At 32.0% G+C, this 64,871-nt stretch overlaps 9 protein-coding genes and 1 long non-coding RNA gene across 14 annotated transcripts; 5 read left to right on the forward strand and 5 right to left on the reverse strand.

Annotated features, from left to right (window-relative positions):
• Positions 1-890: 890 nt before the first annotated feature.
• On the reverse strand, positions 891-4,026 carry LOC137810703 (peter Pan-like protein). Its single transcript, XM_068612111.1, has 7 exons — positions 3,913-4,026; positions 3,611-3,814; positions 2,997-3,227; positions 2,436-2,528; positions 2,163-2,350; positions 1,795-1,988; positions 891-1,222 (listed from the first exon to the last, which is right to left on the reverse strand). Exons 1-7 carry the CDS (start codon positions 3,913-3,915, stop codon positions 1,104-1,106), a joined length of 1,032 nt encoding a protein of 343 aa, XP_068468212.1. The 5' UTR covers positions 3,916-4,026; the 3' UTR covers positions 891-1,103.
• Positions 4,027-5,947: 1,921 nt separating this feature from the next.
• LOC137810712 (photosystem II stability/assembly factor HCF136, chloroplastic) lies at positions 5,948-10,506 on the reverse strand. 3 transcript variants are annotated; one of them, XR_011080954.1, is made up of 9 exons: positions 10,061-10,478; positions 9,730-9,965; positions 9,493-9,623; positions 9,075-9,207; positions 8,346-8,468; positions 7,696-7,770; positions 7,318-7,484; positions 6,666-6,835; positions 5,948-6,233 (listed from the first exon to the last, which is right to left on the reverse strand). XR_011080954.1 is itself a non-coding variant. In XM_068612122.1 (9 exons), the coding sequence occupies exons 1-8, from the start codon at positions 10,365-10,367 to the stop codon at positions 6,683-6,685; spliced, it is 1,188 nt and encodes a 395-aa protein (XP_068468223.1). In that variant the 5' UTR covers positions 10,368-10,506; the 3' UTR covers positions 5,948-6,233; positions 6,666-6,682. The 3 variants fall into 3 exon arrangements, 1 of the variants encoding a protein (XP_068468223.1); XM_068612122.1 differs by having other exon boundaries at positions 6,666-6,749; positions 7,369-7,484; positions 10,061-10,506; XR_011080956.1 differs by lacking the exon at positions 7,696-7,770 and having other exon boundaries at positions 6,666-6,749; positions 7,369-7,535; positions 8,322-8,468; positions 10,061-10,480.
• Positions 10,507-12,147: 1,641 nt separating this feature from the next.
• On the forward strand, positions 12,148-15,353 carry LOC137823304 (uncharacterized). Its single transcript, XM_068628390.1, has 6 exons — positions 12,148-12,786; positions 12,933-13,085; positions 13,232-13,351; positions 13,684-13,728; positions 13,831-14,414; positions 14,543-15,353. The coding sequence occupies exons 1-6, from the start codon at positions 12,237-12,239 to the stop codon at positions 15,215-15,217; spliced, it is 2,127 nt and encodes a 708-aa protein (XP_068484491.1). The 5' UTR covers positions 12,148-12,236; the 3' UTR covers positions 15,218-15,353.
• Positions 15,354-17,460: 2,107 nt separating this feature from the next.
• On the reverse strand, positions 17,461-20,544 carry LOC137831236 (uncharacterized). 2 transcript variants are annotated; one of them, XM_068638832.1, is made up of 9 exons: positions 20,302-20,544; positions 20,067-20,199; positions 18,799-19,575; positions 18,484-18,720; positions 18,240-18,407; positions 18,058-18,162; positions 17,911-17,986; positions 17,746-17,841; positions 17,461-17,656 (listed from the first exon to the last, which is right to left on the reverse strand). In XM_068638832.1, the coding sequence occupies exons 4-9, from the start codon at positions 18,600-18,602 to the stop codon at positions 17,549-17,551; spliced, it is 672 nt and encodes a 223-aa protein (XP_068494933.1). In that variant the 5' UTR covers positions 18,603-18,720; positions 18,799-19,575; positions 20,067-20,199; positions 20,302-20,544; the 3' UTR covers positions 17,461-17,548. The 2 variants fall into 2 exon arrangements, 1 of the variants encoding a protein (XP_068494933.1); XR_011084373.1 differs by lacking the exons at positions 20,067-20,199; positions 20,302-20,544 and having other exon boundaries at positions 18,799-19,942.
• Positions 20,543-25,320, forward strand: LOC137831218 (disease resistance protein Roq1-like). Its single transcript, XM_068638813.1, has 5 exons — positions 20,543-21,188; positions 21,669-22,773; positions 22,875-23,150; positions 23,497-24,291; positions 24,490-25,320. The coding sequence occupies exons 1-5, from the start codon at positions 20,698-20,700 to the stop codon at positions 25,222-25,224; spliced, it is 3,402 nt and encodes a 1,133-aa protein (XP_068494914.1). The 5' UTR covers positions 20,543-20,697; the 3' UTR covers positions 25,225-25,320.
• A 78-nt stretch (positions 25,321-25,398) lies between these two features.
• Positions 25,399-27,000, reverse strand: LOC137831228 (lignin-forming anionic peroxidase-like). The gene is made up of 4 exons (XM_068638823.1): positions 26,665-27,000; positions 26,364-26,555; positions 26,077-26,242; positions 25,399-25,939 (listed from the first exon to the last, which is right to left on the reverse strand). Exons 1-4 carry the CDS (start codon positions 26,878-26,880, stop codon positions 25,542-25,544), a joined length of 972 nt encoding a protein of 323 aa, XP_068494924.1. The 5' UTR covers positions 26,881-27,000; the 3' UTR covers positions 25,399-25,541.
• Positions 27,001-30,464: 3,464 nt separating this feature from the next.
• Positions 30,465-32,366, forward strand: LOC137821257 (lignin-forming anionic peroxidase-like). Its single transcript, XM_068625768.1, has 4 exons — positions 30,465-30,798; positions 30,909-31,100; positions 31,538-31,703; positions 31,813-32,366. The coding sequence occupies exons 1-4, from the start codon at positions 30,580-30,582 to the stop codon at positions 32,208-32,210; spliced, it is 975 nt and encodes a 324-aa protein (XP_068481869.1). The 5' UTR covers positions 30,465-30,579; the 3' UTR covers positions 32,211-32,366.
• Positions 32,367-35,133: 2,767 nt separating this feature from the next.
• On the forward strand, positions 35,134-40,280 carry LOC137818183 (endoglucanase 5). Its single transcript, XM_068621453.1, has 13 exons — positions 35,134-35,578; positions 35,832-36,044; positions 36,551-36,751; positions 36,996-37,082; positions 37,168-37,332; positions 37,597-37,720; positions 37,839-38,002; positions 38,123-38,462; positions 38,548-38,592; positions 39,181-39,234; positions 39,363-39,407; positions 39,661-39,702; positions 39,777-40,280. Exons 1-13 carry the CDS (start codon positions 35,372-35,374, stop codon positions 40,064-40,066), a joined length of 1,977 nt encoding a protein of 658 aa, XP_068477554.1. The 5' UTR covers positions 35,134-35,371; the 3' UTR covers positions 40,067-40,280.
• On the reverse strand, positions 40,257-45,354 carry LOC137818190 (enoyl-[acyl-carrier-protein] reductase [NADH], chloroplastic-like). The gene is made up of 13 exons (XM_068621466.1): positions 45,163-45,354; positions 43,869-44,185; positions 43,305-43,414; positions 43,080-43,135; positions 42,914-42,998; positions 42,767-42,814; positions 42,153-42,227; positions 41,962-42,073; positions 41,822-41,873; positions 41,684-41,735; positions 41,522-41,579; positions 40,784-40,882; positions 40,257-40,688 (listed from the first exon to the last, which is right to left on the reverse strand). Exons 2-13 carry the CDS (start codon positions 44,146-44,148, stop codon positions 40,534-40,536), a joined length of 1,182 nt encoding a protein of 393 aa, XP_068477567.1. The 5' UTR covers positions 44,149-44,185; positions 45,163-45,354; the 3' UTR covers positions 40,257-40,533.
• Positions 45,355-48,277: 2,923 nt separating this feature from the next.
• Positions 48,278-49,818, forward strand: LOC137829453 (uncharacterized). 2 transcript variants are annotated; one of them, XR_011084015.1, is made up of 4 exons: positions 48,278-48,462; positions 48,864-49,059; positions 49,145-49,280; positions 49,507-49,818. It is a non-coding gene; the product is annotated as an uncharacterized lncRNA (long non-coding RNA). The 2 variants fall into 2 exon arrangements; XR_011084016.1 differs by having other exon boundaries at positions 48,303-48,462; positions 48,864-49,063.
• The last annotated feature ends 15,053 nt before the right edge of the window (positions 49,819-64,871 follow it).

Raw genomic sequence — 64,871 nt, forward strand, 5'->3', positions numbered from 1 at the left:
AAATCCTTCTTCAGTAACCCTCTTAAAATGATCAACACCAAAATGAACTATTACTCTCAAACAACAATTTCCATTATTTGAAAATCCATGTTTCAGTGCAAGATATATGTGGGAGTATCCTTGATTTATTAGATATTTATTTTGGGAGTGGTCATTTTTTCTGTTAAGAATTACACTTTTCTTTTATGGTTAAACATTAATACAAGTTTTAGCTTTTTTGCCTCAGTTATACTGGGCTTAAAGTACATAGATTTTTATTTTTTCCGAATCAAATTAAACTAAATAATCTTATGTTTGAGAGTAGTTTCTGTCAAAAAGTGAATGTTTAAAAGAGGTACAAGTTTTACCTTAACAGTATTCTTAAAGACTAATGCAATTATTTTGTGTTTTTATACATGACTAATGTGTTTTTAGAGTTATTTAATTTTTGTTCTGAAAAGTAAATAATCAGTGATACATGTGATTCGTCACTAATATTAGTATACTTTTGGAATCTATATTAGTATACCTTCATAAACTAATAAAATGACCTCTTATATACATACATATTATTGATTTATAGAAACTCTTACATAGTTTCTTCAGAAAATGAACTTTTATTTTTAAATTGTGCATTAGTTACGTTACTAATTTTATGTTATTTCTTTCAATTAAAAGTGCTTCCAAAATAAAACATAAGAGAATAATCATACGTAGGTGTGTTTGGATCTGCTTCGTGTTTCCGTGTGATTTAACTTCCGAATATGTAAAAATTGCAGAAGCAAAAGAATCTGTTTTTAAGCGTTATCTAAGGGCTTTACACCCACATATTTTCGTCCAAAATATCTTAAAATTGGAATGAGCAATATAAACACATTTTAAAAGCAAAAAATCAAAATCAAAGGAAGCGGTGGTGAAAGTATAGTTATAAATACATTTGATAGTAAAAAAGAACATTGTTTGATCACTCAAAATTTATGGATTTTGCCAGAAACATATGAATTGTATGCCACAACCACCAGAATACTTGATATGAAAAATTTCCGGTGGAACTATCAGTTTTGAAATGTTAAAAATCTACTACACAAATTAATATTACACGATCATGGAAAACTACTACGAGACTAATCAAGTTCTTCATCTTCGTCTTCATCTTCATCTTCACTTTCCTCTTCTTTGTCGCCTTCTGCATCTTCTTCACCCTGCATCTCATCATCACCTTCTTCTTTGCCTCCAGTTTTTCCTAATAGGGAAGTGTAAGAACAGTAGTTAGTACAGACCGAAAAGGGTTATGTGGGAAGCATGTGCAAAAAACAAGTTCGTTGACAATAGATGAAGGCAATTGAAGACTTTTAAATTAGAAGAAAAATGACTAAGGGGTAAGCAATGATCAAGGTAGAAGAGGAAAAGAAAAAATTAGAAGAAAAATGAACAAGGGGTAAGAAATGATCAAGGTAGAAGAGGAAAAGAAAAAATTAGAAGAAAAATGAACAAGGGGTAAGCAATGATCAAGGTAGAAGAGGAAAAGCAAAAAAAATTAAATTATGAGTTGCTCAGGAAGCAAAGACTTCTCTACAGCATATATGCAATTGATTTCAGAAGGATCTCCATTTCACTATACCGGAAAGCTAACAAGAATGACAATGTCATCTATCAGCATCAAGAGAATATGTCAAATAAAAAAGTACTTCTGAATTTGGTACTTTCAATTCAAGATATGAACTAGCTCAAATGAACTGCTATTCACATCCACGCTTTTTGTGAATATTAGACAGCTAATATAATTGATTGAGGTTGGAGTGTAGGATGAGTTACCATATTCACTGAAGAGAACTTCACCCGAACACAGTCCCTTCTCAATTTTAACTAGTTGAAGAGTCATCCTGGGTCCAACCTCTTGCAATTTGACAGCACTTTTTGTAGAAGCGCGATTAACTCTACCAATATCACTAGACAAAGTAACTGTTGCTGCTTCTTCATCAGCTTCACTTTCTGATCCATAACCAGCCCTTACAAATCACAAGTTAAACAATAAGAAGAGGAAACATCATGGTTAATTATTTTGTATAGATAACAGAATGCAAAGGCAAAAGGATCACTTAAGCTTTCTTCCAGATCATCATTAAAAATAAAAATAAAAAAAGTAAAAAATGAAAACTTGATTAATTAAGCAAGCATCTTACTTTGTGACAAAATCACTAACATCTTGAAGATTCCTTAGATCAGGAACCTGATGGCTCTGTACAAGTTTTCTTAATCTGCGGGAAACACCTATAGGTTGTAATCTTATGGAATAATGCCGAAAATCAATGAGCTTAGTGTCTTTGTTATAATTAAGCAACACGATTCTTTGGCATGTGGAGAGCTTAATCTGAAATAACAAACAGTGGTATTAAGAGATGAAGGACTTGGGTGTCAAGTAAGTCAGGGATGTGTATATGTGCCTATAAACTCACTGTTTTGACATCAATTGTTGGAAAAATATTTTGAAACATGTTAGTTGTAAGCCGTAGAGGTAACTCTCCACTCACAAATCCAGAAAGCACAATCTGGCAAGAAAACGCAGAGACATAAATGTTAAACAAACAACGAAGGTATACAACTTAAACTATTACATATTTTAAATCAAAGTTTCAACCCTTCCCTCCTCAAATACTACTAGTCTACCATTAGTAGCTAAGCCGCACATGAAACTGATAAGAACATGCGAACGAACATAAATAAGACATTAAACAAGTTAATGTCCAGTGCAAGAACTATTATCATCAACGCACATACAAACTAAGAGGTCTTTTGTTGACAGGGTTTAGGGTTTAGGAATAGTACTTCATAAGGATTAAAATTAAAACATAATAAATCATCTCTTCATATCACATTCACTTGCATACACTAATCTGGTGATAATAACAGGGTGAATGGCTTGAAGAACAAATAATATCACAAAAAGTCATCATTTATGCCTAACTTTTAAGATTCTGTAACACTTCAGTTGCAAGTGAGTACAAAGAATACTTTACCAAAGCAGAATTTTTGAAAAGATCCTTAGGGCATCTAGGATGCAATTGAGATCGAGCAATGTCAGCAGCCAACGAGTAATCATGTATCTTAAACGTAAGAGTAGGCCCTTGAGGGGTTGTTGCAACCCTCAAGTAAGGAGAAGTTGCAGTTTTTGACAATATGAAGAAATGTGTGACACCCAAGGGTCCAGCAACATTCAGAAAGTCTCTCAAATTATTCCGTTTCTTCTCCTGCAAAATAGAAGACATAAAAATATATAATCAACATTAAGACACACAATGATACATACTTCACACAAAACAATTTCGTTCAAACCGTGTAAGACCACTATGAAAGACGAGATTATCCTTTCAAATATTTAAATTGACTCCAACACAACACTACTTCTTATGTGGAATTAACCCTATGCAAGATAATCCCCATGTATGGGGATTTAATCACAGGAAAACTTGTTTTTCTCATTCACAAATTATAAATTTTACTATATATTTTCAGGAACACAGATTAAGAAGCAATTTTGAATTCAGCCCAAAAAGGATCACAGCAATCTCTACAAAGTTAATCCAAAGATGAACATCGAAAGTAAAGAAGAAGAAGGGGATATTAAATTAACCCTAAGGCTGAGAGCAGTATATGGGAGCATCAACTTTCTGAGGTCCATCTGAAGCTGTTTGAGGTTGGCCGGTATCTTCCCTCGTGAAAAGACGAAACTTTTAGGGATTTTCTTTCCCGTAACAGGATCCACGGTGGGTTGCTCTTGCGGTTGCTTCAGCTTTTTCATCACAAAGGGTTTTCTGAACCCAGGTTTGTTCTTCCTCTGTTTCATTCAAGAAGAAGATACGGCGAGTTACAAAAACGGAAACGATATTCAAAATGAGAAAAAAGAACGCAGAAAAAGAGAGACAGAGACATTACCATTGTTTAAGGTTTCCGCCGCCGAAAGGGTTTAGGCCTGAAGGAGAAGCACTGCACAAAGGTTTTAGAGTATAACTAAATGGCGGAACAGTGACAGAGGGTGAAATTTATCCTAAAAAAAATTGATAAAAAAAATTGTTTGTAGAAGTTTTAGGTTCTTAATTTAAATTTTATTTTTTTAGTATTTAATAAATTATTTTTCAAATTATGTGTTTAACAAATTAAAAACATTAAATTTAAATTTCAAAAAAAATATTTATATTGTATTTGTTACTTTCTTCTTAATTTATCTCTAAAATACTTCCATCCTATCAACTGAAGTATTCTTTTGTCATTTGATATGCTATATATTTTCATTGTAAAATCACGTGTATTATTAAAACAGTTAACAAATAAATAATTTATTATATATGATTTTTTAATATTCTAGATTGTATTACCCTTTTTAACTTCAGTAATATACAAATAACATAATTGACTTAAAAAATTAGTCTAAAGAAATGATTAGACAATAAAAAAAATCATATATTAAAGACTGAAACTAAAATTATTTCTTAAATAAAAAATTTATCTATTTAAAAAATTGAGGACCATTTATGTTTTGTGAGATTTAAGACTACTATCAACCATATTTTTTAATTTATATTTTTTTACTTTTCATGTTAGGTTAAATGAATCTATTTCTGTTCCAATTTTGATCATTTTTCAACATCTTTTGTTGCTTTTCTAATTGAATTTATATTTTTTTAACTGGCTTTTGTATCTCATTTCTGTCTAGAAAAACTAGTTACAAACATCCAATTAAATTCACAATTGTCACTAAATCTAAGTATTATATTGAATATTCTTATATTTTTTGAAGTTAACATTCTCACATTTAATCTGAAGATTTCTCACAATATCCTCCAGACTTCACTCTACACTATCCTTATAGTAAACTTACACAATTAACCTACCCAAATAATTTTCATGACAACAATAAGATGAAAAAATCCAATTAAAAAAATATAAATTCAAATACACAATTGAAAAGAATAATTCATATTTCTAGAATATTTTAGGGACACAAATTAATTTAACCCTTTTAAAGATGACTAATAGATTAGTGAGAATTTTTAATATAAAATAAATTAAAATGAAAACCAATATATGAGATATTGATGACGATAAATAAGGTAGACTTTATAAGAGGTGGGTCTATTTTATTGTATATAATTATGTTTTGAATGTCTTAATTAACAATTATTTTAAATTTGTTATTTCATAATAAGATTTTGATATTTAAATTAAAATTATAGTTTTAGTGAAATATAAAAAACAATTTCATCATTTTATTATACGTGAGGATTGACGAAAATATTAGTTATATTTAACATATAATTTTTTAAGTTTTATACTTTATCTTTGCATTTTTTTAAAAATTTTAGAAAAAAAATATTTTTTTCAAACTAATAATAAAAGTAAACATGTGTTTTAAATATTTTTTTTTATTTGATTTAGTCTTTTCATTATTAGAAGAGAAATAATTTAATTAATATTAATTAATATTTTTATGACATTGCTCAAATAATTTAGTACTGTTTTTAATTTTTTCTTAACATTTAAAAATAAATCATATTAAATAAGTTTTTTAAAATAAAAAATCAATTTAAATATAACGATTTTATTAACTTTATTTTTTATAAGAAATTTTATTTAGAACATATTAAGATTTTATTTTTATTAAAAAGAAGTTAACGAAGATTACACATTTTGTTAATTTTAGTTTGTGTTTTAAATTGTTAAAATTAAATAAAGAACATGGATGTGAAGAAGGTATGAAAGTGGATGGAGAATTATTTTTTTTTAATGTAAAGTCGTGTTTCCTAAACAAACTTGGAGCTTCTTAAAAGACAAGGGCGAACTAAGGAAGGATAATTTTTTAAAAAACTACCAATTTCAAAAGAATTTAATCCTGTTTGATAAATTTGTCGGTTATCAGAGTATGGATCTGAATGCAAATATGCTTATTGAAATAACAGCTAATGATATAATCTATCGTGTGATAAACTCTTATATAGAAGAAGTGCTTATGCAATACTTTAGTTTTGCAGTACAGCATATGCATTACAAAATTGAATTTTAATAATAACGTGGCAATTACAATTTTACATTGACATAATATAGCTCTCTTTACAGTAGTAAAGTTTGTTCCTATACTTCCTCACAATTTTTTACCACAACAGCAAGGAGTTGGTTTGATCTCATAGCTTTCTCCACAGTAACGAATGTTAAGCATGGATATGTAATCTGCTACCAAAATTGCAATCGAGGCAACAAACCTACAAAATTACTTATTTCAATCATGAAGTCAAACCATTCAGACCAACATTAAAATGAATGTTCTGAATTATAAAAGAGGAATCATGATCCTATGCTTGAGGTCCTGGTAGCCTAGCATGCGTTTGTTAACCACAAAATTAATGTAGCCAAGGAGGATCAAATGAAAATCATATAACTAGCATTTAGATAATAAGTTCCTGATTGTTGAAGGTAGTTTCAGATTTACTTCATAAATTGTCTTGTCTAGTTAATAGTCATTATTTTTCTCCCCACAATTTTTTTCTTTTCTTCTACAACTTCTGTCTTATTGTAAAGCAGAAAGACAGGAAGGAGTTCTTTCTGCTGACATTTTCTGCTTCTAAAAACTACAAGTGATATTCAAAGATATGATGCTAATGTCCATCCAGAATCAGGAGTAAAAGACTACTTACCATGTTGAATTATAACTCTATCCAAGGTAGCGAAGCAAGACTCCATCATTCCCCAATACAAATCCCTTCTTGTCGTCAATAAACCTGCAGCAAGTAGACCATATACAAGAACATTTTACTTACAGAAGTTTTATAACCTTCAAAATAGCATAAACCAATTTTCAAAACTCCTGTATACTCTTTCCTGGAAAATTTGTCATCCCGTTCTTTTTAAAACATAAAAGATAATAGTGTACTTCCACTCAACTGTATCCATCATAAAATTGAGAAGTATCATAAAGACAAAAAAAAAATACAAAGAGTAAATTATATTAGGATCCCCTAATATTTTTTCAGATTGCACATAATATATTTGTTTTCTTTAGGTTTACAACAACCACCTTTATAAGGGTTACACATAGCATTTTTCAAACAATTAGGAGAAATTAGTGTCATGTCATTTATAAGGGGTGTTAGTGTAATGTTCTTAAAACGATTAAGGAGTTTTCTACAAGTCTCCAAACAATGAAGGGTGTGGGGCAAGATCTGAAAAAAGATAGGGGAAATGAGTGTAATTTACTCAAATATAAATATTAAAAAAAGCAACATGTGGAGCCTGATGTGGTTGGGCAGGGAACTTGTCCAAGTAAATTTTAGTTTTTCAAGGGTAGACAGATAAATAGCTATAATTATAAAAGCGAGGCTTAGTAGTAGTCAGACTGACTTGACTGAGTATAAATTTGCAGCAATGTTGTCAGCAGCTTTGTCGCGGATCCATGACTTGCCACCATTAGTAGTTCTCAAAAGAATACCACTTCCCCCTGCTGCCCAAGCCTCCTCCTGTATAAATATTTAGCAAATTATATATACAAAAGAATGGCTTCCGCATTGCTGTCTGGTTTAAAAATTAAAAAAAAAAATATTGCAAGAACTGTAGAGGCAATAGTCATATTTCAAATGTTTCATTTTTCTTTTGGAACTGTGGCTAGACTTTTACACGCAAGAATTGCTTACTTAATAAAGCAATTCTTTGAATGAAGGAATACTTTACCGTTGAACGATATCCAACATCAAGAATGCCAAAACCCCTGCTTTGAACAGGAACCTCCTCAAATTCTTCAGTTAACTGCAACAATAATATACATCTGTTCATATTTGAAAAGAAATGAAGCAGACCTACAGCAAGCAAAATGTGCGACAGAGCCAAATATCTTTTATCAACAGATTTTAATCCACCACTTTAGATATCTATCCTGTTAGTACAATAACAACAGAAACAAAAAAGCTTCAAGCACTTGAGCGCTTTCTTAGAAAGGGCTTTCATTCTTATAACCCTCTTCAACTTCTCCCTAGTTTAACAAGATGCGACTCAAACATTTTGGGCTAGTTGAATTGGGAACACAGATAAATATGATAAATTTATTACGTGCCTGTCAATAATTATTTTCTAAAATCAATCCATTTCCAAACATGCACTTAGTGTTATGCGACAACAACACAAGGAAAGTGAATGCAAGAAAGATGTTTGATAAAAGACAGAAGTGTCCTTGTTAACAAATGAAAGAGAGAGTAAAGCCTATGAATGTATAACATATAGATGGAAATGTCCCAATGAGGAAGGGTATCAAAATTCAAAACTAATTTAAGACTTGCGAAAATATTTAAAAGATTATTCACAATGACATTCTCAGAATTACTTACCCCTGTGCCCTTGCTGAGATAAAGACCACCTCCACGAACAAGAAGCCACAGACCACCGTCAGCTCTCCATCCCATGTTCTGTATTCTTCTGGCAACTGCTCTATTATGTGGCTGCCAGTATGGCTGAAAATAAAATAAAATAAAACAGTTATTACCAAACACTATGCAGAAGACAAATGACCAGTCAATGTGATATCTCATGGTTAAATATAAGCCACTATCCGAGATGTATATCCTAAGGAAGGTCTAATGGATCACCATAGACTTTAGAATCATTAAGCATTCAGAAAGGAAGAAATTTTTTTACAGTAAAAAAGCTGGTGAAAAAGAAAAAGAAAATCCTCTGATTTTGTCTGTTGTTAAATAATTTTTTTTCCTCGGAAGTATATTCTATACAGGGAATCAACTGGATGAAAACAAATAAAGAATACATAAAACAAGAAATTCTAGGACAAATCCAATAGGAAAGTTTTGTACATCACTTTTAGCTTACTTTTTGGGCCTTACACAAAAGAAGACCCAGCATCACAGAAAATATTTTCATTACTTCAGCAACTGTATGTAATCTATTCAACCTGACTAGCTTATGGCTGCTGCTTTAGAATTTCCATATTGATAATTTCATTTCAGGCGAACATTTTCTCATAATTGAAATTCTAGGAAAGGGAAAGCACAAGTACCAGGCACAACAGAGGCAAAAAAAATGTCATCCTGAAGTAAAATCCTAACCTGACCAGGCTCCCAGGTTAAGTAGAAGTTGCCGCGACTTGAGACTGCAACATACTTTCCCTCTGGAGAGCGATTGACAGTGTTGAAAGTCCCGGTGTAATAGCTTGCACCACTAATACCACTAGAAACTGTTCTGAAGAAGCAACACAGATAGATAAATGCCTTGACGTATGAAACTGAAAATGTTCAACACATAATACAAAAGATAACCCAATGAATGAGTTTTTGAAGCACATAGCTAAAGAAGTCAAACTTCAACAAATAACCCCATCAACACTCATCCTATAGCAAACCTCGAACATTTCAATTTTATTAACACTTCAATCATACTAATTTGAAAGAATAGCATTACTACACCACACCATATCCATGACAGTTCCATGCATACATAGACACTTCTGCATTATTGGAAACTCACCTGTTAAGAGTAGCTGACACGGTTTCCTGAACAGCAGCTCTCCAGTTGTAACCCCTGTTAGCAGTAACATATATAGCACCTTCGTCAGTCACCATCTCTGCACTCTTCTCACCAGTCGCCTTTATGTACACCTGAAATACATCACATCACATCACATTTCAGTACAAATTTCACAATATAGAAATAAACACAAACATCATTAACGGAATGAATAGCAAAGCATAACCATTAACCAACCATATCCCCTGGAAGTTCAGCACTGAGAGGTATCCTCTCCCAGCTATCTCCAGCATCAGCAGTGTACAACAGAATCGCAGGCTTTCCAACTATCCACCCTTCCCTCCCCTTGAAACTGATGGAATTAAAGCGATAGTTGAAATCTTCGTCCTCGGCAGAGGGAATCGAACGTGGAGCCCAAGTGTTTCCTCCGTCCTTCGTCTCCAGAATTGTTTGCCTCGTCCCGAGAAGAAATCCTACAATGAGAACACCGTTCATTCATTTAACTCCAATTCAAACCAAAACAACAGCATCCAAGGCGAAACGAGAGCATATTACGAATTTACGATACCGTGGTTGGGGTCGTCGGGGACAAAAGAGATGTCGAGAAGCACGACGCCGGGGTCGATAGGGAGGTACACTCTCTCCCACTCTGAAAGCGTGTCTTCGGCCCTGGCCGCCAAGTGAGGAAGCGAAACCGAGATTGCGGTGGTCTCGGCGAGGAAGCGTCTCCTGCTCCGGGAAATGTCGTCGGAAGAAGAGGAAGAAGAAGAGGCTTTGACAACGAGGCTTCGATTCCGAGGGAAGGTTCTGGAAGAAGGTAGAGAAGGCCTGAACAAGGAGGTTGAATCGGTGAAGGTGAATTGCAGAGTGGCCATTGTTCTGTTTTCTGTGTGTTTCTCTCTCTGCCTTATCCTAACGGCTCATTTCAGCTACTTCACCTTCATTCAGTGGATCATATCCCTCCAACTTCCATTCCAAACCTTCTTTTTCTTTTCTTTTTCTTTTTTTATATTTACTCCAGCCACCACTTCCACAACACAAACGTGGTTGAGTCCCTATCGTAATAAATCCAAAAATCACTTGTGTTGTTTTTAATGTAATCAAATTTTTACTGTACGATTTATATATATGTAAATTTAATTTTAATTAATAACAAAAATAAACACAAATACGAACTATCTTGACAAAATGATGAAACTTTGACTCTGATGCAGATAAACTTTGACAAAATGAATTAGATTAAATAAATGAGTTTATGGTAAACAAAAATGGACACTGAGAAAAAAAAAATGGTTGAACTTTTGTTGTTGAAAGGTTTTTTTGGGTTATGGTGGTGATGCATAATGGGTTGATGATGTACAATGGGTTGAGTTAATTTTTTTTTTCTCTCTTTAAATAAGTTGCAAAAAATTTATTAAGCTTTCTTTCTTAAAAAGAAAAAAATTTGTGAATATTTTTCAAAAATTGTGTTAAATCTCTTAAAATGAACTGAATGAATGAAACTTGAGATATACTAATCAATAATAAGATATCACTTTTCGAACGATAAAAAATTTAAAGAGTCCATCTCCTCAAAATCAATGATTAGAAATCACTCTTCAATTGAAATAAGACTTTAGGAATTAATTTCCTAAAACGGATAACTAAAAAGTGATCTTCTCTAAATTAATGACTATAAATCATCTTAAAAGATTTTGAATATTAATTTCTCCCAAACTGATTATTAAATATCACTCTTTGAACATACTCTTCATCTTCAACTAGTTATATCTTATATATTTGAACTTAATTTTTAAACTTATCTCAACTAAGATTTGTTGAAATCAGTTCATTTGAAATTCAAAACATATATTAAATATTTTATTTTTATTTTTTATTAAAAATTAGTAATAAACTACATAAAATTATACTCCATTATTAAAATACCATACGACTTTTTCTACTAAAGATCTAATATATTTATTTCTTTTATTTAAAACTAAATTATTATTTTTTTTCAAACAAAAAAAAAGTTTGAGATTCAATATATATATTTCAAATTCAAATAACTCATCCACATTAACTCGTAATTAATAATTTATATTTGACTAACAGAATGAGTCAAAGAGTACATTTTAAGATATTGAGTTTAACCTAACGAAGGCACAATATTTCCCCTAATTTTAAAACACAGCAGGGATTATTTAAAGCAGAAAGACATTGATTCTCAATCACAAACATGCACTCCTTAGAGGGCTTCTGCAAAAGAAAAAAAATAGATTCCAGACATTCGGAAAGTTTAATACTGTCATAATGTCTTCATAATTCCTGATACATGAAGACATCAAAGTAATATAAAAGTATAATGAAGGATTAATTATTATCATAATGTTTCAATCAAACAAGCATCTTTTCATATCTGAAACAAATTTAATCTCTTTCTTCAACTTTCTGCATTCATGTATAAGAGAAGATGAAAAAGTGAAACTGATATAAACAGAATAAACTTTTTTACTGATTATATATATCTTTTGTTCATGTAAGCAAAGAATGGTGACAGCACTTTAGAATAATATGTATACAAAAGAGAGAAAGAGTGCAGGAAACTTTCCTTGTGGAACTAATCAAGAATCAGAGCATATACAAATAATGATAAACCCTTTAGTCACTCACACCAATGCAAAACTAAATCAAAATGCACACACATTCAACAATCTAGCTAGAGTGTGCATGAGCAGTGCTGCAATAATCAGAAAGAGAAAGAAATGGTAGAGGGAGAAGTGTCAATGTTTGATGAGACAACGGTAAGAGCTCAAAGAGCTGCAAGGGGTGGAAACTGGAGAATGTTCAAGAAAATTTTGGAGGGAGACAAGAAGAGTTTGGTGGGGGCTTTTGACTTGTTTGGGAACACTGCCATTCACATTGCAACACGTTCCAACAATCCAGGGCTTCTTCGTGAGTTGTTGGAAATGCTGAGTGAGGAAGAGAGGTGGCATGCATTGAGGAAGGGGAATTGTGTGAATAACACCCTTCTGCATGAGATCGTGTTCTGTACTAGGGTGGAGATGGCTGGTGTTGTGTTGGAGTTTGAGAATGAAGCAGCACCAGAAGAAGTAGCAGAAGAAAAGAAAAGGGTTCCTTTGGTGGAGATCGTGAATGACTCAGGTGAAACCCCTCTCTTTAGGGCTGCCAAGCTTGGCAGGCTTAAGATGCTCAAGTATATGGCCAAACATGCTCATGGTGACATCAGAAGGCTTTTTGTTAGATATGACAAACATTCCATTCTTCATGCAAGCATTCTTGGACAGTTTTTTGGTACGTGCTTCCCTCACTTTGTACTCTATACATCCTTTTAATATGTAAAGGGAAGTGTAGAATTCAGAAAAGCTAAGGAATATTTTTTTCAAGAATGTATATATGAAGACAGTGACTAGGGTGTTGTTTCTTGTCTCTTTCTATAGATGTGAGTATTTGGTTGTTGAATATGGATGAGAAGCTAGCTCAACACAAGGATATGAATGGAATGACATGTCTTCAACTTCTATCCAATATGCCACTTGTATTTCGGAGTCAAACACCTTCCATGGGAACATTGAAGACTCTTATATATTACTGTACATCTCTCTGTCTCAGTATTCCATTTTCCCAAATCCCCATTTTTTCAATCATTTTTTTCAAAAAGTCACACTTCCCCTTTGAACATAATTGGTATATATACACAACATCAACTGGTGCTCATCGATTGAAATTTGGCTGACAGTGCTTCCTGAGGAAGGATATGGAAGCCATGATGATGGTGAAAATGCCAGTGCTGACTTCAGACATCAGAGGAGCGATATAGAAAGTGGCCAACAAGATAAGGCCAAGTTTCCTAGTTCAGGTACTCCTAGTTATGAATATACTTTGTTGTTAATGAGGGTTGATATGTTCACAATATGTGAAAATGGTTTGTTAATAAATACTGATATATTAACAATTCTGGATCAGATTACACCCAACATTTTATTGAAATGGATAGTTTTGAAATTGTATTAGCCAAATTATAGTTTATAAACGGGTAACTTTTCAACCTAGTAACATTTTCCTTTGTTAATGTGTAGGCATAATCACCTCATTACACACACAAGAATTAAGAAAAATGAAATTCCTAATGGAAAATACAAATCACAAGTGTAAGTCACTGCTCAAGTAACAAAATTCACAAATTTGCAGTTCTTTCAAGGATCAACCATGCTATTTGGAGAACTCTGGCAAAAGGTTACAAGTTACAGCTAGCTTTAATTACTAACAGATGTTATGTTTGTGTCTTATAGTTGGTTTGTGTTTGATCAGTTTTATGCAATGATGATGAATGTGCAGAGTTCGATGGGATTGGACGTATATGGAAACTAAAGAAGCAGCATAAGCTAGCAGAGCATCTGTCTGAGATGTTAGTGCAGAGAGACTTTTCATGGCAGAATTCGTTTCACGAAAACTTTCAACCCTTGATTGTACTGCCAGTTCTTTCCTCCAAATCAGACAGGATCAAACACATTCACCACATGAAGGAGATGCACAAGACCAATAGTGAAATGTCGCGTTCTAGAAGTTACAGAGCCATAACCACCTCAACAAGCATTCCCCATTCCAAGAACTACACGCCACTTCTCATGGCAGCTGGGTCAGGAATCGTGGAAATCGTTGGGAAAATCATTGACAAGTTTCCCGAGGCCATTTGTCACGTTAGCCAGGATGAACACAACGTTCTGCACATGGCCGTGAAGCACCGGCAGCTCAAGATCTTTAACTTGTTAAAGAAACATTCAGCATTCAAATCATTGACATTCCGGATTACTGCAGAAGGTCGTACTCTCTTGCACCAAATTTCGAGAATGGAGTTTTACGTAGAACAGCACCTACCTGGTGTTGCGTTCCAACTCCAAGACGAGTTGCGCTGGTACGAAGTAAGCTCCATATAATAACATATCAATCACTTTGCTGTTCATAACTTTTCCCTTGATCCTTTAATGCATGCAATGAAATTCTCAATTAATTACTAGTTCAATTTGTTGTGTATATGATGAGCATGCAGCGAGTGAAGGAGATTGTTCCAGCATACTACCTGATGCACTGTGACAAAGACGGGCTAACAGCTGAAGATGTTTTGGAAATGGAGCACCGGGAGATGCACAAAGAAGCAAAAGGGTGGATTAAGGAAACGGCGCAGTCATGCTCAACCGTGTCTGTCCTTGTTGCCACGGTGGTCTTTGCGGCGGCCTACACCATCCCGGGCGGCACAAATCAGAACAACGGCACGCCTGTGTTTCTCGGTTCTCGCGTGTTTCTCTTCTTCACTGTGACGGATGTTGTCGCACTGGTGAGCTCGCTGGCATCGGTGGTGATGTTTCTCTCAATCCTAACATCCCCTTTTGAGCTGTGGGATTTCCGAAGGTCTCTGCCGCAAAAACTGAGCTTAGGGTTTGCTTCTCTCTTCTTCTCGCTGGTGTGCACCATGCTGACGTTCAGTGCAACCGTTTTGCTCACCATTCAGTTGGAGAACCACCAGAAATGGGCTTCCGTTTTGTTTTGCTGCGGCGTGTTCTTTCCTGTGGCCATTTTTTGGCGAATGCAATTTCCGCTTTACAAGATGCTTCAGCGTCTCGCTAAGCGCCTGTTGAAGACGCTTAGAGAAGCAGTGCCAACTACGTTTGTCAAATATTCCAGGAAAAGGGCTCGGACAAGAAACTATAACATCATCACTGAGTAGTTCATGTCACTATCTTAAACTTTGAAAATGATATAAAAATAAGGTAATAATACATGTATAACCTATGAGGCTAACACTTCTAATGGGTATGTATTGCAATGTTTAATTTAAAAAATATTGGTTAGATTTTTAAAAATTTCTGATTATAAAAGTAAAGAACAAATTCTTTTTAACTAGTCTATACTGAAACATATTTTTGCACATAAATATTTATTTTTAATTTATATAATTTAAAATTATATAATATATAGATTCGTGTCTCTGTGTCCTACATTTTAAAAATGATACGTATTTTCGTGTTCATATCCGTGTTATCATTATGTTACATATTATATAACCCAAAATTTTAATACAATATTATTATTTTAATATTTTTTTCATATCATTACATCATTACACTCTTCCTCTTGTATCATCCATGCATCTGGGTAAGCTTATACTTTTTTTTTCAATATTTTCTATTTTATTTTCACAATTTCAAAACTTTTTATTAATTTATTTCTAAAATTCTATATATTTTATCTTTAATTATATGTGACATCAACCTTTCATGTCAACTGTGTAATTTTATTCTCAGCATTGCTATAATATCGAACGTCACAATACAAAAGAAAAAAAAAATCTCATCTTAAATTATCTTTAAATAACATAAAATAAAGTTGACCAAAATTCTCCTAACCAATTAATATCATAATATATATATATATAAATTTAACTTAAATTCCACTTTACAAACCAATTTTATCAATTTGAGTGAAACATAAATCTATTTACTAATATTTATTGGAATTTTTTTTTTAAGTTGTGTTTATTAGTTGTGCAAATTAAGTCTGACTTTGAAAACCAAATGGTACATCGTGCATACCACGCTTCATTATTTACAAAGTCATACATAAAAAAATATTTTCTACAGTGTTCGTGGTATTAATTATTTTGTATGTTAACCAATTTATTATAAAAAATTATGGAGAAATTATATTAATTATTAGCAGAGTTCTTTTTTTTATATATAATAGGGAAATTTAAGATGTAAACTATCCAAATTTCTATTAAAGGAATCTCAATGGATTAGGAGAAATTCTTATTAAAATACCTAATAGCATTTAAGAAATTAATATTTCACGTATTAGGTATAATAACTAAAGAAATATAATTGCATGATGACATTTTTAATTTTTTGCTTAGTTTAGGGAGAAAAAATAAACTAGAAAGTAAGATGATTTTTAAGTTGTAAAAGGGGAAGAAAGTATGGACGGCAAAGTGGGCTAATTTGACCTTCTTTTGGCTGGCACCAAGATTATATGTGAAAGGGTGGGTTGGTGGGGTGACTCACTACTTCTAAAAAAAATTTGTTCTATTTATATGAACTGTAGTCATTTATATCATTTTTGCACAATAAAAATGCAATGAAGAACATTAAAATTGAATTAAATTTAATATTCTGATTAAAGAAGGTTTAATATCTAACAAAATAAATATCAACAGTACTTCAATGAATCAAATTATGTATAGCCAGGTTAACAGATTAGGGGGATCGGGCTAATACAATGACGATGGACTGGTAGACGAACACCACTTTGTCATACTTAGAAAGAACTAAAATATATCTGGATACAAATATCTCATATAAAAAGAGGAGATATGTTTATCCACTCTTTCCGGATCTTATATCGTTTAAGAGTCAAATTTAAATATACATCTCTTCCATTAATTCTTTAAGGTGTTTTTCAAAGATAAAACCATAATAGAACTCCAAACTTCAGAACGAACAATAATTCAAATGTAGTGATTAGTCCAAATGATATTATTTCAATGCATTTGATGTCGAAAAAGTCACTACCTCACATAATATAGTTTATCATAATAACATTATTTCAAGTAACTTGACTTTAGAACAAGTGATGGGAAGGTGAAAAACGGTGGTTATTTTAGCATTAAAATGGCAACTCTTAGACCATTGTGTTTCAACATGCAGTCTATTATCTTCAAGCATAGACGACAGCCATTTGACCATCGTGTTAATGACACATATAAACGGCGATTATTACCATAATTGTCATTTTACACATTTTCATCACTTGCGAATGCAATACATGCATGAGGAATAAAACAATAGTTAGGGTAATAGCCACCATTTTATGCCATCCATGGCGATTAATACCATAATCGTCGTTTTAGTTCATTATGTTTAATGTTATTTTTCATCTAAATTGACATGTTCAATTAAAATCCAACCAGCCAAGTACATAAATTCAGATAATCAAATTATATATATTTATAAAAATGCATTACAAACACTAATAACTTATTCCTATCTATCTAATTCTTACCCTATTGATTAGCTATCCTAGAGTTATAGAAATTAAGAAAATATGTGGCCCAAACATGTCTCACACATTCTATGGCAGGCAAAGGCACTGGGCTCTCATCCATAAAAAACTGCATTACAAAATAAGGTTCACATCATTAATTAGTGTTAAAATACATATATGTTAAAGAATTATAAAGAATAATTTAAATATTATTACCTTCTCCCAATTTGTTTTGATGCCTGTTCTTACAATAGTAATCATCCATTGCATAACGTAATAGCCACACTCGTAGCCTTTTGATTGTCTATTACACTATAATTCAATAGAAATTAAAAGTTAATATTGTTAAACAATGAAAAGAGAAAGACAAAAATTACAAACCTTTAGGTTCAACCATGTCAGCTTTTGATAATTTGAACTTGATCGACCTTTGAGTATGTTATATCCAAGCCATGAACTGATTAATACAAAAAATCGCGTTAGTAGACGTTTAAGTAACACACGCAGTTAAGTTTATAGTGTAATTACACATCAATTATATTCTTCAGATGTGTGGATGGCTTCTTGTGCAGGGAACAAAACCACACAGCAGTCTTATAAACCGGGGATAAGACAAGTAACTGCCAATGACCCCTATATCATCATAAAAAAAGTTAGTAAATACTTAAAACATGAAATAGTAATAATTGACGACTTATAATTGAACTTACTCATTAATATAAGGACAAAGATAAATTTGTTTTCCCTCTGTACTCATAGTGTAAGTGATATATGACTTGGTTTTAGATTTCTTTGCTTCAATTGGATTAATATAATAGGGATCTAAGAATCCATACACATCTTGATTCCCGTCATTAATAGAAACTCTAGACAAATACCTACAAGTTATTAGTTAAAGCATAATCAATAATAATTTAACATAAAGTAAATTGAAATATAGGTAAAGATACTTACATCATAAAAAATTGAATTATATTTATACTGAGCTTCTGATCTCCAACTACAAATTCTAACAAATCTGTCATGTATATGTATAGTGGCATGTCAGTGTCTCTTTCAAAAAAAAGTATCATCCCACGGAATCTCCACAGGGTCTTGACCAATCTCACTAGCAGCTGTTGTTAAGGAAACTATAGGATCGTCAATGGGAACCTTATGCTTCTTTTTCGGACTTGGTTTTCGACGAGGTTTCTACAAAATAAAGAACATTTATATTAAATTAGATGTAATATATAAATATAAATAAATATAATGAAATGAAATTATTACCGGGGGTTCTGGTATAATTCGAACGAGGTGTCTAGGCCAACCTATGAATGTCTGAAATGCATCAGCCACAGTGGTTACCTCATTTGTAGGTAGTGGAACACGAGCATCAAGTACTCGTACTTTTTCCACCGTTACCTTCACCACATCAGGCGAGAGAGGAATGTTATGTAAGGTGGTGGCCTCTTGATAGAATTTTCCAATGGCTGCCACCCGAGGAACCATGCCGCCCACTAACAGTAACTCACATTGGCTTATATGGCCAACGACATCCCCCCGTGACGTTGTAGGAATTGCACAACTCCCCTTTGTGCTCTTAGAAACAGGATGCAACTCTAGCCGCACGCGTTTAGTCTCCTTTCTAATCTCCTCCATTAATTCTTGACGTGTGTTACTCGTTTGTTCTGCAAAAGACTCAACTCCTACATCACAAATCATGTCATTCAATCGATCATCACGTACTTCACCATGTACTACATCATCCATAGTAGGCCCCACATATTCTTTTGATGCAGAAACACTTTGTAAATTTAATAATTCACCATGCCATGTCCATGTTGTATAAGATCGTAGAAACCCATCACATAGAAGGTGCTCCCTGATTTTGTTAACATCCAATCTCCTTCCGTTCAAACAATTAACGCACGGACACCTAAACTTTACTCCATCAAGACCATTATTATTGGCGTTACGTTGCGCAAATTGTATAAATTCTTCTACTCCTCTTTCGTACTCATCACTTATGCGGACGGAGTTAATCCAATCTCGATCCATTATGTTCTGTAATGGTCATTCAGGTGTTCACTAATGAGTGTGAAATCTCATATTTGTCGAGAGTCAAACATCCTCGGAATCAATACGAACTCGTATCAATTGTCGAGGGTCAAACACCCATGAACTCAATACCAACATATATCAAAAAATTATAAATATACATGCAACATAAAAGTAACAAATTTAATTACAATTATAAATAATAAAAATATCAATTAAAAATTAATAAATTATTTAAAATCAAATTACCAAATCTAATTAAAAATCACTAAATTAATTATAAATACTAACAATATTAATTTTATTCTAACCTAACAACTAAAATAATATAAACATAAATTAATAATAAATACACATTATATAAATACTAAATATACAAATTAAAAATTATTAAATTAATTATAAATATTACATAATTTAAATATAAGTTAATAATAAATATATAAATTAATAATATTAAAAAAAATATTAAAGAAGAACTTAAAAACATCACCAACCTCGCGTGAAGCAAAACGTGGTGAAAGCAAAGGCGGCAGCGGCGACGGCTAGCGGTGGTGACAGCGACGACGTAACGGCGGCAAAGAAAGCAGTGATGGTACCCAATGAAACAGGGATGGTAGTCAAGAAAACCTTTATCAGGAAAGAAACCAATAAGAAAAACATATACGAGAAACAAAAAAATAATAAGCAATGGAAAATGCAATGAGTGAATGTGATGGAAAAGAAACTTACAAGAACGGAGATGAAGAAGAAGAAACAGATCGTACAAGAGCAAGCAAGCGAAAAGACAAATGCAAAACAGCGTAAATAACGCGTTTTGAATTAGGGTTTTAAAACGAGTACTAAAGCTATTGATATAAGACGGCGGTTACTCCCACAACCGCCGTTATACACTCTTTTAATTTTAAAAATGATACCCCATTTTAACGGACAGTGTTTGGCAAGTAAAAACGTGTGTATTTGGTGTGGTAAATGGGTTTTTTTACTAGTGAACCTTAAACATTAATATGAAGTTAATTATTGTTTTTGTAGTCGGTTTTCTTATATAAGTTGTAGCGTATACAGTGTTTCATTCAAAGCTGATATAGTTCCAACACAATCTTCTGTGTTCAGTCCAGTGCTTCTACAATGATGACAAATGATGGTGCAGTGTGTGAAACTAAGTCTAGGTACGAAGTTTTCCTTAGCTTTAGGGGTGAAGATACCCGTTACACATTCACTTGTCATCTCTATCATGCTTTGTGCCGGAGGGGAATTATCACCTTCATGGATGATGCGGAACTCAAGCTTGGAGATCAAATTCGCCCTGTACTTCATAGAGCCATTGAAGAATCAAATATCTCCATTGTTGTTTTATCAGAAAACTATGCAGATTCTTCTTGGTGTCTTGATGAACTTGTGAAGATCATCGAATGCAAGGAGTCCAAAAACCAGCTCGTTTGGCCAATCTTCTACAAAGTGGATCCGTCAGATGTGAGACATCAGAATGGAAGTTATGGTGAGGCCATGATTAAGCATGAAAAAAGGTTTGGAAAAGACTCAGAGAAGGTGCTCAAATGGAGGTCAACCTTGAACGCCATAGCTGATATGACAGGAGAACATCTGAAATCTGAACAAGGGTAGGTAATTATGGACAACTCATTTTTTATACAACATCATTTTAATACTTTTTTATATCATTTAATTATAAATTTACTCTTTATTATATATATTTATTCATAAACCTATCACATAGGATTGTATACAACTCCAGTAATCAATTCACTACTTTACCTTTTTTTGTGTTATGTATTTGTTTATTTTATTCTAAAGTTTTACTCTCTGTATTAAATCATCAATCTCTAATGTTAATTTGTTTCAGTGCTTTGTTATTTCATTTGTATAGTTTGTGTTCTTAATTCATATCAATCAAAATAATTAGCTCTGCTTTTATTAATGTTGACAACCTTCCACCAAATTATAATTGTATAGAAAAATATTTTTTTCCTGAGATGTGAATCTCATGTGAAGAAATAGAACAATTTTCACAGTTGTAAAATTGTGGTTTTTTCTAAATCATTTAACTTGTGAATGTATGTGGATGATTGTTCATATCTTAGGAGAGATGAATCCAAGTTTATTGATGATCTTGTTAGCAAGATTTTCCTGAAAGTGTCTCCTAAAGAATTGTCAAGTGATGAGAATATAGTAGGACGAGAGTATCGAGTCGAAGAACTGAAATCACTTCTGCATCTTAAGTCTGGTAATGTCACTTTCTTGGGGATTCATGGAACAGGTGGAATTGGCAAAACCACACTTGTCAAAGCTTTGTATGACTCCATTTACAAGGAGTTTGAGGGTTCATGTTTTCTTTCCAACGTTAGAGAAACTTCAAATCAAATTAAGGGTATAGAATTTCTGCAACAAAGGCTTCTATCAGAGATTCTTGAGGACAGAAAAATTCAGTTGGGAAGTAAAGAAGAAGGAACCAACACAATAAGACGTAGTCTAGCTTCAAAAAGAGTTCTTATAGTTCTGGACGATGTTGACAACATTGAACAGTTGGAAAACTTGGCAGGGAGAAGATTTTGGTTTGGGGATGGGAGCAGAATCATTGTAACAACGAGAGATCAACATTTGCTTGAGGTTGGTCAGATCAACAACAGATATGAAGTGGAAGTGCTAAACAACCAAGAATCTCTGGAACTCTTCTGTCAAAGTGCATTTAGAAAGAGTTGTCCTGAAACAAACTATGAAGATCTGTCAAATCGTGCAATAAGCTGCTGCAAAGGCCTTCCACTGGCCTTAAAACTTGTAGGCTCTCATATGATTGGAAAAGATTTGGGTGGATGGAAAGATGCATTGAAAAGATATGAAAAGAGTCCACATCCAGATGTTCAAAAAATTCTTAGAATAAGCTATGATAGCTTGCCCTTCAATGAAAAAAATATTTTTCTTGACATTGCATGCTTCTTCAAAGGGCAAAGATCAGAATATGTAGAAAGAGTATTGGATGCGTGTGATTTCAACTCAGGAGATGGCATTCGTACATTAGTTAATAAATCTCTATTAACTGTTCACAGCCAAAACAAATGTTTGGAGATGCATGACCTGATACAAGACATGGGTAAAGAGATTGTCAAGGAGGAAGCGTGGAATGAAATTGGTGAACGCAGCAGATTATGGTTTCATGAAGATGTTCTTCAAGTACTTGCTGATAATATGGTAAGCGAGTTGCCAACTTTGTTGCTTGGTTTTTACCATCTTTAAACATTTTAGCTTGTGTTAAAACAACATAATTAATGTCTCTTGGAATTGTTTTAAAGGGAAGTAGGAAGATTCAAGGACTAATGCTTGACCCCCCTCAAAGAGAAGAAATTAATTGTACTGAGACTGTGTTTGAGAATATGAAGAATCTCAGAATTCTCATTGTTCGTAATACCAGCTTTTCACGTGAGCCTAGTTGTCTCCCAAATAACTTAAGGCTACTTGATTGGAAGGATTACCCTTCACAGTCCTTCCCATCAGGATTTTATCCCAGGAAAATTGGGGCATTCAATTTAAGTAGAAGTCCTTTACTCGTACTGGAAGAGCCATTTAAGGTACAATTGCTTGATCTTATAATGTAACTCATCATAATTTTTTTTACCTCAATTTGCATATCTGTGTTACATTTACCTGTCTCATTCTTTTTACCAGCATTAATTATCGAAAATGATATCTTCACAACCAGCATCAGTATCAGTATACAACCTGTGATTTGATAAGGGTTGATAATATAATGGAAGGGTGTTTTTGCAAAAAATGAAATTTTGGGTAGAGAAATGCGGTGCATGTTCTATGCAGTTATCAATATATCATTTCTTATTAATTATTTATCATTTGGTCAACTGTATATAACATAATGCGGATGAATTGTTAGTTAAGTTATTTACTTACTTTTTGCAGAGATTTCAGCATCTGACTTATATGAATATCTCTTACTGTGATACGGTTACTGAATTTCCTGATGTGTCTGGGGCCAAGAATTTGAGAGAATTGAGACTTGATGGATGCAAGAAACTCGTTACCATTCATGAATCAGTTGGACTTCTAACTAACCTTGTTTTCCTAAGTGCTTCAGAATGTACACTACTCAGAAGTTTTGTGCCAACAATCTATTTGCCTTCTCTTAAATACCTTTCCTTAAACCTCTGCACAAAACTAGCATTCTTTCCAGAAATTAGTGGAACGATGAACAACAAATTACAGATTAACATGGTGGACACAGCCATTAACATGCTTCCAGAATCCATCGAGAAACTTACTGGGCTTAACTTTCTTGAGATGACAGATTGCAAGGAACTTCAACATTTACCAAGTAGCTTATTTATGTTGCCAAATTTTGTCACATTAAAAGTTGGAGGATGTCGTCGACTTCGAGAGTCATTTATAAGGTTCGAAGGAAGCCATTCAGTTTGCCCAAAACTGGAGACATTACATTTCGACAATGCTTATCTATCAGACAAAGATGTTCGTATGATTATTTACCATTTTCCTAACCTGAAAGACTTAAACATATCGTGCAACCCCTTTATGTTTCTCCCAGCATGCATTAAACTATCTACTAAGTTGACAAGTCTTCACTTGAGGTATTGTCTTATGCTTCAAGAAATTCCAGCACTGCCGTCAAGTGTTCAGAAAGTAGATGCAAAATACTGCTATTCCTTAACTTCGGAGTCATCAAACATCTTATGGTCTCAGGTTAAGTATAGCACTACTTTTTACTGATATATATTTACATAGCCAACAACTTGGATCTTGGTCTTTAAGAGATCTTTTTGACAATTTCATTTTCATATTATTTCATTCTTCACAAAAGAATGGAAAACATAAACCTGTGTAGTTTACAATGGAGTTTACATAAGTTTTTTTTCTGGTGTGTGGGATTATGTTTCACAGGTCCGTAGAGAGATGAAAAGATTAGAAGTGGTGATGCCGAAAAGGGTGATTCCAGAATGGTTTGATTATGTTAGTGAAGGAGGGTTTCCAGTTTTCAGAGCGCGTATAAAGTTCCCAGCTGTTGCTCTAGCTTTAGTGTTCAGTGAAGTGGATGCCAAAGCCAAGAGAGAAACAATGCCAGGTCGCTGGAAAACTGTTGGAATGCACTTATTCATTAAAGGTAAACGCAGACGGTACCATAATTTCGTTGCTTCCGAGAATCATGTGTTGTTGTGTGACCTGCGAGTTTTGTTCGGTTTTGAGGAGGGGGAGGATGCAGGTTTCGGAGTTGGTAAGGTTTGGAAGACCATACAAGTTTTCTGTGAAACAAACTTGAGTCTATGTTCATGGGGAGTTTATGTGTACAAAAGTGAGACTAACATGAAGGATATCAAGTTCATGAGTCAAGATCCCAGTTCCTCTTTGGTGTGGAGTCGTCACAAGATGATCAGTGATAAGGATAAAATATTAAGCAAGAGAACAAGTTTGAATTTACCAGCAATGCATAGGGAGTTTCACATGTGGAATAATTTTAAAGGAGAAAGTAGCCGAGTGTTGGAGAAAGCATGGAGGGCCATGGCCTTAACAGAGGGGGAAGGTAGATCAGGAATGAACATTGAGGATGAGAAGGATGAGGAGGTGGATTCACTGTTGGATACATTGGCAATGGAAGAACTTGATAAACATTTTAATTAACTTTATTAACACTCACACTGCTGAACCCTCTACTTTGCAATATTGCTGTCAACTTCAGAGAAACTTCTCTGCTTCTATACAATACAATTCAAACTATATTGGGGTCTTATTTTAGATAATTTTGTTGAACTCGTGTAAAACTTTGCTAGAATTTCAGTCTCATTAAGCTAGCTATAGTTCAAAAGAATACATATACATTTAGAATTACATACAAAGCAAAAGTTACAGTTGATGAATGAAACAGAAACAATAAACAATTGAATGAATCAATACTGATAAAACACCTTAAAAATCAGTGGGAAAGGCAATAATTTGACTTAGTTCACAGAGCTGCAAATCTTTCTGATAATTCCAGCTGATCCGGTTAATGGCTGAATATCTCCCATTTTTATCATAGCAGCTGCAAAGTCAGACTTAAAGGTTGTAGGATTATTGCTGTATTCTGACACAATAGAATCTGTAGACCCTCCACTGAATAGAACTTGATCTGAGTGAAGAAGACCCTTCTTCTGAATCAAATTCTTGAAGTAGTTGTTGTCAAATGAATTAGGTGTCACCAAGTCTAATGCTGCCAATTTCTTATCATTTTCATCACTATTAAGGGAAGGACAACCACGTTGACGAGTGCTTGCAAATCCAGCATCAATGTCGCTTGCATTGTTGTAAATCCTTCCACGGAATGTGGAACATTGAGCTTGTCCAATTGTGTGGGCACCTGCATGCATTAACAACATACACAATATTGCTTTAATTATATAATTCTCTCACCCATAACTCTACAAATATAAATTAGTAAAAGTTTTCAAAAAACTAGTGAATCTTGAACATATATATGATAAATTAATCAATTACCAGATAGAGTAACCATGTCTCTGGCAGTGAGTCCCTTCTTATCGAATCTAGAAATAAGAATGTCAACATCATCTGTAAAACGTGGAAGGTCACTAGTAGCTTCACTTTTGCTTGCTGTGGTGGAATCTCTTCTTCCAACCTTCACAGTCCATGATGGACCACCCACCTGAGATCAAGAATTAAAAAAATGAATGACTAAGCCATTGATTGCTACATATGTTTCTGCATGTTATCAAGTTAAAATCATCAAACTTTTTAGGTATATGTCAAGCTAGTTTGTTACTTACAGCAAATGATGCATCACGAGCAGCTACTGCTACAATGTCTGCACATGATACAACTCCGGGGCACACTTTCTCCACCTCAGTTTTTGCTTGATCGATGACATCATATCCTCTTACTGAGTTAAAATTCTGGGGTGCAGTCTTTTCGCTCTCGATGGAGGAGCTATCATCAAGCAAAATCGATGCATCACAACCCTGCAAAGCATATGAAAAGATTCCCAGTTAATGATTTATGGTCCAAAATGAAGCTTAAAGTTAATGCATGGTATTGATGAGTGCATAGAAAATGAAGAGAAGTAGGTACCTGAACAAAACAATCATGAAAATGGAGGCGAATGAGAGATGCAGCCATGCGGCGTTCCTTAGAAACTGCACTACGAGTGACAGTTCTGATGGTGGTGAGTGCATTGGGATATGTACTGTCATAAAACTTAGAAGATAATTGTGCATCACATATTGTGGCTAACAACACCAACGTAGTCACAACAAAACCTGCTACACTTGAAGTTCTTCGTGCCATGTATGATGAATATTAATTACAATGAATTGAATCTGTTGTTTAACTTAGCACTGAAGAGAAGAAAAGAAGTAAATGGTATGAAGAATAAAGAAAGAGATGAATGAATGAATGAAGATGATGGAAAAAGAGGGTGGAATGGTGGTGAATTTATAGGAGGTTTTGGTTGTGTTATAGAATGATTCGTAGTCATTAAAATCTGCTACAACGCGGTGTGTGCTATTTGACATTGTGATTTGTGACCAATTCATTATCCTTTGATGTTTTGTCGCCAATGCCAGCTCGCAGCATGTTAATTATTTTGTCCTTTTTCCGTTTTGAAAATATCTTAGTATAAGGAAAAGCTTTTGCATGAAAATAAGTATTCTTATATATGACAACTTCTTCTTCCTCGTATGGCTAGTTTCCAAGAAAATGCGTTGTGCCATAATCACTACACGTGGGGTAAATATTAATCGAATTATCATCTTAATACTACTTTTCATAAATGATAGAATAATAGCTTTACAATTCTTATAAAGTTGTATACGAATCTTCTTGATGGTTTATAAATAAATATATATAATAAAAGATAAATTTGTAATATGAAAAATATTAAAATAATAATATTGCTAGTTGTAATAATGTGATTATATAAATAAAATAAACTTGTAAATGTATGATCATCAATTCATTAGACTTAATTGCTATTGGAAACCTTTAAAATAATGGACCAAATATTGTATAATGTGTTTTTAAATTAATAAGGAAAGGATAAGGGGGAAAAGTGTGTGGAATAAAATAGATGGACGATAATTAAGAGAGATAAAAAGAAAATAAATAAATAAATATTTTATTTGACGAGGTTTCTCTAATGAAATTCTTATTTGCCTTAGGCATCTTATCAAAATAAAAATAAAAATATTATAAAAATTAATTTTAGAAAAAAATAATTAGTTATAATTAAATTAGATATTATTTTATAAATTCAAAAAATTATTAATATTTAAAATAATTTTTATTATTAAAAAATAGTTTTTAAATTTATATCCAATTAAATAATAACCAACTTTATAATATAAAATAATTGATGACTAAAACCTAATTAAATATCAATTTAAAAACTAATTTATAAATTTTGTTAATAAATAAAAACTATTTTAGATATGTACTGGCACGACCGGACGACTCAATGAGTCAGTCAGAATCTCGAACCATCTGATCACTCGACCACGATAAAAGGTCACGCGACAACACGTGACCGACCGACTCATGACGACAAGACATGGGTTGACCAAGTTAGCAAGGTTAATTCATAATTAAGAGTTGTTTAGCGAAAATCCTAAACATGAATCAACTTCCTAATCCGGCCCACCAACTAAGGTCCATTAAGATAATATAAATATCGTAAATCTCAAGAACCAAGTATGTATTATCTACAATACTCTGACAACCGAGTGTCGACATCCTGATTGACTTGATCGTCGTAATTCCTTCTGCATGTACCATTCTAGGCTGTGCTACCAGACGACCGAGAGGAGGAAGAAGAAGCAGGAAACTAAGAGACGAGTGAAGGAGCAAAACAATCGTTCTCTAGACTCCAACACCTGTTCTTGAACAAGATATAATACTTTTTTTTAATTTTTAATAATATTTAATTTAATTAATATAATATTTAATATTTTTATTTTACTAATTTTTCTGTAGTTTAACATTTATTATTATGTACTTAGTTATTTTGTCACTCTAATGATTAATTTATTTATTTATTGTGATTAGGGTTTCTCCAATGATTAATCGGGTTGACTTTTTCACATGTACTTTTGCTAACGGTAATTGTATGATTAGTCAGTTTTGACTTTTTATATATAATTGGTAACAGTGATTGTAAAGTTGACTTTGTGATAATAACTAATCTTTTCAGAATTTGATTCTTAATATGGTTGCCATTCTTGATGTTGATTGTTTGTCAACCTTCAAAAAGGAGAAAGTTCCCATCCACAACTTCAAAAAGCTTTTCTTTTTTCCTTAATTTGACTTTAATGCTTATAAATATACATTTATTAATTAGAGTGACTAACTCTTATAAAAAAACCCACTTTTTCTTAATATATATTATTGTCGAAATATATACAAATGTAATTATTTATTTGTTATCGTATTGATATTTTTTATATAAAATTTGGCATCAAGATAGTTAATTAATTTGTATTATATATATAAAGTTACTGAACACGTAATGATATTTAGTTAATTTTAAATGTGTTTTCATTTATCTATTATTCTGTTTCTGAGAAATGGACTAAGCAAAATCATTATGTGGGAGACTGTTTCAATCACAAAATCAAAATACTTTGCAAATTTGTTTTGGTCAAACTAATTAATCTGCATGTGAAAATCATAAAGACAAGGACAAGCCAACAAGGTCTCTTTCAAGGAAGCTTTCTAATGATAAGATTAATGGATAAATGCAAAAATGCATGCAAATTCGAAACACGTGAATTTGAGAAATCAACTCCCTTCCTAAATAAAAAAATTATTAAATAACAATCAAATTTAAATATAAAAAATAATTAATTACTAAACTAAATTATTTATTTTAAAGAACTAAATTATATATTATTTTAAAAATTAAAAAATTATTGGTATTTAAAATTATTTATATTATAATAAAAATTTATAAAATACTTTTAAATTGATATATGAATGAATTACTAAGATTTTAACTATTGATATTTTATATTTTAAATTAATTTTTAAAACACTAATAAAGAGACTAATTAAAATATAAGATAATATTAAATAGCTAAAACTTAATAGTTAAATACTAATTTATAAACTATTTTATAATTTTTTGTTAATAATAAAAACTATTTTAAATATCAATAATTTTTTAAATTATAAAATAATCTTTACTTTAATCAAATAATAATTAATTATTTTATTTCTTAAAATGAATTTTTATTTAATAATTTTTTGGTTTCTCTTCAACATTACAAAATAAAGTAGAGTAATGATACATAGACAACCCATCTTTTTTATATTTATATCGAGAATCTCTGGATCTACGCTTATTTTCAACTCCCCGAAGCATTTCGTTGCTTACTACGTTCTTCATCGTCTTTGGATGCCTAGGTATCCATCATTAGTCTTTCTTCATTTCAATCTCGTCCTTCACTTTATGTCATCCTAAAGTGTTGTTAGATGAAAGGATCTTATCAACCTAATTATATCTTCTAATACTATTATTTTAATATTTTTTCATTTCTTTAAATTACAAATTTATTTTTTATTATATATATTTATATATAAACCCATAACATAAAGTTTTATCAAAGCTTCATCCAATAAAGTAATGGATAAAACATGACAAAGCAAGATTGAAGTAATATAAACCATTGTGGCTTATAATATAACTTCATGCATGCTAGCTAGCCATAGTTGTACCTGGTCAACTCCGACCGCGCCATCAACTCACCACAAAAACACGCTGCAGCAGATAATAGAGACCTTCACACCTTTTGCCCATTCATTTGACTATCATAAATCTCACACAACCAAACCAAATGAATCTCCTATAAATTCACCACCATTCCACCCTCTTTTTCCATCATCTTCATTCATTCTCTTTCTTGCTAACTATCCATCAACTATCCTTTCTTCTTTTTGAGTGTTGAGTTATACATATTCAATATTCAACCTTCCAAAAAACCAGACAAATTCATGGCACACAGAACTCACAGTATCACAGCAGGTTTTGTTGTGACTACGTTGGTGTTGTTAGCCGCAATATGTGATGCACAATTGTCTTCTACGTTTTATGACAGCACATGTCCCAATGCACTCACCACCATCAGAACTGTCATTCGTAGTGCAGTTTCCAAGGAACGCCGCATGGCTGCATCTCTCATTCGCCTTCATTTTCACGATTGTTTTGTTCAGGTACCTACTTCTCTTCATTTTCTATTCACTCATCAATACCATGCATCAACTTTAAGCTTCATTTTGGACCGTAAAATCATTAACTGAGAATCTTTTCATATGCTTTGCAGGGTTGTGATGCATCGATTTTGCTTGATGATAGCTCCTCCATCGAGAGCGAAAAGACTGCACTTCAGAATATTAACTCAGTAAGAGGATATGACGTCATCGATCAAGCAAAAACTGAGGTGGAGAAAGTGTGCCCCGGAGTTGTATCATGTGCAGACATTGTAGCAGTAGCTTCTCGTGATGCCTCATTTGCTGTATGTAACAAACAACCTTGCTATATATATATAAATATATATTAAGAAGTAAACTTTAATTCTAACTCAACAGATAAGACCGAAGTATGTGGTGAGGTTTGCACCTACTCAGTCTAATCTCTAGTCAATGTAGGATATCCAACACACTCTCTCATGCCGAAATTGACACTTCGTGTCTGGAACAATATAATATAGGTATCCAATAGCGGTGGTCTAATAAAACTAACAAAGAATCGTTAGAATAACCTTGAAAATGACTTTGATACTCATATTAAGAATGATACTTTAAACCTAATTCGAAATCATAATTATGGAATAAGATTTTTACTCACATATGTTATGAATGCTTCCAACAATATATATATTTATATATGTGTTTTGAAGGGTTTTTAAATAACATGCAAATTAACAGCATGCATGTTCTTATTCTTGATCAGGTGGGTGGTCCATCATGGACAGTGAAGCTTGGACGAAGAGATTCCACCACAGCAAGCAAGAGTGAAGCTACCAGTGACCTACCACTTTTCATAGACGATCTTGAAACTCTTATTTCTAGATTCAGTAAGAAAGGGCTCACTGCTAGAGACATGGTTACTCTATCTGGTAATTGACTAATCATGTTGCTTATAAATTTTTTCACTGGTTTCAATGTATAGTTTTTTACTGTGAGAAAATTATTAAAGCAAATACATGTATGTTGTAATGCATGCAGGTGCTCACACAATTGGACAAGCTCAATGCTTCACATTCCGTGGAAGAATATACAACAATGCAAGCGACATTGATGCTGGATTTGCAAGCACTCGTCAACGTGGTTGTCCTTCCCTTAACAGTGATGATAATGATAAGAAATTGGCAGCACTAGACTTGGTGACACCTAATTCATTTGACAACAACTACTTCAAGAATTTGATTCAGAAGAAGGGTCTTCTTCACTCAGATCAGGTTCTATTCAGTGGAGGTTCTGCAGACTCTATTGTCTCTGAATACAGCAAAAATCCTACAACCTTCAAGTCTGACTTTGCAGCTGCTATGATAAAAATGGGAGATATTCAGCCATTAACAGGATCTGCTGGAATCATCAGAAAGATTTGCAGTTCTATCAACTAAGTTCGTGGACATATAATTCCCATTGTGTTTAAACATTTCATGAATTATTTCATTTCTACCTAAACAAGTGTTAAATATTTATTCTTGTCATTCATTTTACTGTTCGTAATCCTTTGATTCCATGATCAATAAAGTAAAAGTTTCATTGCTTCTCTTTATTTATTTGTTTTTGTCACAAGAAGTTTCGATTACAGTTTGGTTTGTAAAATTTCAACTTAAGTTTAATGACTAATGAGTGACAGGAAAATTCATCTTACATCTTACACAACTACATAAAAATAATCATCAAATAAAAACCAATTTTAATAATAAAAAATAATTAGTTTTTATATTAATTAAATTAAAAATAATTTTAGAGATTAAAAAAATTATTAAATTTTAAATTAACTTTTATTATTGATAAATAGTTTCTAAATTAGTATCTAATTAGTTATCAATGTTTTAACAATTAATTATTTAGAATTTAAATTTTATAGAAAAAAACTTGTTAACTAATTAGATACTAATTTAGAAATTATTTATCAACAATATAAACTAATTTAAAAATCAATAATTTTTTTAGTTTCTAAAATGATCTCTAATTTAATCACTATAACAACTAATTATTTTTATTTTTTGTCTCTAAGATTAATTTTTATTTCATTATTTTCTTGTAGTGTTGTATAATCTTTCAGAATAATTACTAAAATGGTAAATTGGAGAATAATTAATTGTAACATTTTCTTATGGAAGAAGTCATTTTTCACAATCATGATTTCAATTTCTTCTTTTTTTACTTCACGTTATATTTTTCATACATAATTTTTCGTTTTATAATTTTTTTTATTATTTTATTAAAATCATGCTTAGTAAATATGATTTTTTTATTGAAAGTCATGTTTAGTAAGTATGACTTTTATTTTATTTTTATCGTTTTTTATTAAAATTGTATTTAATAACCACTTATGGGTTTTTTTTTCTGTATTAAAGCCATACTTTAAAAAAAATGAGACAGAATGGTGTATGTCAAATGTGACTTTAATAAAATGAGAAATAGAAGATAAGATTATATTTATGGAACACGAGTTCTTTAATATGAATATGAAGTATACTTATGACTTATCTAATTTTATAATTATTTTTAAATATTATTCATTCTGATCATTTCTTCTTAGAAAAAATATATGAGAATAGTAAATATTTCGGCCACTGAATTCAAAAGGCCAAAATTGAATCAGTCATATTATACGAGTTGACCAAGTTTCACACCATTCAAATGTCAAATTTCATTTATATTTGTTTTGGTTTAAAATAAATTTATTTTTTCATTACACTAAAATGCATAATACATTTCTATAAAGAAATGTTTTTTCATTATACTAAAATACGTTACATGCTGTTTTTTTTTTTCTCAAAGATCAATTTACGTGTGTATATCAGCATTTATGAAATGTTGCGTTAGCGCAAGTAAAGAAAACTAATGTGATTTTATTTACTACAAGGCCCTATTTAACGTTAGTCCAAAATCGTATTAAAAGGATCTAATATATACGCGTAAAAGAACAAAACTAATATATACTAAAGAATCATATGTAGTCTATTATGTGATAAGTATTAATAATACAATTTATTATCTGATAGAAAAATTAAAAATATTTCACAGATTAATTAAAAGAGAGAATTTAATATTAAAAATAAATATATAGTCCTAATTAGGCTTTGCAAAATTGTCAAAATTAGCAATTTGTAAAACGGTTAATTATACCCAATATGTATTTTAAAATCCCAAACTACCTTTCTCACCTTTATTTTTTTTTAAAAAACTGTAGAGAAGCTCTTCTACCATAGTGGAGATTAGAGTGGAGGTGATGGTGGTGTAGTGATTTACTATGGTGGTGGTGGAGGCTAAGGCATTATTGTTAGGTGTGGTGGAGTGGTCTTTTCAGGTAAATATGTCAGGTGTGGTGACTGTAACAACAAATGGTTAGAAACTATCGGATATCGAGATCTGGAGAGTGACCTACGGATGCAGATATCCAAAAGTATGTAGTGTACAATCCGAATTTCAGCATTCAGAATGAGAGAAAAGGCTTCTGAATCTTAACGTTTGAAAGACATTCTTGAGTATCCAAATAAGACTGAGATGGTCGTATCAGTTTAGAATTTAAGGTTTAGAGTTTATGCACATATCAGGTTCAAACTTACATATCTATAACTGTCTTATTTGTGTTACAAACATGAATATCCAAAAGGTTAAGAGCAAAATAGACATTTTATGTTCATTGGGTGCAGATCACAGTTGATCTCATGTAAGAAGAATTAGCCTTGTAAAACTTGATAGAAGAAGGACCACCATTCACAACTGTGGCCATAAAAACTTTAAAAGCAGGCCCGGCTCAGGCCCAGGCCTGCCAGCAACTATCCATATATTCATTATGACAGTACACTATATTTAATGTGTGTAGGTAAAAATACGATAAAAAAAAAAACAAAAGAGGAGTTAATTCTCATCAAAAATACTTTTCTGACAAATTAATAAGCTACATATACCCCACCCACGTGTCTATGAATACAGTCACAAGATTTCTCATTTTAAAATTAGTAAACATAATTTAAAAATTAAAATTTTAAATTTATTTATTTACATCAAATTTTGTGAATCCAAAATTGTATTAGTTTTATATAAATATATGTATATAACGATTTTATTTTTACTAAAAGATTCTCATTTACATATTTTTGGAAAATGAAAAAGATTCGAGAAAGGTCTCCAATGAGACAAAAAACATTCAGCACGATCCACGGCTCAGATTGGTGCGGCATATTTTCAACCTCATAGAGGTGCAGAGCAGGGTATGACCACCCCTTAAGAATGAATGAATATAGTTTACATAGTGGCACGTCGAAACGTGAGAACCTCTTCGTACTTACGAATGTTTCATTTGTACAATGTCAACCCCAACGTGATGGCTACCACCTATTCACCAAACCATTTCTTTCTTCTTTCTTCTTTCTTCTTTCTTCTTCTTCTTTCTTCTTCTTCTTCTTTTTCTTATATATACAAAGAATTTGGAATGCAATGCAATGCATGCATAAGGAAAGAAACCTTAGTTTATAATTTTATACTATATGGTCACATTTTCTGATTTCCCTGAGCCTGCAAATTAACCATCATCATCAACATGAAGAACCTGAACATCTCTTTGTGCGTGCTTCTCATGGCTCTTGTGCGATTAGGGGGGAGTGCACCCTCAAGCTTCAACTATGGTGATGCCCTTGACAAGAGTTTGTTGTTCTTTGAAGCACAGAGATCTGGTAAGCTACCACTGCAGCAGCAGCGAGTCAAATGGCGTGGTGATTCTGGCCTTAAAGATGGTTTTCAGCAAGGAGTGAGTCATCATCATCATAACTCAATGACTTGTAAATTGTAACATAGTCTTGTTTTTGCATAATTTAAGTGTTATTCAATCTCATAAAACCGTGAGATGAAGTCTAAAGTCTCCATTCACTTTACTTATATACTATGAAATATTTTTATTTCTAAAGTTTTGGAGATGTTATTTGAAAAAAATATATAAAGTTAAGTGCATATGTGATTTTTTGTGTGTGTGTTTTCATTTTTGTTGTTGCGTGATGATGCAGGTAGACCTGGTTGGAGGGTACTATGATGCTGGAGACCATGTGAAGTTTGGGCTGCCAATGGCCTACAGTGTCACAATGCTTGCATGGGGAGCCATTGAGTTCAACAAGGAAATTACGAACTTGAACCAAATGGGACATGCTTTATGGGCCATTAAATGGGGAACTGATTACTTTGTCAAAGCACACACACAACCCAATGTTCTTTGGGGACAGGTAAGCAAATGCAACAGACAAGGACTGTGTTCTTTTGTTCGTTCACCAAATTTCATCTGCTTCAGTTAATGATTATACACACAAGTTTCCTAATGAAGACCACATTAAGTTTTTCATTATGATTTCACATCATTGCCATTATTTACCATTATATCACTCTACTTCAAATCTATATATATCATTTAGTTTAACAAGCTACTTTCTTGAGAGAAAGTCAATGGAGTTCTTAACAAGTATATGTAAAATGAGAAAATAACAATGTGAAATGAATTATTTTTTTCTCGAAGTTAAAACTAATGCATACATTTTAACTTCTGCATAGGTTGTTTCATGTGACTTCTTCAAAAATTGAAGTGTATTAGTTGATTTTAACTAGTAGGAAAATTTTGATTTCTTGAAAAGTTTACACAAATAAAACCAGACTTGATCATGATGGAATTTCTTAGGGGCTATGTTATGCATGTTTATGGTAATGTAAGAAATTTCTTTGCTGTGACAAATTTCAGGTGGGAGATGGAGTTTCTGATCATTACTGCTGGGAGCGTGCTGAAGACATGACTACATCAAGAGGTGCCTATAAAATTGATGAACAACACCCTGGCTCTGATCTGGCAGGTGAAACTGCAGCTGCGTTGGCTGCTTCAGCTATGGCTTTCAGGCCCTACAACTCTTCTTACTCTGATCTCCTCCTAGTTCATGCAAAACAGGTGAGCAGCATTTAAACTGACTGAGTAAAAATCACTGATTGCACTTAAAAGCAACACATGACATTGAAAGGGAAAAGAGTTTAGGTGAAATATTTAAAAATGAGGACTACAAATCTCATAACACATGGTGTTCCATTCTCTGATTGATTAAGGCTAAGTAACCGCATATTTACTGAAAACCTTCTAATAGTTTACAGTGAAAGGAGTTGTTAACTTGCTATTGATAATATTCTATCTTTTGCAGCTCTTCACATTCGCAGATAGGTTCAGAGGTCTCTATGATGACTCCATTTCAAGTGCTCAGCAATTCTATACTTCTTCCGGTTACTCAGTGAGTTAACATTGCTACATTCTGATTTTACTTTCATTAGTATCATCCATTATCAAATAAAAAACCTGACTCCTCTGGTGTGTAGGATGAATTGTTATGGGCTGCCACTTGGCTACACCTTGCAACTGGAGATGAATACTACCTAAAGTATGTAGTGGACAATGGCGTGTATATGGGTGGAACTGGCTGGGCAATGAAAGAGTTCTCTTGGGACAACAAATATGCTGGTGTTCAGATCCTCCTAACAAAGGTAACTTTTTGTAACCAAAAAAATCCCTTCTTCCAGACCACTCAATTTAAAGCAATTTCATGTTCTGAAAGTATAATGGCTATATTTGAAGTTAATTTATTGCAATATGATCTTTACAGAAAACTAAATAGTATCATTTCATCAACTTACCATTCCCCAAATGGGAAAGCACTATTGCTGTTGTTGTGAGTCCATGATTTTGTCAGTGTGCAAATCAATTATGGTTCAATCAATCGTGCAATAATGGTCATGCCTAATTTGCAGATATTACTAGAAGGGAAGGCTGGTTCTTATGCTGATACACTAAAGCAATACCAGGCCAAGGCAGATTATTTTTCATGTGCCTGCTTGCAAAAGAACGATGGTTACAATGTTCAGAAAACACCAGGTTAGATGCTAATGTAGAGAATTGATTTAACAGACTCTTAAACTCCTTCTCAAATGGATTTAAAGGAACATTCATGGAAAACTAAACTGCAATCATTTCATTTTTTTCTGCTTATCAGGTGGCTTACTATACGTGCGTGAATGGAACAACATGCAGTATGTTTCTTCTGCTACATTCCTTTTAGCTGTTTACTCTAATTACCTCTCAGCAACAAAAGTAAATCTCAACTGTCCAGATGGACAAACTCAGCCTCAGGAGCTCCTCAACTTTGTGAAGTCTCAGGTATATTTTGGAGTAGCACCGAAGACACCTAAGAATATGCATCTAATATAAGTTTTTCCCATCATGATTTAATGTGTGGTTTAATTAGTAAACTGAAACTGTGAATTTTGATTGTCACAGGCTGATTATATCCTTGGTAATAACCCAGCGGGTATGAGCTACTTGGTTGGATATGGAGCAAAATATCCTCTTCATGTTCACCACAGAGGCGCTTCTGTTGCTTCAATCTTTACTCTTCACAGTGAGGTTGGCTGCGCTCAAGGATTTGAGCTGTGGTATAACCGTGCTGAGCCAAATCCTAATGTCATCGATGGTGCCCTCGTGGGTGGTCCCGATAAAAATGATGGCTTCTCTGATGACAGATCCAACTATGAACAAACTGAGCCTACACTTTCAGGTTCTGCTCCTCTTGTGGGCATCTTTGCTAAACTGCAGAGTTTGTGTGGTAATGCAGGTGCAGGTGAGGAGTAATCTCCATCCCTCATAAACTAATCTGCTCTTTTCTCTTTCAGTATGAATCCTCAATCACTTTTCTCTTGTCACAGGTTACAACCATGATGAATCACCAAAGCCCCAGCAAAAAACACCAAGTGAGTATTATAGAACTTGTTTTGTTCCACGTACAGATGTGAGAGATAATCTCCATTCTACACTAACCTACTAATCTGATTGTTGCCTTCCTCTTACTATGAGGCTTGTACACTTCTCCTAAATGGTGTGTCCGTGTCGAACACACGCGACAATCATAGAACATGTATTAGTAAAGTGTCCAATTCAAAAAATATTTGTTGAATTTCTGACAATTCTAGCACAGGTTTAGCACGATTTTAAAAAGAAAAAATACATCCATTTTTTAAAAATTCAAACTTATTGTATTAATTTTTATTATGATTATAAAAATAAGAAAGAAATCCTTTTGAACCAGCCATGAAAAATATATTTCTTCTTCAACAAAAACTGAAACATACTTATACACATTAATCTTTGTTATCAATTTATATAATTCATAATTATATAATATATAAATTCGTATTTCCATGTCCTACATTTTACATATTATATATCTTTATGTCCATATACGAATCGTATCAGTGTATAATCGTATCAGTGTATATATTACATAATTATGAATATATTACATAACTATGAAGCCTCATCACTTTTCTCATATTTGTCAGGTTACAACAACCATTATGAATCACCAGTACCAGTGACCCAAGAAAAAACACAAAGTGAGTATCATAGAACTTGTTTAGTTCCACGTTCGGATGTGAGGGATAATCGCTATTGTAGACTACTATGATCTGTTGTCTTCCTCATACACTTTGAAGCCTCATCACTTTTCTCTTATATGTCACAGGTTACGACCAAAATGAATCACCAGTGCCCCAACAAAAAACACCGAGTGAGTACTCTACTCTGCAGAATTTGTTTGGTTCCACATCCATGTGTCATTTTTCATGCTTACTCAGAAGCTAATAGTTATAGCTTTTACATAATGTAAACATAATTGACATTATTTCTGACTTTGGTTTCCGAACATGCATGCATTAAACTAAAGCAACAAAGTTGAAAATGAGTTTAAACCTTGTTTTAATTTAGAAAAGTTCTACTCTGGCTGTCTTTGCACCGCTAACTAACATGTATTGGCTTGATAGGTACATACACAGTAAAAGAAACGGCATCTAAAACATCAGAAGGTATCTAAATCTAATGATCGTTGCTTTCCAAATTTTATTTTTGCTATCACTGGCTAAAGAATGTTGTGTTGCAGGTGCCCCATTGCAATTTCTTCACTCAATAAGTAGCTCATGGACTGTTGGAGGTGCAACCTACTACCGCCACAGGGTCATAATCAAGAATACTTCTTCGAAGCCAATCTCAGATCTTAAGTTGGTGGTTAAGGACCTCTCAGGCTCTTTATGGGGTCTCTCTCCAACAGAGGAAAAGGACACCTATGAACTTCCCCAATGGCAGAAGGTCTTGAATCCTGGCTCCGAGTGCATATTTGTATATGTTCAAGGCGGACCCCAGGCTGAAGTCTCCATCAAAAGCTTCCAATGATAATTTTTTGAGGCCACATTAGCAAAGTGAACACTTTTTCCACAAATTTAATTTGACAGTTAAACTTCTGTCACTCCTGATTGTAATTTTGTATTATCAATTTATCAACCCAGTTCATACCTCACCGTCCACACTTAATTGTAATATCAGTTTCTGAAACTTCCCAATTTGATCCTACAAACAATCAATATATGAAAATACATTTTTATTGCAAGTTTATATTTCAATTCTCATGAACATAGTTACATAGATCATATAAAGGTTCTTACATTCATAATCATGACCTGCATTTTTTAGCACATTGCAAAAAGAAATGTTTAAAAGCCGTAAGGGTAAAACTCCTAAAATAAGCCCACAAAACGCAAAGCAAATGCTCAAAACTGAATGCTACTGTCTGATTGCAAAACAAATATCGCCAATGCCTATGCTAATTCCGGTGACACAAGCTTTTGTGGGGTAGCTGCCACTTAATGCTGGTCTGTGGGAATGTCAAGATCTTTAAATATTGGACTGTCAACTCCAACACCCATAGCATTCAGACCATTGTCAACATATAGAACAGTACCGGTGATAGCAGATGCCAAAGGTGATGCTAAGAAGGCAGCTGCGTTGCCCACCTCCCCTGTAAGAACACAAATTTCAATTTAGTTGTGCAAATGATCACAGATTGAAACTGAAGTTGTACATTACAAGGAATAATTCTGATGAAAGTGTTACCTGCCGATAGTTCTTTCTGTAGTGGTGCATTGGCTGATGAATAATCAATCATCATATCAATGAATCCAATAGCCTTTGCAGCCCGACTTCTCAGTGGACCTGGGGACAAAAATACATTGTGTCAACATGTTAATCACAGAACTAAATTAAATAAACATGAAAACAAACACTGAAGGAAATTTGTTAACTTCAACATAGATGGAATTATAAGCAGTGCGTGAGAGAACCAGGAAATAGCACAAAAACGTGTAATTTAAATGGAACCACAAGGTGTCACTTTATTCTATTGTGGGGAAGACTTAATTCGTGTTAATTATACAGAAAGTATTGACATCATAGAATAAAATACCACCCAACTATTTAGTATCCTTTTGGTTGCAGTCAAGGGCACAGTTGACTAGAGCCAGCATTAAATACAACAGACTGTAAAATCATGGTGTGAAAATTCAAACCAAGTCCAAGCAAAGGTGCCCAAATGAACAGCTCATTTTTAATTACCAATATATAACTAAACAGATGGTCTGGCCTTTGTTTAACAAATTTAAGATCCCAACCAAAGTAACTGGTAGATTCTTGCACCTCCATGGCATAAAAGACAAAACTTTTAGAACTAAGCCCACTTGTGCAAAATGTCACAGACCAAGCAAGACACACATTGGTCCCCACCACCATTTTTCCGTTATGAAATCTTAGCAAGACAGAATAAACGTTCCCGAAATTGGAAAAGAGAGAGGTTACCAGCAGATATAGTATTGACTCTAATTTTGCGCTTTCTTCCTGCTTCAAAAGCTAGAACCTGAAAAGGTATGAAATATGATGTGAATAGAGAGAGAAGAAGAAGCAACGAAGCACATCTGAGTCAGTCCATGAAATGGAGAATTTTGGGGGGAGGAAGCTTACTCGGGTATCACTCTCCAGGGCAGCTTTTGCAGAACTCATACCACCACCATATCTGTCAGTATTTAGATCATGAATATTGTCAGTCTAAAACTATGAATAAGAGAATGGTAAGGACTTTCTATGGCATAATCAACATACCCAGGAATGATCCTTTCAGAAGCAATGTATGTCAGAGAGATTGAAGAGCCACCTAAAATCAAATCATAAAAGTAAAATATAAAATGATAGGCGAAAGTAGGAAGTAATACAATGCAAGCCTTGTAAGATAAGAGACATGCCTGGGTTCAGAATTGGAAGAAAATGCTTGAGTAAAGAGACATAGGAGTAACTGGATGCAGATATTGCAGCAAGATATCCATTCCGAGATGTCTCCAACAGTGGTTTCGTCACCTATATCAAAGTTAACTTATTAAAGCCAGATGCCAGATGCATAAAGGAAATTCAATGCTTATTAATGTATCTATTGTACCTCTGGTCCATTGGCAAGTGAGTGCACAAGGATATCTATGCTGCCAAAGTCTTCCTTAACAGATTCAGCAACTTCCTGAAAAGTATAGCAATGAACAAATATATCAAAGCTCACAAATTCTGTCAAGCAGGAGTCAGGACAGCTTGAGGCACAGTGCATAATATTATCCAAAAACACCACTAGGCTTAAATACTTCATTGAATGCCAGAGTTCTAGTTTTGAAATACCATTTAAGATGTATAAGAAAATCATTTGTTCATATTTACAAGAGAGGAAAGAAGAAAAACAACCAAAATGTGTAAGGATAAATTAAAATGCATTCTTAATTCAGCATTTTGTCGTAGAAATGAAAACAAAGAAAAATGCTTCTAAGTTTCAATTTGGTAAGGACGAGGAAGGGTGGACTTCTTGACTAAAGATATCATACACGCTACAGCATGTGATACCAGATTAGTTCATTGGTCCTACTAAAGTAAAGGCTACAAAAGTCTACTGAAATCATTCTTAAGCATAAAAAATCATAATTTTCAGGCTTAAATTCCAGTTTATCTTTCAAAAACATTATCCAAGATGGCAACCATAAGACCATTAACCATGTAAAATTTTGTGTATACCTGAACAGTCCATTTAGTGGATCCTGCATACCGCTTGTTTGTTTTTATCTATACAAATTTCCGGAAAAAAAAAAACAAAGAATCAGCATGGGGATATAAATTCTGACGTGAAAAACAAGAAAAAAAAACTAGGCATTTCTTTTTTACATCTTCTGGCACTTCATCGAGATTGTCAAAAACTGCATCCAATGGATAAACTTTAGTAATATCCATCAATGATCCATCTGGTAATCTGGAAAATGTAGTTTTGTATTAGCAGAGCATCGCATAGTCTAACAGACAAGATCAGTAACAGTAGTATTGAAAGTCATACATGCGTGACCCGTCAAACTTTCCACGCCGTAGGCTGGACTCAAAAATATTCAGAGCCTATAGAAATGGTTCACAGTTAGTAAATGTATCAACATAATTGGACTGGTGGAAAACATATGCACTAGAGGGGGGGAGGTGTTGTTCCGAAAGTCAGAAGACAGAATCTAGTGAATTTGTATAACAACTAATAAGCAACCACTTTTTATCCAAAAAACAAATAACTTACAGGAACCCATGTGCCGACAAGAATTTCAGCTCCTGCTGCAGCAAGAGATTTTGCAATTGCCCATCCGTATCCATTGTCATCGGCAACACCAGCAATAAAAGCCCTTTTACCTGTACATATATTGCTATTTTCAGTAAAGCTATAATTGCTTTCATACGCTATGACAGCAAAATCCGTATATATATAAAGATAATCACTCAAATTGCAAAATTCGATAAGAAATCTCACTTTAGCTGAAACTATCAACAAAAAACAGATAGATCAGAATATTAGATGCTATTCATTAACGAACTATTACATAATTGGCCTCAGTTGAGAAGGCCAACTTTCAATAGCTTTTTACAACCAAGTAAGCACCATCTCTTGAGTGGCTGCAACGAAACAGGTTATGTTGAATTGTACATTTATCTGGGGCTCAGTATACCTTGAAATAATTGTAGTAAATATGGAATGAGTGGGTTAAATTGTCAGAAATTTAACATGTCTAAACTCTAGTTAAACATCGTCAGGACATGTAAATAAATAGTAATATTAACAAAGAGCGTCAGAGAAACTGAACAATACCTTTCAGATTAATTTGCAATCCTGAGGCAGCACTTTCTGCACTAGACTCGGATGTAGCCTTTGTGACACTTTTGACAGATTTTATGGACGATGAAGTGAAGCCCCGCCGCTGGAAAGGTTGCACTGATGCAACATTACATGCACTTGCAAGTTTATTCCATGATCCAATCATGGACTTGCCACCAAGAACCGCAGCACTTGCATCTGCAATCTTTTGTGATGAAGGAACGCATGACCTTGACACAGCAAATTGCAAACCAGAGAAGGATGTTGTTGCCATCTTTAATGTGTGTAGTATGGCAGAAGGGGCCCTAAATCTACACAAGAAAACAAGCATCAATATCTTAAAAATCACTATAGATTAGACTTAACTGATTTCTTATTCTTCATATCCAATACTTAATCGTTACAAGTGGAATAGAGAAACAGAACGTTCCAATTATCAACAGCTTCATCACAGAATAAAGTTTAGACAATAGAGAATGTCCACATGATTATTATTGAGTTTAGGGTTTAGGGTTTAGACTTGTCAAAAAATTCAAAATTTTCACCAAACAGTTTGAACTGAATTTATCATAGAAAGAGTAGGTATCACTTAAGAAGATTAAATTAATCTCAAAGTATGGAAATAGTCAAGAATAAATATACAAATAAATATTCAACAGTCCTCCACAACTTCTCTGAATTTTTCATAACTAAAAAATTCCCTTCATATATTTTAACAAACACAAATCCAACAAATCAACGTCATCTGCAACAAGAGAACAAAACATTCTAAATCACATGAAACCAGCGGCTTCAAAAGGGACGTAGACATTAAAAGACTTAGCCAGTACTCAGGAGTCCAACAAGAGTAAAATAATAGCAAATCATTTCAACCAACTTATTCAAATTATTTTCAAAACCTGACTTAAGACTGCTAAAACCCTTTACAGGGACACTCCCAGAAAACCAGCAATCTGACATTCTCGAACAATTATGCAATTTAAAAAGGAGAACCACAGAGGAAATACAAAAAACTCTGAAGTGTTGAGCTATCTATTAGTCATTTAAACCACATCTAAAATCTCCAGTTTTCACAAAAGGGCTAGGCCCAGCACCCAATGCACCTAGAATCCGTAAAAAGAACAAAACTTTAGCTCATATTCTGCCGATCAGGAAAAACCCAGAAACAGTTTTAAGCGCAGTGACTAAATCTACACTTCTCACAAAACCCCACAAACATTTTAACACAAAAGTCGATTGATTTAACAAAAAGATGACATAAACACGTGAAGGGGAAGGTGGGGGTTACCTGATGTGTGATAAAAGAGCCAATGTGAGAAATGGAGAATAGCAGAGAGGCTTAGATGACAAAGAAGAATGCTTAGTAGTTGTGTCTAGCGGCTGCAGGCCAGTGAGAGTTAAATTTGAGACTTTGAAGTTGTCGAAAAGTGTGGCGAGACTCTCTCTCACACCCACTCTGATAGTTACTTTTTCTTTGCTGTAACTTTTTTGGGTAAAAATATTCTTACTGGTAATGTAATGAGTTTAGGAATCAAAGATACATTATAAATTTTTATTTTATATTTTCTTAACTATTTTAGAACTAAAATAATTGTTTGTCCTATGTTGATGTCATGTATTGTTTAAAAAATAAATAGCTTTATATCTATAAATGTTCAATATTATTTTTCATTTTTATCAACATTCCTTTATTTTTACATTTGTGTGTAAACTTTATTAGATCATGTCTGTTATATACTGATGGTAAAAATAGTTTAGATTTTAATTTGTAATTAATTTTATAAGTGTTTTATCATGAAGAAAGTAAGGGAATAATATGCATTGAAGTATACATATTTGTTTTTGTGATTTAATTTGTAGATCAAACTACAACAAATAATGGCTAAATTAAAATATTTGTACAATAATTTCATTGGTTTAGTTTGGTTTGATTAATAACAATTAAGATAACTGTGATTTTTTTAGTTAAATATATCAAGTATTAAATAAATATAAATCGTTGGCTTGTTTGAGAATCGTTTCTATTTTTATTTTTATTTTTTTGTTAATGCAAAAAAATGAATGCATTGTACCCTAATGTTATAATACATTATTAATGATGGCTTCTTTTGTTAGGTACGTTGTGGCAAGATACATTGGAAATAGAGATATCCATGATAAAAAGCTAAAGAAAATTTTATGTACAGACTTGTATTTTCTTAATACCTTGTTTATAATGATGTAATAATAAGTTAAATATAGTCATTTTTTTAAGTAAATAAGAAGGTTCTTTCACAAAATTAAAATATAGTGTAATATTGTTATAAGATGTTTCAATAACTATAAAATTAATAAAATAATAATATAACAAAAAAAGTAAGTCTTAAGTCCAAAAAACATCGGTGATAACAAAGTGAGATGAGTTTCTATGTCTATATTTATCCAAAGTTGTTACAAATAATAATAAGATTTTTAATAATTTTTAAAGGATGTTTGTTCTAAGGGAAGCACGGTTTATGTATATGAATGTGGAGTGATTTTTTCTTTTGATCTAGGAACAGCGTCAACAGTATTTTTTAACTCTCTTCATATTAACTATTACATGAATTTAATTAACACAAATACTTAATAATATTATTAATAAAATAAAATAATAATAATAATATAAATTGTTAATATAGCAAAACATATATAGTATTTATAATAAACAAATTATATAATTATTATTATAAATATAAATATTATAATATTATTTATATTTAATACAGAATTATTTTCTAATTATATTTTTTAAATTTATGAATAATTAAATTATTTATTTCTATATAACAGTCTACTATTTTTTACATATATTGATAATTTTACCTTTAATTTTTTTTTAAAGTAACTCATATTTTATTTGAAAATAATTATTTAATGATATTGGAAATAATTTTTAAAATTTTAATTAATTAAAATTAACATAAAAATACATCATATTTTATTATTATTTTTAAAAATAATAATAAATTTGTAATCTTACTTTTAACATTTTAAAAAAAATTCAAAATTTCATTACAATCAACACATCATTCACGAACTTTAATAATTTTTTCTCCTAAATCCATTATAACATATACATATAAATCCAACTGAAAATGAAAAATGTAACACCATCTAAACTAAACTAAACTAGTTGTTGGGATAAAAGTACATACACTAAAACTCACAAAACTCAATAATTTTACACACTTTTATATTTAGTGAATTGTTAGTAGTACACTACACAATCATGTTGTAAAGATTGACTCTCACAAACACATGACAGCATCATAATTTTTTTTTAAAAGTTGTCAAAATGATTACGTGAAACAAGTATTACAACTCAGGATCATATTTTGTCATAAAGTTTAACTTCTATATTTTAACATATACAACGTAAATTAACTTAATCAAACTGCACTTTAGGCCTTAGTGAAAGTAAATTATTTGCATACATTTCTATAGGCCAGGATTTTGAAAAAAATTACAATAGTTTAGGTGAGTGAAAATGGCTAACTAAAGATTAATTAGAGTGAGGTGTAAATGATTTAAGTGGTATAGGTTCAGAATAAATAGAATTTAGGTTTCCAATTTAAATTAGGTAGTGTAACTTTTATACTTTGTAATTATAACTCAACAAATGTAATATAGTAACTAATACATATAGAATAATTAATTACCACGACATAACAATTGTTTAGATTATTATTTTTTTGAAAATCATTATAAATTATTCATTTATAAACGCGAGATTTTAAACAACCATACCTAATTACTACAATTTTCATTAGAAAATATATTTTATATTTAGAAACTATATATGTATATTTAGAGAGAATTTTGAAGATGTTACAATATTATATGTAATTAAGTTATTAATAAAACAATATTGATTGACATAATTAAAATAAATAAAAGTATTTTAAATTAAAATAAAGAAATTTAGGTATATTGAGTGATGTGTTTCTTATTTATTAGATATAATAATTATATAAAAAATTACCTTTGCAAACATGAAAAATAAGATATGTTTCCATTTTCTATAATTTTTTATGAATATGTATAGTTTATTTATATATCGTTTTTTTAATATATAAATTTTTATCTAGTTCTCTGTAATTTTGTATTTTTGTATTTTTTTTAATAATATATTTTTATGTAATAAGAAATGATTATTGTTAGTTATAATTGTGGTGATATGTAATTAATTATTAAAATTTAAAATATAAATTGTTTAAATTACAAAATTGGTAGCTAAAATTTTAATAATTTATTAAATATTAATATTTTTTAATTTTTAAAATAATATTTAATTAATTAATTTTTATTTTTAAAAATAATTTATATTTAATAATTATAGGATGAATCATAATATAAATTATTATGTTGAGAAAATATAGGCCGAAAACCCTAATCCCTGACAAGAGCGAGGTGCCATTAAGTTTATAATCATAACAGCCGCAGCAATGCCTTTTCTCCCAATACCCTAACCTTGCAAGCCTCTTCCGCCTATCCTAGTTTCTTCCTCTTCCGTTCCGGCCAAGTCTAACAAGAAATCTGCTGTCAAGGTTACTGTTTCGTTCTTTTTGTAAGTTAATTTTTCTCTGTAATTTTACAGACAAAAAATCTCCTACGTTTTTTTCTCTATCTGTAACTTACTTCTTTGTAATACAAATCTGTGTTCTGTTTTTTCTTTATTTGTAACTTACACTTTTTTCTTCATTAATGGTTTCTTAAATGTGTATGAGAGTTTATGATTTTATATATAGTAATTTTTTTATTATCTATAATGATTGAGAACATTATTTGTGATGATCTAGAACACATGAGTTTGCAGGAGAGAACTTCCATTGAACAAATGAGATATATATATATATATATATATTTTGTTTTTATTATTTCTTGATGATTAGATCTTTATAAAAAATATTACTATAATGATTTAGTAATATTTTTAAAAATTGTAGAATTTGAATTTGAATTTTGTAGGGATTAAGAAGCATAAAATGCCGAAATGTAGTTTTGGGATTGAGGGAACTATGCATGAAGAGGTGCTCACCTTCATGGAAAAAACAAGACAGTGTGTTGATGCTCCAATCGGACAGATGAACTTCTACAGTAATGTATTCACATTGGTTCTCAGTATCGTGGGGCTGGTGGTATTAATTCCTCCAATCCGTTACATGTATGTATGTATGAGTTCTGTGATTGACTTGTTCTCTGTTTTGCCTTATCTTGAGATTTTTATAATACATTAATTCTTAATGTAGGACTGGGAAAACAAGTATCGATGTAGTACTTGATGGCTGTTTTCTTAACGAGAATGGATATCAACACCTGAATAATATTAATATTGTATTTTCCAATCATGATGCTTTCACTACTTGGCTCGAACTCCTTCTTGAGGTGGGTAGTAGTTATCATCTCAAACACAAGTATTAATGTGTTTTCAACGTTATCTTGGTGTGTATGCTTCCTGCACATGGACTTTATTCTCTGTTTATCCTCTGTTTCCTGAATTTCTAAACTGTTCTATCCACACTCTCTGTTTCCTGAATTTGAACACTACTCTATCCATTTTTTTGTCTCATCCATTTGTACAGATTCTATTAACTCTTGTATTCGCTTACAGGTATGTAGGAGCTACTGGAATTACTTATCCTGGGTTTTGCCTTATCTTCGCGATTTTCTAATGCTTCCAATTACAAGGGCTTGTATCAGTGTGTTTACGAGAGGTTCTTTTAATAATGGGAATGAATCTCACCAGGTGAATAATGTTAATTTTATATTTTACAATAACTACAATACCTATAATATCTATAGTTAGGTGAATAATGTTAATTTTATATTGTCAGTGTTTGAGTGGTTTCATTGTAGTTATAATCTCAAATGAAAACATTTCACACATTTTGAGTGAATAGTCTAATTTATCCTTATTTCATCAGTTTATTGGTTGTATTGATTTTTTTTAATCTTTGCATTATTATTATTATGTTATAGAGGGTTGACACTTAAAAGACAAAATAAATTCATATTACTAAAAGATAATTTTTTATTTTTTTTTAAATATGAAAGCATAATATGTATTATTATGTAATTAAAGTTTATTGTTAGATGAGAGTATTTTTCTGGGAGTTTCAAACTTCTTCTTTTTTTGTATTTTACCGTATATTTTGTCATCTCAAATCAAATATAAATATGTATTGTATTTAACGGATAACATACCCTTTTCTGTGTTCTCACTTTTGAAATTGTTATTGAACCTCAAATTTCTAATTACTTTTTTTGGAAAAAGTTTTGTTGACACTCTTTTAAAAAAATAACATTCATTTAAAACCCACTTTAATAATTAGAATTTGAAATTAAAAAATATTATTATTCAAGAAAGTTGTTTATTTGATATGTGTACTATATCATCACTCTTTTTTTTCTTGTCATTGCGGGCAATTCTATGTTACAATTCTAATGCTTTTAGGTTACACAACGTCAATTTAATGACCAAAAATCATAAAAATAAATATACTATATAACCATTTCAATTACCAGTCGTCACAATAATATATTTTCATGCACTTGCAAGTTTATTCCATGATCCAATCATGGACTTGCCACCAAGAACCACAGCACTTGCCTCTGCAATATTTTGTGATGAAGGAATGCATGACCTTGACATAGCAAATTGCAAACAAGAGAAGGATGTTGTTGCCATCTTTAATGTGTGTAGTATGGCAGAAGGAGCCCTAAATCTACACAAGAAAACAAGCATCGATGTCTTGAAAATCACTATAGATGAGATATATTGATGGTAAAAATAGTTTAGATTGTAATTTGTAATTAATTTTATAAGTGTTCTATCATGAAGAAAAAGTAAGGGAATAATATCCATTGAGTATACATATTTGTTGGTTTCATCCAAGTTACCGTTTACGTTTTTTTTCTTTTCTGATTGATGCATAGATCCGATGTCTTATATTAAGATGATTTTATGAAATGTTTACTTAGTATGTCAGGTGTTTTTCTCTGTATTAAGTTAGAAGTGTCTTGTATAGTCATACTTGAAAGTATGTCTACCGAGTGTGATTAATGTTGTCATTATGTATAAGGGTTGAACCACCCCTAAATATTTTATATTTATTTATTTATTATTGTTGATAAAAAATATATATTTATTATTGTTGATAAAAAATATATATTTATTATTTGTTGGTGATTTAATTTGTAGATCACATTACAACAAATAATGGCTAAATTAAAAGATAGTATGAAACTTGTACAAACAATAATTCCATTGATTTTATTTTGGTTTGATTAATAACAATTAAGATAACTGTGATTTTTTTAGTTAAATATATAAAGTATTAAATAAATAGAAATCGTTGGCTTGATTGAGAATCGTTTCTATCTTTTATTTTTTTAAGTATCAATTGTTAATGTGTTGTTTAGTTTAATGTTAATGCAAAAAAAAAAATGAATGCATTGTACTCTAATGTTATGTTATAATACATTATTAATGTTGGCTTTTTTTTTAGGTAAGTTGTGGCTAGATACGTTGGAAATAGAGATATCCATGATAGAAAGCTAAAGAAAATTTTATGTATAGACTTGTATTTTCTTAATAACTTGTTTATAATGATGTAATAATAAGTTAAATATAGTCATTTTTTCTTAAGTAAATAAGAAGGTTCTTTTCACAGAATTAAAATGTTTCAACAACTAGAAAATTAATAAAATAATAACTAATTAATATAAAAAAAAAGTTAGTTTTAAGTCCAAAAATATCGATGATATCAAAGTAGGATGAGTTTCAAAGTCTATATTTATCCAAAGTTGTTACATATAATTTAAATAAAATTTTAACATTCACGCTAATAATTTTTAAGTTATGTTTGCTTTAATAAACACGGTTTATGTCTCTTCTTATAACTCTTTCTTATAATTCATGTATAGTTTTTTTTTTAGTATATAAGTTTTAATCTACTGTATTTGTTTTTTAATAATATTTTTTCATGTAATATCAGATGATTGTTGTTGATTAAAGTGTCAGCTTAATTAAGATGTGAAGTTGCATAGTAATGCAGAAAAGTTTTTGTAAAAAAAATTACAAAGCATTGTCTATGTGTATGAATATACAATGATTTTCTCTTTCGATCCATTCATTCATATGTGCAAAAGAGGAAATAAGAATCATATGTGTATGGATGCATGGATAAACAATGATTATCTCTTTGGATCCATTCATGCGTGCGAAAGAGGAAAGAAGAATCAACGTAAAAATATTTTTTTAATTTTTTTTATATATAAATAATTTTGTGGAAAATTATGTAAAGAGATGTGTGTTTCCACTTTAACCTATTTTTTCTTTGCAAATAACACCTTACCTTGTTTTAATTGCATAATTAACATATATAATGTAATATAAAATGAAATAATATTAAAATTATTTAAATATGAATATTAATAATTACATAAAATTAACCAACACAAATATTTATTGATATTATTATTAAAATAAAATAATAATTAATAAAATTTTAATATAACACAAACATATATATAATTATTTAAACAAATTATATAATAATTATTATTATAATAAATATAATAATAATATTTACATTTAATAAAAATTTGTTTTCAATCATCTTTTTTAAATTTATGAATATTTAAATCACTTACTTCTATATAGCAATTTCCTATTTTTACATTGATAATTTTATATCTAAATTTTTTTTATATAGTAACTCATATTTTATCCGAAAGAAAAAAATTAATGATATAAAAAATAATTTACAAAATTTTAATTATCTCAAATCAACACAAAAATACTTTATATTTTACTATTATTTTTTAAAGACAGTGGTAATTTTGTGATATTGTATTTTACACATTTAAAAAAATAAAATTTTCTCATAATCATCACATCAGTCATAACTTCAACAAGTTTTTTCCACTTTTCTGTAAATACCCACATATTCATTTCCTTGAATCCTCACAATACCTAAATCCCCTCAAAATGAAAAATGTGTTAAATATATCAATAATTCAAATAATTGTGTTTGATGAAGCCTTAGTAAAAATGCTTTGGTGACTCACCTTTCTAGGTAGTTTAGTTATTTCTTTGGTTTTATTTTTTAGTTTGAAGAGATGATGATGGATTAAAGAACAATGTTTTTAACTAATTAAAAAGTTTTTTAACTGAGTTTTAAATTGATTTATGTAAAGTTAATCTGTTAACCGTTTTAGCTTTGAATGTGTGATAGTAGCAATTAGATGTAAATTTTGTATTCAGGGAACATCTTGTTTCTGATTTTTGCAGCTATATATGGTGCATTCATTGCAGATCATAATCAAAATTGCTGCTGGAAATGGTGTTGGAAAAATTCTGGTTGGAAAGTAAGATAAAATTTTATACATGTTTTACATTATTATTGAATAACATAAATACATAATATATTTATCATAAAACTAAAAAATGCAAATACACATACTAATAAATAAATTAAATAAATTTGAAAGTTAATGTTGTTGTTATTTAAGGGGTGCTGATATGTCAAGTTACATAGTGATGTCTAACATAAAAACTTTTATATAAATATAAATAGATATAAGTTTATAATAAAATAAAATATAAATATTATAAGTTTATAATATTATTTTTCAGTAACTCTTTTAAAACTAATACTCATTTTTCCAATGTAAAATTTATAATTTGTTTTCACTTTTATCAGAGAGTATATGTGAACAGGGTGTGTTTAACAGGGTAGTGATCGATCACTTAATTTTTTATCAGAAAAAATTAATTATATATTTCTAATTCTTAGTAATGAGAAGAAGTTTAAAAAATCTAATTACAAATATCGAATACTTCATATTAAATACACTTTCAACTTATTTATATTATATTTGAATCAAAAAGTATATCAGTTGTTTCAACATATTATTTGAATAGTTATAAATCTCTTAATTAAATAAAAAGTATTGATCTTAAATACGTTTATTAAATAACATTCAATATTATCAAATATTTATAATTAAAATTATAAACATCAAACAAATTATATTTTAGTGAAATTTTAAATATTTTTTTTTGGATCAAATAGTTTTAGTTTCTGAAATATGAATAGTAAACAATATCTATACTTAGAATATAATAACCACTTTTTATATTAAATAATATTTACTTTAATTTTGAATGATTAAAATATACCTTTATCGTTATTTTTAGAATCAATAACAAACTTGTTTGATTTAGTAGGAAAGTCAGTCAACCTGTGAAAATAAATTTAAAAGATGTATGAAAGTTTTTATAAAAAAAAAATTAAAGAAAAACAAATAGTTTTAGTTTCTGAAATATAAATATTATAAAGAAAAACTTCCATTAAAATTTAGTTGGATTATTATATTTTGTTTTGGTTTGTATTATGTAATCATTCTTGATATAAGACTATGCTAATATAACATAGTCATGAAAAAAACTATATTTGAATTTTGTTCTCACGACATGATTACTTGTAAATGAGTAAATTTTATTTTCTCAATTGTTATTTTGTTATTTGTCCAAGAAATGATATTATTCGTAGTTTAGGTAAGAATCTCATTTAGTAATTAAAACATTTAAAATTTTATTTCAAGTGTCAATCGCTCCAACAAGTGATGATATTTCTTCTAACTTCAGTTATTGACAATAATAAAACAATTTTTTGGTATAATAATTTAGTGGTATTTATTTAACTGTTACAAAATATTTATATTAATGATTTTTTATTCAAATGCTTTTATTATTGAAAAAAAAAATATTATTAACAAATTTTAGTAACAGTGAGATTTTCATCTAATTTGTTCTTATAATGATTTATGAATATGTATAATATAAGTACGTGTTCTTTTTATTAACATATGCGTTTTGATGTAGTTCTCCTATATTTTTTATTTTTTCTAATATATTTTTTCATGTGATGACAGATGATTTGTTGTTACTTTAAGTGTCTGAGATGCCAAAGTTGCATAGTAATGTCTAACATGAAAGTTTTTATAAAAAAAAAATTAGTAACAGTTTAAAATATTTTTTTTTTATAAAAAATAATAACATTTTTCTAATGTTACTTTTTTAATTAATTTTTTAAATAACCTCTTTATAAATATGATCAACAATATTTAATAAAGTGTGATAAAATACAACATTCCTATGAAGATATTCTTTAGAATTATTGAAGATTCTAAGTCACTCTATAATCAAAGTCAAAACATTGTCTTCACATACTATTAATTGGAACAAATCAACAACCAATTCAATATGTGTTTCCCAATTTTGACTCTTTTAAAAATTTATGTTTAATTTTTAGTCTTCTATTGTTTAAGACCAAATTCACAGAATCCCAAATAGATTTTAATAGATCATACAAAATTATTAGAAAATAAATTTTATATTTATAAACTATATATGTATATATAGAGAGATTTGAAGAAGTTACATTATTATATGTAATTAATTTATATATATATATACATATAATAGTAAATATAAACTAAAAATAAATAATATTTGTTTATATGAATATTAAGGTAAGATTATCACCAATAGATAATGTGTTGATGTTGCCAATTTCATTATGCAATATTCTGTCACCACTTAATATTACATCTTCCAAGATTAAAAAAACATGTTATAATCATCTCTTATATGTTTTTTTTTTCGATGAGAGCAGTTCTGAATAATTTTCTTATTTTTTATATTTTTTTAATACACTTAGATTAGCTGAAATTTTATTTTATAAAAAAATGTAATAGTGAAAAGTAATATTATAAATATTATGTTGAAAGTATTTACTTTTTATAAACTTTGACTGTATAACGTTCATGCTTACAAAATATTTATTTATGAAGTTTTTATTACAAAGATTAATCTTTAAAAAAATAAAATCTATTTTAACTGCTGATATAACTTGGCAAGAAAAATATTGTTTCGGAGTTTTCTTCGGTCACATTTGTAGTATTTTTTCTACATCTATAACACAAAGCAAAAATAAATAATATTTTAATTGTTTGTGTACTCTAAGTAATTTGTTAAAAAAATTTGAAAATGTTTTTTTTTCATCCTCATTTTATAGTATAATTTTTTTAAAAATAATAATAATTTTTGTAGAAAATGAATAATATAAAATTTGTCATGTTATAAGGATAATTTTTATATTATTCATTACTCAACAAAAATTAAACAATATCAATATTTAAAAAATAAATAAATTAAGGATGTATTTTTTTATATTTTCAATGTAAAATCATTACGTCGTTTAACCATTTTCAAAACAAACGGAAAACTACACAATTAATGAAAGACAGTTTCTTCTTTTGCACCATATTATTTTTTATATGCACCCAACTCAACTTAACCTTTTAAATCCAACTTTACCCTTGTCACATATTTATTTATGAATATTAATATTCGGAAGTCACAAATTTGTTTATGGATATCAATATATGGAAGTTACATATTTGCCTATGGATATTGACATCCGCAAGTGTCAGCTTTGCATATGGATATTGACATTTAGAAGTGTCAGTTTTGTCTAAGGGATATTGATATTTGGAAGTGTCATGTTTGCATGCGGATATTGTCATCCAGAATTGTATTTTTTAACTACGGACATCTTTATCCGAAAGACACATCATGCTTTTGGACATACATATCCAGAAGTCAATCATCCTCAACTCTTTTTTGGGCAGTATGATGATTTTGGTACTTTTAATGGATTAAAACCCACTAAACTAAACAAATTCAAAGAATTAATGTTATGGACTTTAATCCAAAAGCAACTAGAAAAGACAAAATAAAATTGTGAAACCATGTGACAAATTGCCATTGAAGTAGCAAACCAATAGTTTAGAAAATTATTGGGCAGAAGTACAATGGAAAGAAATGGTTGCATTCCTCAAAACAATTGGACCAAGATAGTGAGGTTTGTATGACCCTTTTATCTTCCAAGGAATAGGACAGTGCCACGTGTTGGCAAGGGCCACATGAGATTCAAAGAAAAAGTTAAAGGGATTGGCAGGGGCAATTCTGAATTTTTTCATCCACAACAAACCAAGCAAAATATTATTTCGAACATAATTATCCAAAACTATTTCTGATATATACATTCGAAACACAATAACACAGTTATGGATATATATATCTGGAAGTCAACAAAATTATGAAAATTTACTGTTTTATTGGGTGCATTTAACTTTAACCTAATTTCTATTTCATTAAGGATACAATAGTAATTTGACATTGACATGTTGGGTGTCAATCACAAATGATAAAAGAATTTTCCCCAATGAAAACAACAAAAAAATCAAACCTATACCGCAGACAACATTCCACTAAAAAAACATTAACAATTATAGGAAAACTGAAAGAAAAAGGGAAAAAGAAAGAAAAAATATAACAAGAGAATAAATTGTGAGAACGAAAACAAAAAAAGTTGAACTGTTTGGTGGTGATGAACGATATGAATACTTGAAGAAGTCACTTTTAGCTGACCACATGTTTATGGTACAAATGACTAACACCCTTTCATTTGTACTTTGCATTTCATCATTTAACTTTGTTCCTCTTTTGAACCTGCAGGCAGGAACAAATAAGTGGATGACAATTCCATACATGGGATACGTTATTACTAATCGGTACAATGTTATTTTGGTTTCATTGTCCATGATACAATCATTCATTATTTTTCCTTTAAGAACCCAACCATCAAGTAACTTCACTCAACATCGAATCATTCAAATTGGGCACATCCATGGAAATCATTTTGTCCAGGTATACCCAAAATCAATAAAAATGTAAAGTCATTGATAGTGCTAACTTAAAACTTATGTAACTTATATTTATTACTTTTATAGGTGAAGTTGAAAGATGGTTGTCCTATTCTACCTACATATATATTGTGGGCATCACATTGTTATACTACAACCCAATCTTGGTCAACATACTACACTAGCCGAATGCAAGTTTATACACAAATAATATCCATTAGACGATATTTCTAATCCTAACATTTGTAATAGATAACTAATGTTTTTGTTTAAGGTGTTTAGGCTCTTTTAATATATGTATTGACTACATTTGTGATGCATTTATGCGTGCTTAAGTATGTATCCTATACACACAATGGTCGCTAGGGATGAGAACATTCGCAAAACATTAGATAGTTACGAATATGCGTCTTTGGAAGCTATACACGTGCCTACGGATGACAATATCTGGAACACATTGTTATGTTTATGGATGGAATTATCCGGAACCCATTATGGTGCCTATGGATGGATTTATCCATAACCCAATATTGGTGCCTATGGATAAAAAAATCCGAAAGTCATAGAGTTGCTTATGGATGGAAAAATCAAGAAGTCAGACACGTGTCTACGGATGGAGAAATCTGGAAGTCAAGCAGGTGCCTATGGATGGCAATATCCGAAAGATATAAGTGTTTTTCGAAAGGCAATTATTATAAATAGAAGCAGTACATGATATTTTTTTAAATGCTCATAGCTTAATATCCCAAACCACTGTAAATAACAATACTAAAATCCACATTCAATAATATAGATAAGGTTCAAAGATAAAATTATTACATAAAAAAGGAATCCTAATACATTATCCCTAATACATACTCAATCATTCCTACGTGAATGTCTCTTAACATATGCAACTCTATCATCAGTCGCTCCTTCTGCTAACATAATTGATCCTGCCGGCAACTTGAACGTGGGTGAATCGCTTCGTAACGCTTTCTGCCCTGTCTTCGCGACTGCGTCTCCTGAAGAATCACCTTCTGAACTCTCTCTCTCTGATGTCTTCAAAATGTGACCTGCAAAATACACAGACGGCGCCTCTAGCGGCCGTTTGCACTCCGACGATCAAGTTAGTTCAACAGGACCACCAGAAACTGGAAACTTAGTAAAAATGTGTGTGTGAGAAAAACTTGCACTCTGTTTTTCCTCTATCCCTCACTCTCACTCTGATTCTGCCTTTTATCTCTCTTTCCCTGCTTCTGGGCATAACAGAATTCTGTTATGCTTTTCTGGCATGTGTCAGAACCCTGTCATGCTTTTCAGAGAAAGCGTACCTTCAGAATCAGCAATGGGAAGCGTGAGAGTCTGCGCATGTCTGCGCTTGGCTGCGCCTGTCTGTACCTTTAGCGGTACGAAGTGCTCTTTTGTCTGGACCGCACCCCTCTCAGATGGTGACACGTGGAGGCCTGCAACTCACCTCTAACCACACACGTGTCACTTACTGGAAGGGCTCTAGCGCCTCTCTTTGTCCGCCTAAGCTACGCCCTTGCGGAGTAACTTAGGATGCTTCTCTCATCTGGGTAAATTGCACACTCTTAGGAGTGGTCGTCGGGTGTGGCTGGTCTAGGCGCACTCACCGAACGTTACTCTCTGTGTAGGCGACTTACCCTTCTGGATGACACGCACGTAATGGGTTGAGGGAATCACCAATCACTGACTGGCTTACTAGTTCCCTCAGGCCACTCTCGTGCATGATTCCTTGAGGTGTGCTCATGCGAGGTCCATGCGTAACGCTCTCGCTGGGAACCTTAGTCCCAGTTTAACTGCGTGTAACACGAGACCCCGATGACAATACACCCGATGACTGATCAGTGTTTATTCGCTACTCGCGCTCTGCCTCCAGGCGCGAGTCTGGGAACTGGTCTGCTGGTGGTCACTTGGCTGCTGACCACCGATCACCATTCTGGGTGATCTATCCCCCGACCTCTCTGCCGCCTGATCTGTCGGTGGTAACTTGGTTACTGACCACCGATCACCTCTCTTGGCGATCGTCCCCCTACCTCTCTGCCACCTGGTCCACGTGTCACCCTGCGAGTGGTCCACGTGGTTCTCTGATGCTGACGTCATCGACTACCGATGACCGATCGGATCAATAATGGCTGATTGTATGCCTTCTCAAACAGGGTTGCCCTCCACGACATCACCATAATTAAGTAATGGTTGCAATGTCTGTGTAATTTTACGAAAAATACCTTACAAGCATGAATGTCATAGTATTAGAAAAAGATAACACAAATTAATACGTTAATAAAGTTACAAGCATACCAGAGTAGGATGTTCAGGATGTAACTCCTCAGGATGTGCTCCGTGGCCACGTGCATCTGAGGGTACTATTAGAGGACGCTCATCATCCTCCGCACTAATCTCATATGGATGTGATTCATGTATAAACCAAGACATGTACTTTTCAACGCAAGCGCCAGGATAAGGTGCTATGGCCATATCATTTATGACATAATCAACATAATGTAACCATCGACGGTCCATTTCATTTGTATCCGGATCACCATGTCTAAGTACAAATGGGTTGTGAGGGATGATCTGTGTATATCCATATTGACGCAAAACACGTTATGGCATGTGCAATTGTGTCTGATTTCCAAGCCTCAAATAACCTGAGAATAAGGAAATTCATTCGAATGGACATTCTTCCTTGTGCTTGTCATATGGACAAAACTGAATCGAAGTTGGTGTCAATGTATCTAACTGTGATCGAACAACAACAATTGAAGTACATTTTCCTGCATCATACATCCTACACCGAGGTTGGTCTTCAGAATACAGTGCTCACATACGTCTCATGCCATAGACGAGAAGTGCGCATAAATCCACCCCTACAACAATGTCGCATAACCAGCTAGTTGCTTAGTGTTTGCATAACTACAATCTCCTAGTTGCTCATACATGTGAGTTAATGCAGCTCTTGCCCAAAAATATCCCATGGTCAACCTCAAATCAACAAAAAAACCCAAGATAAAACACAGTAACTGAAGTTGCACTCTTGTCGGCGAAGATAGTGCAACCGACAAGGTGAAGTAAGTAAGCTCTGGCAGCCACAGTCCACTGCCTCCTTGAGCATGCGTCTTCGTACACATCTCTTAACCAACTCAGGTGCACATGAGCTCCCCGGCAGTATCTTGTTTCTTCAGATGCATCTCCACGATCAACACGGAGAGCTTGTACCAATAAATCAATCGCCAAATCTGAATCTAAGGTTTCCTGCGTGTAAAATTGACCGACAATGGGTAAATGCAACAAATTTGACACATCATCAAGAGTGATGGTCATCTCCCCAACCGGTAAATGAAAGTTGTTAGTCTCTGCATGTCACCTTTGTTGGGTTTAATAGTGCCAAAGTTCAAGAGGGGGGGTGAATTGACCTTTTAAAACTTTCTCGCAGAAACAGTGTTTAACACAGTTTTACAGAAAATAAATCGATTTATGTGAAAATGAACAGATTTATTTCAGCACTGTTTTTGTTTGAAAAGCTTTTAATACAGCAAGGTTAATCACAAGATTATGCAGATAGATTTTCCAGATGCACACACACAGATATCAGAATGAAAAACAGTGAAACACAAAACAGCAAACTTTAATTTCAAGCAAATGATTAAGGTTCAATTGATAGTATGCTAATTAATTGAGTGACCTTTGCAAACAACCTGTTCCAGTGGCTTTTAACAGATTATGAGTGTTCTTCTTGATGTCAAGCAATTTTCCAGAAATTAAGAACAATGAATCACAGAACAGCAAGCTTCAACTTTCAGCAATTGTTTAAGGTTCAATTAATTGCTTTAACAGTTTCTTGAGCAGCCTATTACAGTCAATGTGTTCCAATGGCTTTTAGCAGATTATATATGTTCTTATCAGATTCAAACAGCTTTTTCAGAAATCAAGAACAGTATGCACAGTGCCCAGAAAGAACAGATTTATTTTCAATTGAACAGATTTATTTCTTTGCTGTTTTACCAATTATGCAAAAACGAAATTGCAGAGAGTGAGAGAGAATGAACACAAGCAGTTATACTGGTTCACTCAACCTGAGCTACATCCAGTCTTCACCAACAACAGGTGGAAATCACTAAAACACAGTACAATCAAGTACACTTCCCACTGTTCTTGAAACCTACAAGAACTTAGGTACTCTTGCTGAAAAAAAACCTATTTCAGCACACACACACCCACTCTCCAAGAACACCTATCAAGAAGAGGGTTCAACCAAACTATTACAAGTAATAAGAAGTGAAACGACTACACCTGATTGAGGTAACAAAGATCAGCCTTAAACCAGTAGGCAAGATTGCTAGAACAGTAGCTGCACCTCACACCAAGCTTTTGGAACCAAACCAAGAACAAGCACTTTGTGATTTTCGAAATCTTTGAAGAACAAATGCTAATCCTTTGTAAACCTTTGATTCTCTGCTGTAAAAACTTGTTTTTGCAAATGTATGAACTGTTGAATTGATGTTTTAACTCAGAAAACAAGTTTGCCTTTTATAGAGAACCAACTTATAACAGATATTTAAAAAACAGTTAAAGCTGTTATAAAATGAACAGATTGAAAATAAAATGAACAGATTTATTTTCAAAAAGCAGTTAGAGAATCTGTTAAGAGAGGTGACTTAGTCAACCATTCTGGTGCAGAGATAAAACTGAAAACGTTTAAGCTTGTCATGGCACCAGAGAGAAAAAGAATCTATTCATTTACAGATGAACAAATTTATTTTTCAAAACGAAAACAGAGAAAGTTTAACTATTTAAAACTCAGTCATTTTGAAAGGTAGAAGACTTAGTCAAAATACCTGATGCACAAAATCTGATTTTCACAAGACATAGCCAAGGCATCAGTGTAAAAATGAATCTGTTTATTTAGACAAAAACAGATTTATTTTTCTGCAGTAAACGTGCTTTTTGTAAAACATGTGAAAAACAGTTTAAGAAAACTTATGCTTGTTCTTATCACATGGCCAGTGGTTATGAGGTGAGTTACTCAGCAAAAAGCCCACTCTTAGACAACCTCTAAGCACTAACTAAGACACACTTAAAGCAAAGCAAAATGTACATATAAGTCTACATCAAACACTACATATAAGCCTTCATCAAACACAATCTTGAAGGGGCAGCAACCATCTTCAACAACCTTTCTACAAAAGCACACAACAGTCTTCGGTCTAAAATCTCATAACTAGCATGAAGCAGACCCCCTAAGCCACACATTTCTACAGTAGCCTTTATGCGTCCTAACTTATTTATCTTCCTCCCATGTGAAACGACCTTCAACTCACCACGATCATACAATAATCAACATATATCATCAATAAATACATACATACCAAATACAAGAAATTAATTTTCATTACTTACCAAACCATTCCATAATTGTCTTGCTACATGATGTTCATAATTAATGAGTAACGATCTATCCACTGACCAACATATTGTGAATTGCCCTAACTACCTAACACAAATACAGATATTAATATACAAAATTATTTCACAAAACTTTCGGAAGAAACCATCCGCAGAACAATAACAAATACCTGATAAAAATATCCGCAAGTCAAATATGACTTATGCACAAAAATATCCAGAAGCCACAAACTATAATTCTGCATAAATTTATCCGGAAGACACAAACTACAATTCTGAATAAAATTATTTGAAAGCCACTTACCTTGTCTTCTCCGATGATGGTTCCTTCTCCGACGTTTGCTCTTGGGTTCCTCTCCGTTCAAGGACTCCTTCAGAGAAAAAGTGCAAAGTCTTGACCGTGACGGCTGCTGCTCTGCCGGCAAAATCGAACGGGACGAAGGTGGTTGGCGGTTGTAGGTTCAATGTGAAACACAAAGACTTGAGTGCATATCTCTCACTTCGACTACGGGTTAGGTAGATCATCTCTCACTTAACCTAATGTCAAATTCATTAAGGACAATTTAGTCTTTTTCTATGTAAAACCGGGTTTGAGGGCTGCTGGGAGAATCAACCTACTTTTTTTTTCGGCACGACTAAATACTGTACATCTACTTTTTCTCAAATAGATATGACTTCAAAGAAATCTATTTCCATGCAACGAAAGTCCTCTCGTACTCACTGACAGACGCAAATCCCACTAAAACTTTCTTCTTCACCTTCTTCATATAATCCACCGTAATCCATTCACAATGATTCTCATGATCTTGCTAATTTCTCTGCTCATGCTCTTAAATCTTCTAATCGGTTATTGGTATGTATGAGTTCTTGCCATTGTAATCACTTCTTCTCTGTTTTGCCTTATCTTAAGATTTTATAATGTTTTGATTCTTGATGTAGGATTGGGAAAACATGCATCAATATAGTGATGAACGGTTCTTTTGTTAACAATCATGGATATCAACACCTCAAGTGTATTAATTTTGTATTCTACAATGCTTCCAGTGTTTGGCTCCCACACCTGTTAAGGTAGCCATGTAGTGTTTAAATTCACCATATGTTGAGTGCAAAGTTTAATTTATCCTCTGTTTCCTCAATTCGAACACTACTCCATCCACAGTCTCTGTTTTTTGATCCTCTGTTTCCTGAATCTGAACACTACTCTATCCACAGTATCTGTTTCCTGAATTTCTACCCTACTCTATCCACAATTTTTTAATGTTGGTGACTTCTCACTGCAGATTCTATTAACTCTTTCATTCGCTTACAGGTACATTGGAGCTTCTGCAATTACTTATTCTCTGTTTTTCCTTACAGGTAGATCACAAGGACTGTTAGGTTTGTCTCAGAAAGCATATATTAATAAAGTTTTAGAGAGATTCAGAATGGATAAATGTTCGACATCTCCTGTTCCAATACAGAAAGGAGACAAATTTAGTCTCATGCAATGTCCAAAGAATGACTTGGAACGGAAACAGATGGAGAATATACCTTATGCATCTATTGTTATGAGTTTAATGTATGCTCAAACTTGTACACGACCAGATATTAGTTTTGCAGTTGGTATGCTTGGTAGATACCAGAGTAATCCAGGATTGGATCATTGGAAAGCTGCAAAGAAAGTTTTAAGATACTTGCAAGGAATGAAGGATCACATGCTTACTTATAAAAGATCTTATCATCTTGAGGTGATTGGATATACATATTCAAATTTTGCTGGCTGTGTGGATACACGAAAGTCTACATTTG

This window comes from Phaseolus vulgaris, chromosome 11, assembly GCF_000499845.2.
Source record: "Phaseolus vulgaris cultivar G19833 chromosome 11, P. vulgaris v2.0, whole genome shotgun sequence".
Taxonomy (NCBI): Eukaryota; Viridiplantae; Streptophyta; class Magnoliopsida; order Fabales; family Fabaceae; genus Phaseolus; species Phaseolus vulgaris.

What these genes read in the sequence shown, in the direction of transcription:
- LOC137810703 (XM_068612111.1), bottom strand. An exon ending in CAACAATTGATGTCAAAACA is followed by an intron (nt 2,351 to 2,435) that starts GTGAGTTTATAG and finishes TTGTTATTTCAG; the next exon opens with ATTAAGCTCTCCACATGCCA. An exon ending in GTTAGTGATTTTGTCACAAA is followed by an intron (nt 1,989 to 2,162) that starts GTAAGATGCTTG and finishes GTGATTTGTAAG; the next exon opens with GGCTGGTTATGGATCAGAAA.
- LOC137810712 (XM_068612122.1), bottom strand. Translation starts at nt 10,367, where the DNA reads ATGGCCACTCTGCAATTCACCTTCACCGATTCAACCTCCTTGTTCAGG. An exon ending in ATCTCAGCAAGGGCACAGGG is followed by an intron (nt 7,771 to 8,345) that starts GTAAGTAATTCT and finishes TTATTGTTGCAG; the next exon opens with TTAACTGAAGAATTTGAGGA. An exon ending in ATGTTGGATATCGTTCAACG is followed by an intron (nt 7,485 to 7,695) that starts GTAAAGTATTCC and finishes ATATTTATACAG; the next exon opens with GAGGAGGCTTGGGCAGCAGG.
- LOC137823304 (XM_068628390.1), top strand. Translation starts at nt 12,237, where the DNA reads ATGGTAGAGGGAGAAGTGTCAATGTTTGATGAGACAACGGTAAGAGCT. An exon ending in GAAGACTCTTATATATTACT is followed by an intron (nt 13,086 to 13,231) that starts GTACATCTCTCT and finishes TTTGGCTGACAG; the next exon opens with TGCTTCCTGAGGAAGGATAT. An exon ending in ACGAGTTGCGCTGGTACGAA is followed by an intron (nt 14,415 to 14,542) that starts GTAAGCTCCATA and finishes ATGAGCATGCAG; the next exon opens with CGAGTGAAGGAGATTGTTCC.
- LOC137831236 (XM_068638832.1), bottom strand. Translation starts at nt 18,602, where the DNA reads ATGATACTTTTTTTTGAAAGAGACACTGACATGCCACTATACATATAC. An exon ending in CTTTGTCCTTATATTAATGA is followed by an intron (nt 18,163 to 18,239) that starts GTAAGTTCAATT and finishes ATGATGATATAG; the next exon opens with GGGTCATTGGCAGTTACTTG. An exon ending in CTGAAGAATATAATTGATGT is followed by an intron (nt 17,987 to 18,057) that starts GTAATTACACTA and finishes TGTATTAATCAG; the next exon opens with TTCATGGCTTGGATATAACA.
- LOC137831218 (XM_068638813.1), top strand. Translation starts at nt 20,698, where the DNA reads ATGATGACAAATGATGGTGCAGTGTGTGAAACTAAGTCTAGGTACGAA. An exon ending in TACTGGAAGAGCCATTTAAG is followed by an intron (nt 23,151 to 23,496) that starts GTACAATTGCTT and finishes TACTTTTTGCAG; the next exon opens with AGATTTCAGCATCTGACTTA. An exon ending in CAAACATCTTATGGTCTCAG is followed by an intron (nt 24,292 to 24,489) that starts GTTAAGTATAGC and finishes TATGTTTCACAG; the next exon opens with GTCCGTAGAGAGATGAAAAG.
- LOC137831228 (XM_068638823.1), bottom strand. Translation starts at nt 26,880, where the DNA reads ATGGCACGAAGAACTTCAAGTGTAGCAGGTTTTGTTGTGACTACGTTG. An exon ending in TTCATGATTGTTTTGTTCAG is followed by an intron (nt 26,556 to 26,664) that starts GTACCTACTTCT and finishes TATGCTTTGCAG; the next exon opens with GGTTGTGATGCATCGATTTT. An exon ending in AGACATGGTTACTCTATCTG is followed by an intron (nt 25,940 to 26,076) that starts GTAATTGATTAA and finishes TAATGCATGCAG; the next exon opens with GTGCCCACACAATTGGACAA.
- LOC137821257 (XM_068625768.1), top strand. Translation starts at nt 30,580, where the DNA reads ATGGCACACAGAACTCACAGTATCACAGCAGGTTTTGTTGTGACTACG. An exon ending in TTCACGATTGTTTTGTTCAG is followed by an intron (nt 30,799 to 30,908) that starts GTACCTACTTCT and finishes TATGCTTTGCAG; the next exon opens with GGTTGTGATGCATCGATTTT. An exon ending in CTCGTGATGCCTCATTTGCT is followed by an intron (nt 31,101 to 31,537) that starts GTATGTAACAAA and finishes ATTCTTGATCAG; the next exon opens with GTGGGTGGTCCATCATGGAC.
- LOC137818183 (XM_068621453.1), top strand. Translation starts at nt 35,372, where the DNA reads ATGAAGAACCTGAACATCTCTTTGTGCGTGCTTCTCATGGCTCTTGTG. An exon ending in TCCTAGTTCATGCAAAACAG is followed by an intron (nt 36,752 to 36,995) that starts GTGAGCAGCATT and finishes TATCTTTTGCAG; the next exon opens with CTCTTCACATTCGCAGATAG. An exon ending in GGCATCTAAAACATCAGAAG is followed by an intron (nt 39,703 to 39,776) that starts GTATCTAAATCT and finishes GTTGTGTTGCAG; the next exon opens with GTGCCCCATTGCAATTTCTT.
- LOC137818190 (XM_068621466.1), bottom strand. Translation starts at nt 44,148, where the DNA reads ATGGCAACAACATCCTTCTCTGGTTTGCAATTTGCTGTGTCAAGGTCA. An exon ending in ATTGCAAATTAATCTGAAAG is followed by an intron (nt 43,415 to 43,868) that starts GTATTGTTCAGT and finishes ATATATGTACAG; the next exon opens with GTAAAAGGGCTTTTATTGCT. An exon ending in AAGTTTGACGGGTCACGCAT is followed by an intron (nt 42,999 to 43,079) that starts GTATGACTTTCA and finishes TACATTTTCCAG; the next exon opens with ATTACCAGATGGATCATTGA.